The 72,089-nt window shown below is 48.2% G+C and overlaps 1 pseudogene; it reads right to left on the bottom strand.

Annotated features, from left to right (window-relative positions):
* Positions 1–28,878: 28,878 nt before the first annotated feature.
* Positions 28,879–48,677, bottom strand: LOC149341932 (uncharacterized; annotated as a pseudogene).
* Positions 48,678–72,089: the final 23,412 nt, after the last annotated feature.

Here is a 72,089-nt window from a genome sequence, read left to right on the forward strand (position 1 = left end):
CGCTGTGTATTTCTCCCGGGAGCGTTGAATTCAAACCGTGTAAGAGTTCGTGCCTGCAGAGCAAAACGCCACAAAGAAGAAACCCGCGCACGAACGAACCGCTCCGAAGATCTCCAAGTTTTCCCGGGCGAATTCAATGACGCGCGTAAGCCGCTCGCCGCACAATCCCGCGGCACACGCTTCGCTTTGAACGCTCCAAAACACAAACTACGCAGTAATCGTCGCCGACTCGCGTATAAGCTTCGCTCGCACCGACGACGGCTGACTATCTGCGATTGCTTTCGAAACCAGCGCGCTACACGTCTCGAAGCGGCTCCTCCGAGGGCCTCGCAGAGCAACAGCGAGAAGAAGACGCGCATTCCACAGAACGCGCGCAGTCCCTCGAGCCTCGGAAAGCGAAAAATGAGTTTTTCTTAGAGGGCGATGAATCCAGCTAGCAGCTCGGTTTTTCTCCGGGGGATAAGTAAATTATCTCCGCCTGGCAGCCGTTGAGCATATCCAGCAATTGGAGCGGGTAAAAAGGGAGAAACGCATTCGGACGAGCACCATTGACGATAGCGCGCTCTGTCGCACTGTACTCGTAATGAGCCCCATTATGCGCAGCGCGCTCGAATCGCTTCTCGCTGAAAACACGCTGATTGCGCAACGACGATCCTTTCGCGTCAAGAGGCGCCGTCGTTAAGTGTGTTTACATTTATCGCGCGTTCTTTTAATTCCTACCTTTTTCATTATTCCTCTGCGAGTTCTGACCTGGTGAAACTGAAAAAAAAACAAAAACAATGTGGTTTCTGATGCGATGTCTCGCGCCGTGAGAACGATTAGTGGCAGCCGCATGAGGAGACGATTATCGCGGCATGAACTTTGCTTATTGTAAGGTATGCGCTGCTTTCGCGTGCCCGCTAAGTCTGAAGAAAGGGACATGTTGCAGGGCGGCGATCGTGCGCAAGTATCTGAGTGGCTTTCAACTGGTACATTTTTCTTTTACAGTGCAAACTGTGCGACGTGCTTATGGGCAAGGGGCGAAAATTTTAGAAATTTTAGAGTACGTTGACATGAGCACACCAACAGCACTCTCAAATGCGACCTCTGCTGCTGTGACACCCTTTCACTTCGTGCACTCGCAGAATAACACCTGGCTTAATTCATGCAGGTGTATGCGACTTCAAACGACAGCCCGTGCTGTGCAGTGCCCGGCCGGTTTTGCACTGAAAAAAAAATAACCTTCGTTCGTCAATCGAGGCTCCTTTAGTGGCTCTCGGCGTGACGCATTCATACTTGGCTCGCAGGGCAAGGGAACGTGCTGTGCAAGCTGTGTGTTGCGCGTCATTCGACGCTGGCAGTTGCGGCGTGCTTGGAGGACAACAATGGCCGCCAGGAGGCAAGAATTGCTGAGCCCCTCTTCACCGCTGCTTCTAATCGCCGCTACAAGCCCGGACAAAAGCAAGCAAGCTCGTTAATCTTCCGTGAAAGGAGCGCGGCTTGGAAAACTTGCACCCTTCGGAAAGCTGACGTAGATTAATCCTTCGTTGAACACGCTTTGCTTTTTTCCTGTGTTTTGTATATGCGGCGTACATTCCCTGGGCCCAGCGCGGATGCCTTAACGCATGACCACCCACCCTCTCAGACGGTTTTGTCCGCCAACTACTGCTCACCTCGTGTTTCTGATCTTGAAGACGAAACCTAAGAGTAAGGAGCGCCCGCTTGGTTCCCTCTCTAGGCATTGAGACTATTCCGTGGCACGTTCTTTCTTAGCCGAGTATGTTCTATTGGCCTTTTTTCTTTCTTCACTTTGTGCCGCTCTGCGCCTTGCCCTAATCTGCGGGAGCCGTAATCCCTTCGCGGCCGCCGGTATCGTCGCCAGACACCTTGCTCCTTCAGTTCCGCGCCCCTTTGCACGATCTTTCCGGATCGCCGAGACGAAGCAGAAGAACGAAATGCCCCGCCTATGTCACCCCGTCGCATGTACGCTTTAATAATCTAGCTCGTCCTCGCCTAATTTTTCTCTCGTCTTCTTTTTCTTTTTGTAGAGGAGTACAGTTCTCCTCTAAGAAGAGGAAGGAAAGGAAATTACAAGGGAAAATTTACTCGAGGCATATTCTCTTTTTTCGCTCTTCAGAAATGATGTATGCCTGCTGGCGAATACCGCGTTCAGCTCTGCAGAGACACACTTAGGGTGCGCACTTGCTGTTTAAGCCCCTCTGCACCGAGAACGAGAAGTAACCCGCTGCTACTCGCATATTTATACTTTTCTTGCTCTCGTTTTCCGAGTTCTTTACTAGTGAGCGCATTTGCGAAGGCACTGACGAACAACTAGACTCCAACTTCTACAAATGTTCATAGAACGCCTGTGTGAGGACCGTGGAGTAAAAAATTCGCTGTGGCTTAGCTTGGTTTAGCCCGGTAATTGCGAAAGCAATATCCGTACCTACGCCATGGTTCAGCTGGTAGTGTAGCTGGTGGTGGTGCTTGTGGTTAGACTTGTGGTGATGCATCGGTTATACATTCCAATCCCATCCCATCCCATCCAATCCAATCCAATCCAATTTAATCTAATCTAATCCAATCCAGTCCAGTCCAATCCAATCCAGTCTAATCTAATCCAATCTAATGCAATCAAGGTCAAATGAAGGTCAATAGTGGTCACCGCTCCAATCCAGTCCACTCCAATCTAATCTAATCTAATCTAAAGTAATCTTATTTATTCCAATCCAGTCCAGTCCAATCCAGTCCAGTCCAATCCAATCTAATCTAATCTAATCCAATCCAATGCAATGCAATCAAGGTCAAATGAAGGTCAATGGTGGTCACCGCCGCGGCACGGCAAAGGCGTGAAAGTGGAAGTAGTATTGCTTTCGCAATAATAAACAATCGCTGACGAAAGGGCGCCCTTATAAGAAGCACAATGATAGAGCAATGCATGCATATATGTGGTTAATAGCGACTGAATGGAGTATCCTCTGCTAACCTCGTAACTTCAAAGCCATCGCGTTAAAAGCCCCGTCCTCCACAAAATCCGGCGTCGGCATTGTGAGCGAACACTCAACAGCGCGACTCTGGCAGGTGGTGCCCAGAGAAGCAACCTATAGGACGCAAGTGGGCCACCTAGGTCACGTGACCTTGCGGCGTTATCACAACCTGCCCACCGCATAGTGAGCAAACTGCCCGCTGTGGCAGGTGGCCGTTCAGTTAAGATTGGTAGCTCGAGAGGAGCAGCCTGGGTCCCACCGGCGGCAGCATCTGCCATCGCAGGACAGTGGTGCATTGCTTGACCGCTGCACCACTGCTCCAGTAGTGGCATATGAGGACTCCCAGGAACATGTGAATGTTAAGTCGAGAATGAACAATTACGCTTGTATCGGCATTAATCCAACACGCGATCGCGTCAAAGGCTGAGCTTAAATGTCTCCTCATTTTTTTTTCGTGCAATCAGGCGCATAGTGAGAAAGAAGTGTTGGGACAAAATGACGGCTGATTTGAGTACTTAGGTACCATGCGAATTAGGTGCGCTAGAGCTTCGGTTCCGGCTTCGCTTTTCACTTAAACTCCGGTGTTCGACATAATGGGTTAATATCCGCATATATGGGCGGAATGGGTCACCCTCGACTTTAAATTTACAGACCCCCGGGAGCCCTCATATCACTCCTGGGGCAGTGTTGCTTGGATTAAGCGATGCGCAACTACCCTGCGATGACAGGTGCTGCCACCGGTGGGGCTTGTGAGACCGAGGTTGCTCGCGAGCAGGTTGGTCGCGACCAATCATTAACTTACACCTGTCACGGTGGGCAATTAATTCCTCACAAGCCGGTGAGCAGGCATATACAGAATGTGCCACGTAACTTGAACCACGGCTTTAAAAAAAAGAAATATTGTTTTCTGTCGTGTGGCGCTCTTCAAAGTATTTTTTAAATTCCGCTTAACTTCTTGATTAGCTCAGTTTATTTATTCACACATTTTAATATTCATTCACTTCAGGGTCAAATGCGTTTCGTTAAGTTGTAGAGGGGGTTATGAAACGACACATCCAGTTTTTTGTATCGAAGTATCTTCTTCTTGGTCCTGGTTTCCAGCATTTAAAGAGAGCCAGCGAAATATAAAAAAAAAAAATCACGTTATTGCGCACTTGCGCTACCGTGTTGTCGCGCTGTCAAGGGCGCCCCAAGTGAACGATGGGCGCATGCTCACAACCTAGAAGTGAGCGGCCGAGTCCGCATAGTCTTGAAAGTGCGCCAGCACTTTCTTGCTGAACATGGAAAGCGAGCGCCGTGATCTAGGGTAAGTAGTAAGCAGGCGATCGACAACCAGTTCAGACGGCGCTTCTTTTGAGCCAAAACAAAACACGAAGGAAAAGCAGCCAAGTCGTGTATCTCAAGGTAGCCTCCGTTCCTTTATTTTTATCATTTTGCAGTCCGTCGAACTTTGGCGGCCGTTCACTGGGGCACGGTCAGCCGGCATGTTTCGTTCGTTCAAAATACGGTTGGGAGCGCTGGAATATGGTAGCGCATGAGCGCGGTCAAGTGGCTTTTTTCATATTTCGCTGGATTTCGTTAACTACCCAAAAAAAGGCCCGTAGGAGGTGCATTGCCAAAGAAAACTGCATCGGTTCTTTCTTAACCCCCTCTACAACTTAAGGAAACGCACGTTACCGTAAAGTGAATAACAGGAGATTTGCAAAATTAATCTACGATAATTAACTAATTAAGTGGAATTTAAAGAACACTCTGAGGAGCGCCACACGACGAGGAGCAATATGTGATTGGTTTCGCCCAGCTCCGGTGAGCCACATTTTATTGCGAAAGCAATACTACTTGCACTTTCACGCCTTTGCCGTGCCGCGGCGGTGACCACCATTGACCTTCATTTGACCTTGATTGCATTAGATTGGATTACATTGAATTGGACTGGATTAAATTAAATTAAATTAAACTAAATTACATCAGGTTAGATTAGATCACATTGGATTGGATTAGAGTGGAGTGGATTGCATTGGATTGGATTGGATTGATTTGACATTGGATTAGATTGGATTGGAGTGGATTGGATTGGATTATATAACCGATGCATCACCACAAGTCTAACCACAAGCACCACCACCAGCTACACTACCAGCTGAACCATGGCGTAGATACGGATGTTGCTTTCGCAATTACCAGTCTTAGCCAAGCTAAGCCGCAGCGAATTTTTTTAAATCCTTGGTTCATGTTACGGGAAACACCCCGTATCTATGCACACCTGGGCAGTTTGCGCACAACCCGGTGGGCAGGTGAGCAGCCTACCGCAGAGCAGGCTCGAGACAGACAAACAAGAAAACACACAATGGTCTCTGTGAGTGCTGGCACACTAAATCTTTACCACGAGCTTCACACGGCGCCACTGGGCAGCGGCGTCCTGAACTCACGCCAGCTGAAGCAGGATGAATTCATTCGAACGACAATCCGCTCACCACTTCTTTCACCTCCGCTGTTACGTCATGTTACGAGATGCGGAAGAGTTGCCATCAACCATATCTCGGCAAAATCACGACTGCTAACTCAGGCTTTGGTCAAACTACGGGCTGACTCATGCTCACACTCACAGAGGCCCGGGCTCACTCGAACTCATGAACCCAAACTAATTTAGGCTCACAACTCACTTGGGCTCACTCATGCTCACCAGTCATCTGGCTTCAACCACTAATAGCGACACATGTCTCACTCAGACCCACGACTCCTCTAGGCCCACTCAGTCATTTCAACTCACTACTAATTTGGACTCACTCATTTCGACTCACCACTCACCTGGACTCACTCACACATTTTGACTCACTCTCTGATTGCGTCTTACGACTTACCTGCGCTCACTCATTCGGGTTCACTCGCACATTTCAACTCAGGACTCAGCCAGTCTCACCTTGACTCAGCACTTCTCGATGCTCACACATCGGACGGCTGAATCTTTTCTACGCTCAACGGCTCAAGTTAGGCGCCTACTGTGTCAAAAACGTTGTTAAAAACACGGTGATGCGGTGAGCTCTTAACTGCAGCTAGCCTGTAGCCAGGTCTGGCTGAGAGGCCTGTAGCTGCCGCTCGCGGCACGTAAAGAGGCCGCTGCACGTCTTCGGCAACCAATTAAAAAGCAACAAAGGAAGAACTTGAACAGCCGCGACACAGCAAGCCGCAGCTAATATGCAAAGAGACCAAGAGCGGCGGCTCATCAACTTTCCTCGCCTTGCATTATTGTTCTAGAGTGCTGCAAAAACAAAGTTTACAAGCGAAAGCTTGTACCTACTCAAGTCCAGAGGCTCTTCGGCGCTCCGGGTCCTTCCTGGGGCCACGCCCGCAGAATCTGCAGGGGTTATGAAATCGGAAGCCTGGAGGAGGGTGAGGATTTACAAGGACTGGCTGGAGGCTGTCGTCTGTGAAGAGTCCGCGCTTTGTGCGTGGCCCTTTTTGCGCCTAGTGTTGTCGTCCCGGTCTTCTTCGCGCAGGTATAAAATGACTGAGCTCAAGAACCAACTAGTCCAACCTCACACCTTACTTCAGGCGGGATGCTGACATGAATGGAATCACCTCAACAGCTCTAAAACGACTCTTTTTTGCAGACGACGCCTCAGATTAGCCTGTTTTCAAACTAAATTATTACCTGTCATGCTTTAGTTAGATCTCTTCTCGAAAATGCTAACGTCGTTTGGTTTCCTTATGCTAATCAAGATATAACCAAATTTGAAGCAATTCAGAGAAAACCAGTTAGATTCATATTTAACGAATTCAAAGTAACAAACCCCCATCCAAAATAATGACAGCAGAAGGAATCAAGTCATTGCAGACTCGTGCTAAACTTGCGCGGCTTAAACTCATGCTTCAACTAATATATCGACATCTAAAACTGCACACTGCTAAATATGCTTCCCTTTCCGAAGAAAAATCAAAGCGTCATAAACATTGAGATGTCTTAAGTGAGCATCATTTTGATACTTACTGCTTGAAATACTCATTTTTCCCACTAGCAATTACACACTAGAACAGTCCATGGATTAATAATAGCTCCTCATTGACAAAATTTAGTATTGCTGTTGACACCATGTGGCGATGTTAACTACCGATTGCTTCTCTTGTGTCATTGTACCCATGCTTATGTTGTTGTTGTTTTTTTTCTCATGTTGAAACTTCTTATTTCATCTACGCAGTGTTACAAAATCAGCTACTATACTATGCCAATGCATTTGCATTGTACGTTCTGAATATTTCTTGTTTACTTGTTTGTATATTTGAAAAAGTAGCGTCATTTTCCATATTTTGCTACTCTTTGTAATACTGCCGACAGTAGCCTAATTCATGTACTATTTTATTATTTTCGTCATAGCTTTCGTGTATTTTCGTTGTACCATTTGTTTTTTTTCTTAACATGTTGAACTATTGAATGTTCTCATAAACAGTAGATCGCTTTCTTGATTACTTAACTATGTCCTCCTGCCACAATCCCAAAGGGGTTAGCAGTATTTCTAAGTAAATAAATAAATCAATAAATAAGTAAATAAATAAGAAGCTTACTCAGTAATACGAATGCGCAGCAAACTCGTGGTTATTAACGTTACAAACTCGTGCCCAATCGGCATCACGGTTTCACTTGAGATCGTGGGATTGTTCAACCTCACATCATGGGCTTGTTCGATTTGATAGGTCCGCAATCTACCGGACTGACCAGGAGAACTCAGATCATGATCTGAATGTGAGCCCAATCTCACCAACACTCAGATCGGGCTCTGAACGTGAGTCCTGGACTCACTCACGACACAGATTGCGATCTGAAATGAGCCTGTGTAGACTCATGAGTCAGTTCGCCGACATGCGCCATCAACGCACTCTTTTAAGCGACATGTTTTTAGAGGTCCCTCCACCTTGCGCGTAGAGGTAGTGCAAAGAAGCCAGACTTGCAAGGGCAGAAAAATTTCTTTTCTGTTTTGAGACCAGAGTTTGGTTTTAGCAGGTCATTCTGTCAAAGTAATAAAAAGTGCGCATGCGTTCAGGGAAGTAAGCTGCCGGGCTAGTTGGTAATGTATGTTGCGAAGAAGTCAGCGCAAAAAACGAGGACGGACAGAAGAGAGGACACATAAGCGTTCGAGAACGTCTTATGTGTCCTGTCTTTTGTCCTTTTTTTTTCACAACATGCACACGCGTTTATATTTTCAGCTCAGCAGTGATCACTCCAATCAGCCTCCTAGTTTGATGACAGTGGTAAAATGCGATGCTAAGATTTATGGAGCTGAAAGAATATTTTATCAAGAATTAAAATTTGAATCAACCTGACCACGCAAGATCTCAAGCGGACAGCTCTGTTTTAAGGCGGAGGCCTTTAATTCCTCATCATTGTAAGCAGGAGTTGTCGACAGAAGTGTCACGCTTTTCAATTGGTCGCAATGGTCGTGACGTCACATGCTCGAATTTCAAATGGGGCCAATTGTACTTTAGCTAGTAACCATGCAACCAATTAAAGGGATGGTATAGTGAACTTCAAGTAAATAAATAAAAAATTCAGGGGCCACTTTGGCTCTCTAAAGTGCTGCAAGGCGAAAGCGTTTGCTGGCTCACTGTGTGTGTGTGTTTTTTAATATTTATGTTTCATTTTATTATTTATTTTTGTTTGTCTTCTTTTTATTTTTATTTTATTTATGAAACTCATGCATTCACTAGATGCGCCATTATTCATGCTCAAACCCTGCGCCTTCGTGGCAAAATGGTCGCATCTCCATTTCAAATTCCACAGGCCCTGGTTCGATTCCCATCTTAGAGTTTTTAAGCCGAAAGCCTTTAATGCCTCATACTGTCGTGGCCAAGACGTGTTAGCAAATGGTCCGCGTTTCGGATGCATGCCTTATATGGGCATATGCCAATCAATAGCCAATCGATACTTAATGGGTTGCAATCGAAAGACATCAAAACATGATATAAAGGGATTTCATGATTATATTATAGTACTTGATGAATAAATGACTAATTGGTAATTAGTAGCAGTTAAGAAGCGGCATGTGGGACTGCACTGTGCTTGCACCTTAACGAACACTAATTAATCAGTGTACTAGTTAAGGTCACGTTAACTATCACTAACCATACATTAACTAGTATCACGATATGTGCAGGTCATGCTTAACTATCATTAACCATCATTAATACTTAGACTTTGCTAGACGTTCCATAGACATTGTGTCGAACATTCTGGAGAGTTCCATCACTTGACAGGTGAGTGACAGGACATTATGGATGGCACTAGAACAATAGTAAACACCAATTAGCCTAATTAACCTTTCTAGTCAGAGCACATAAATAAATAAAACCTAGTAGGAAATTCGTCGAGCTGGGTAATCGAACCAGGGTCTTCGGAGTGCGATACGAGCACACTAAACACTCCGCCATGCCAGCTCGATGGTTTGGAATCAACAAAGGCACGTCTAGCTAATACGGCGTCTTCGTTCACTGCCATCTTGCTCCCTTCCGTTACGGCGAGGTTCAGGTGTCCACCGAGGTATGCGTGACAGATACATTTCCTTTCCTCAAAAACAAATTTACCGTCGAGCAAGGGGTAGAGCCGAAGGGGTTATGGCGTTCTGTGGACTCCCTGGCAGCGTTGCAAGACGCTGTCGCGTTCCACTCTTAGAGGCGAAGTTTAACATCTTAACCACACATCAGTGACGCAAGCAGCAACACCGCGCTTAAGGCTTTCGCCTCACAGCACTTTAGGTCAGCAAAGTGTCCCCCTGAATTTTTCAAAACAAGCGATGAGAAATGCAAAGGGGAAAAGCAGCTGGTGAGGATCAGGCAACAGCAGGTCTGTTGAAGAACGGAGGGGAGATTGTGCTGGAAAAACTAGCCACCCCGTATACGCCATGCCTTGTGACCTCGAGCGTACCAGAAGCCTAGAAGTACGCTAACATCACCTTAATTCATAAGAAAGGAGACGCCAAGGACTTGAAATATTACAGACCGATCAGCTTGCTGTCCGTTGCCTACAAGGCATTTAATAAGGTAATTTATAATCGAATCGGAGCAACCTTCGACTTCTATCAACCATATGATCAAGCGAGCTTGGATATTACACAATAGATCGTATTCACACCATCAATCAGGTGACACAGAAATGCGCAGAATATAAACATCCCCAATATATGGCCTTCATCGATTATGATAAAGCATTTGACGCAGTGGAAACCTTAGCAGTCATGCAGGAATTGCGGAATCAAGGTGTAGAAGAGCCTTATGTGAAAATACTGGAAGATATCTGTAGCAACTGCACAGCTACCATAGTACTCCTTAAAGTCATCAATAAAATTCCAATAAGGAAGGGTGTCGGGCAGGAACACACGATCTCGCCAATGCTATTCACCGTCTGTTTACATGAGGTAGTCCGAGTTCGGGATAAGGGTCAATGGAGAATACCTAAGTAATCTGCGATTCGCTGATGACATCGCGTTGCTAAGTCACTCAGAATATGAGCTGCTGAACATGAGCAATGAGTTACACAGGCAGAGCAGTAGGGTTGGCCTTAAAATTAACACACAGCAGACCAAAGTAATGTTCAACTGTCTCACATGGGAACCACAGTTCACAACTGGTAGCGAGGTGCAAGAAGTTGTAAGGGAATACGTCTACTTAGAGCAGGTAGTGACCGCTGATCCGGATCACGAGAAGAATAAGGATAGGGTGGAGCGCATATGGCAGGTTCTCTCAGACCATGAATGGCAGCTTACCAATATCCCTCAAGATAAAAGTAAACAACACTTGTATTTTACCGGTACTCACTTATGGGGCACAAACATGGCGGCTAACGAAACAGGTTCAGCTTAAGTTAAGCACAGCGCGGCGAATTATGGAAAGAAAAATGATAGGTGTAATGTTAAGAGACCGGAAACTGGCGGAATGTGTGAGGAAACAAACGCAGGTCAATGACATCCTAGTCGAAATCGAAATAAAGAAATATGGGCCTTCGCCTGGTCCTTAGGGTAACGGAGAGGATTCCAAGAGAACACAACCGTGGTAGGGGTGGCAGAAAGTTAGGTGGGCGGATAAGATTAAGAAGTTTGCGAGGACACATGATGGGCGCAGCTGGCAAAGGACAGGGTTAATTTGAGAGACATGGGAGACGCCCTTGCCCTGCAGTGGGAGTAGTCAGGCTGATGATGATGATCACAGAACAAAGTGAAAAGAGAAAATTAATACAGCCCGCTTAGGTTGGTTTGTTTTCCCCTGTCAAGAACACTTATCGTTACATTTGCCTTCCTCAGGAATATTTAAGCGTTTAGCGAGACAGCGATGTGCGCAGAGGTATGAGCCTAGCGACTTTTGCCGTTTAAAGTTCAAGCAAAGAGTGGAAATCTTGTGAGTTGCTTTCAAACGCCTACCTCATTCGCTTTCCTTCAAAAATCTCCCAAAACTACACAACAAGAGTTATTCTAAGCACGCATGGGAATCGCTTCTAGCGATACGCTGTATACACAAGCTTCAATACGAAAATACCGACTGGTTTGCTGCCTAAGCGCTGTTAGCTTTCTGTCTTTTTTCTTCTTTCTTTCCTTTTTTTCTTCTTCCTTTTTTTTTTCTTCTTTTCTTTTCATATGTATTTCTTTCCTCCTTTCTTTTTTCTTGACTTCTATTATTGCTTCCTGGTTACTTTCTGTAATTCTTCCTTCTTCTCGAAGAAGAGTCTAAACTTCTGTTCAAATCATTCATTCCAGAACTGTATCCCCATCTCCTCGGCTAATTTACGCCATTATGAGTTGCGTACCGAAACACCTATATTGTTTAAATAACTGCTCCGAGCCCCTTGCAGCTAGTGCGACACTGTGCGAAGGGAGCTAGTGCGCGAGGGAGTGGACACCAGCAAAGCCTCAATGTATCCAGCAGTCGAGCCCCTACAGCGAGGGAACGAAGGTCGAAATAGGCAGGCAGGCATACGCAGGGACAAAGCGATGTCTGACGGCGGCCGAGGGTGCTGGCCACAGGGGTGGCAGCAAAATTCTTTATCGGCGCCCCACAGCCCCAACACCGCATCGGCAGACCGCAGGCCTCCCCGCGGAAACAGAGCGACAAGAACAAGGCGTGCGGGGTGGAAGAGAAAGAGGCGCGGTCTAAAAATGAGCCCAGTCGCGATAACACCGCTCCCCATCCCTTCCGTGCCAGCGTGACGCCGAGTGGGCGAGCAGGGACAGGCTGGGGGTCTCGGCCGGTTCGTCTAATCCCGGGTGGTGTGCTTTGAGCTAGCGGGACGGAGATTAGCAACGCACAAGGAAAAAGAACAGCCCCTTCATTAAGGGACGCTTCGGCTTGGTTTCCTATGTACAAGGCTGGAGATGAAACAGTGCAGTACTCTCCCACGTGCAAAGGGAGGGTACCGTGGAATTTCGTAATGTGTAAAGAAGTTTATGGTTGGGCACTATACAGGAATGTTTGCATTGAAAATGTTGTTTTAGGTGTTATACGATGCCAAAAAAAGAATAAACCCTCACGAAAAAACCGGCCATTGCGATGATTACCTACCGTCTCTATTTTTTTTTTCTTTGGTAGCAGCGTATCTTTGTGAAGCGCAGTGATCCAACGACGTCTGTCAAAGCCTAAAACCGAAATAAAAAGAAAGCAACAATTTCAACGCAGTGATTGTGGAGGCAAAGATTAGAAAGTGTTCTTAAATTAATCAGCTCTGCATTATTCCACAGCCTGCAAGCAGAGTGGAAGCTCTGTCCTTACACGGTATCAGCTTCCTGCTTGTACACCCAGCCAGACAGAAAATATACATGCCAAAATCGGAACGAATTTGCACCGATGCTCACGCTACATACGATAACAAGTGCAATGTAAACGAGCTACTGCTGACGAATTACGAAAATAAAATGGCGGAAAGTGGGCACACGCCGGGAATAATACATGTAAGCCATACAACACGTCCTGAACCTGGTACGCATATTCATTACATTCATTTAATACATTTATTTCCGACCAAAACACTGAAGCCAAAGGCTATGAATCAAAATTGGAAGGGACATATAAGCTCTTCCTTAAGCATATGCGATAGAGTAATTGGTTAAAGGGAAGCTGAAGAGATTTTCGAATTCATTAAGATGCTCACGTATGGATGTGGGAACCTTAAAAATCATGCGGGTGAAATTTTTTTGCAGATTAATCACTTAGGAGCGACGTAATCGCCGTTTAAAATTGCGCGGTAGCTCCGCCCCCCGCTGTCCGCCGAGCGCTGCTGATGACACTGACGATGCGAGCCGAAACCGGAAACCGTGGGGTGGTGACGTAAACCTTGGTGTTCCGTCGCCTCGCAGCCTCCGCGACCGTGCTTGTTTCTGCGTGCGTGTCATCGTAAGCTGCTTCGATCTGCCGTGTGTTTGTGTATTTATGCGTTTTTATGTTTGTGGTGACGTACAGAAACGTGTGCAGCATCGAGTGAAGCGGTGGACCATCATGCCGGCGTTCTGCGCAGCCTTCGGCTGCACTAACACCAGCGGCCGCGACGATGTGGTCTTTCATTATTTCGCGCAAAATAAGAAGCTTTCCGCGAGGTGGGTCGCTGCTGTGAAGCGAAGGGATTTCAAGCCGTCAAAGACTACAGTGCTATGCTCTGAACACTTTCGTGATGAAGACTATAACCAGAGCCTGTCGATAATGCGTTCATTGGGCCTGTCAACAAAGTCAGCTCGACTGAAACCCGGCGCAATACCGTCTGTCTTCGCGCACAGGAGCTCGTCACCGCCACCGAGGCCAGCTTTCGCGAAAAGGAGGAAGCTCAAGGTAAGAATTTGTGTATTAACTCTATGAGAATTTGACTGCGCGAACCGGTGTTGTGTGTAGTGTATGGCGCGTAATTTCGTGGATGCAAGACTTTCGGTAGTAGTGAGATGAACGGCGCTGGAATGAGAACGGCAGGACGGCAGCAAACTGCAGCTTACAAAATAAGTGCTTAGCTGTTATGCATCTGATATAAGTGCTTAGCTGTATGAGATGCATCATGCATCTCGTACAGCATTACTCATATCACAGCTCGGCCCTAAATTTTTTGGCAGAATAAAAATCTTAAACTGCTACTAATACTGCAAGAGGTGGAGCGACGCGAAGTGCGCCTCACAACCGGAGACTGCGCGCCGCGCGTGAGCAGAGAACTTCGTTCGGTAAGCGAGCACGTGAAAAGACGTTATATGCAGACTCTTTACTCAATTACATTGGAGCTCACATATTCTAGGATTCATGCGTAGCCCTCAGTGGCGAGAACATAGGGAGTAGTACGGGGCACATTTTTCTTCGTGCTCGGAGCGCCGAGAAAACGGTTTGCAGATGTTTCTGGTATACGGGCGCGCGGAGTTTCGTTTTCAGTTTGGTTTCGCCTGGGGCCTGGCTGATAGCCGCCTCCTCAGCGCGAAATGTGCGCAGTCATGGCGCTTGCAGTCTGGCCCCAAAGCGTCCACTTTTTTTTTTAGCGATCTACGTCGGACGCGGCCGCTAGCGCTGTGTTAGCGCTTGAAGTTGCCTGTCAGGGTGTAAGTTTTTAAAGAGATCTTTTTTGCTTGGCTATAGTATATATAGGAGGTGCTCCAAATCTGCAAATACAACATAATATGAAAATAAAAATTTAATTAAGATATGCAGTTTAGTGAGCTAATGGAAGCCTTCTGCCTATTACTGGTGTCTGCCTTATCCCCCAATATAGCCCCAGGGATAAAATTAATACAAAGTTAGTTACCCGTTTTCAAAAATAAATTTTGGACCTTCTAAATAAACACCTGGTATATAATAAATGATCTCACTTTTCTCGGAGCTCGCCAATCAACAAAATGGTTTATGAAATAAACCAGAAGATTTTACTCATACTGAAGCACACTTTTGTTCTGTTTGCAACAATAACATCATATGGCTTATGCCTTTCAGGTTCTTGACGAACTGCTGCAAGATCAAGACTGCACACCAGACGATAGTGCTAATCAAGAGTGCATGGAAAATGACATCACACCTGGAGGCTGCACACCAGACAGTCAAGAATGCACACCAAACAGCAATACAATCATGACTGTGCAACAAGTCGAATGCCACTGGCAGATGCTGCTGAGGACCCTGCATCGAACTTTTCTAAAAGTGATGACAAGGCTCACAAGTCTGTTGAAGTTCTAATGCAGCCAATACCAGTAAAGTGTTCTGCCAGGAATACATTTATAATAACACATGTAGTCGTAAAAAATTGCCGAGTGCAACATGGCTTCATACATTAATAATAATATTATATAATTATGCGCCATGTGTGCTACAGCCAGCCTTGCGATTCGGCCTGCTGGGTTGCAGCACGAGGCCATCGAGTTAGTGAAAAAAAATCACTTCTCGCTTGATCTGAGAACAGCGCGATAAAGGCGACCGCAAACGGATGGAGATATTCCTACAAGGGCTTGCAGTATGAAGCAACTCGCCTAAACAAGGATTTCAATTTACTGCCAGATCCCATCTTGGCACGCTGAACGGAGGGCGCACGTTTGTCACCTCGACGAGTTCTGCCGCAAAGCGCCGCGAACTTCTGTTTTACACGTGTGTTATGCACCGAGCCGGCACGCAGCGACCATGAAGCGATGCCAGCATAAAATTTGCGTCTAAAAAGAGCCTGATAACTTCTTGCGCATGTGAATGGCCTGTGTGGATTACAAGCAGATTTGCGGCAGCACCGACAAGCGGCAAGACAACAATGCCGACGGTCGCATCCGCTTACATTGCATTAGGAAAATTTCGTGGGGCTATACTACATTTGCTCGCTTCAAAATTAATTTATTGTATCACTGAATGAAGTTTGACTAGAAAAGTATGCTTACCAATGGACATTTCCAACACGTGGAGATGCTGACACTTCGCTTTCGTTCAAGCCAAAAGCACCGCTTGCGCCTGCATCGTTGCTTCCTTGGAGCGGTTTGCTCTTTGCGATTGGTTCGTACATGTAGGGGATGACGCCAAGATCCTCTTGGTAATCTTCGATGTGTTACATCGTGATATAAGCATCAAACCAACAGCCCGAACCACCGCGCGCCGCGCTTCATGTACTACATCGGCGGCGACCGAGCCGGGCTCTCCGAGCCAACGCCAGTGTTTACGTCACGAGGCGCTCAACCAATCACAGGCGGCAACGAGGCGCGCGAGCTGGCCCGAGGCTGCTGCTGCACTGTTCGCCAAAATAAAATAGGTTGCGCTTTCCTTTGCCTAATTTCGATGAGAAATTCGAATTCCGAGGGTGGAAAACTGTAAAGTGCATCTCTTCACTCAATTTTTTTGGGAAACCTTTCAGCATCCCTTTAAGTCCCATATATGCAGAAAGTTATTCCCCACTTTACATTCATAGATAGCTGGCAGTACCCATGCCCCTCCTGGCACAGTGGTGCAGCGGTTAAGCGATGCGTCACTGCCCTATGATGGCAGGTGCTCAAACCGATGGACCCTATGCGGCGCAGGTTGCTCTTCCCAAGCGACCGATCATTAATTTAACTGCTACCTGACACGGTGGGCAGTTTGCTCACTATCCGGTGGGCAGGTTGTGGTATGACGCCGCAAGGTCGCGTCACCTAGGTAGCCCATCTGCCTCGTAGGCTGCTCTCTGGGGACCACCTGCCAGAGCCATGCCCGTCATTTTCGCCCACAACGCCGACACCGGATTTTCTGGTGAACGAGCCCTTTATCGCTATGAGGTTAAAATAACGGAATGTGTTCGCTGTGTACAACAGAACTGGGACAGGGAAGCCCCTCAGGATTTCGCCGTGCGAAAAGATGAGCATTGACCTGTCGAAGATCAGCAAATAACAGAAAAAAACACTCGCTTTTAAGCTAAAGGAAACATACGCGTTAACAGTCAAATAAAAACTCCTACGCGATCCTTCGTGGATCGTCCGAATGCCTTAGCATTTTCTGTTGCTGCTGATTCTGTTTTAGTTCCACCTTAAAGGTGCACTGAAGAGGAATCTGAACTCGTCTTTTTGCCGCGGGAACTCAATCTGCACGTTCCGAGCATTCTTAGAAACTGCGATTTATTGCCCTGTGTGGCTGATTTTCCTAATTAAATCGAATTAACGTCCGGCTCCCGCCGTTTTTTTTAAATTCTCCCTCGTACGGTGGGCGGAGTCGACCAACGCGTGAAGTGCCTTTCAGCCAGTCCCGCGGCGGCTTGCCGCTCTGCCATCGGCGGAGTAATACGTAGTAATCCGTAGAAGCAAATAGTCCGCGCGTATTTTTATTTCTGCGGGCTTATTTCGCGGTTATATTATCTGCGAATGAAACTATTTATTCACGGAAACCCAAAAAACAAAATAAATCGAAAGCAAAGCCCCCACGGAGCTGGCTGCAAGGCATTCCACGCGTTGGTCGACTCCGCCCACCGTACGAGGGAGAATTCAAAAAAAAGGCGGGAGCCGGACGTTAATTCGATTTAATTAGAAAAATCAGCCACACAGGGCAATAAATCGAAGTTTCTAAGAATGCTCAGAACGTGTATATCGAGTTCCCGCGGCAAAAAGACCAGTTTAGATTCCTCTTCAGTGCACCTTTAAGGGTAGTGGGTTAATGTCCATGTATGCGAAATTGGTCATTCAATCCTTTCCATTCTCAGTTCGCTGGGAGTGGCGAAAACGGTGCAGCGGTTATTCGATGCGCCACTGCCCCGGTTGGTGGCTGCTTCATACACAGCCACCAGTGGGGCTTGTGAGACACACGTTGCTCTTCCCGAACAGCCTCTCTCGACCAAACATTAATTTAACTGCCATGGTGGGCGAGTTGTGATGACGTCACAAGTGTCGCACCACGTCATGCTTGAGAACGGTCGCCGTTTCCGCATGAACAGACCATTCTGATGCAAATGCATTCATAATTAAAGAAGCACCAGGCAAGGCAATTTAAGAGATAACTTCACACTAGATGCTCTCGTTCGGACACACCCAAGACGTGACAACTGCTGAAAAAGCTTCGGCGCCCTTTCATTTTCATGTCTTCTTGGCAGCACTGGAGAGCACGAAAACATTTGCGCCCCCTACCCCTTGTCTATTAGGAGGGGCACTGCTCAGTTGCACCCTCCTCCCCTCTTTCTGCTCACGCCTATGGTCGTGATGTCCGCATGTAACTTTGTCAAGGTTCAAGATTCAAGTCAAATGTACCTTGGGCGAGCTCATAAAATCTTCCTTCTTGATATAAAGCCTAGCTGCAGTGATGCAGTCGTTGTCGGCTGTCAATCTTTCCTCAGGATGTGGCCGACGTTGCCTTCGTCAATTCCAGGGCATGCATTATTGGTGGCACTAATTCCGCCCAATCGACTTCCGATGTACGAGTGGTTTCGACGTGTCGGCTACTTAGCTTTTACCAGGTAAATGGAACCGTTTTAGGACACACGCATTCTTACTTCAAGGAATTATCCACTGTAGAAGCACCAAAACTGTCACATGAAACATTTTTTTTTCTGCTCGAACTGCAAAGGGAAACGCCAGAAATCAGACGATATTGTGTTCCACAGTTTTCAGACGTCACCACTCGCCGGTAAAGTCTAGAATGGTGCCTATACTTGGAGATTGTTAATTGACCTAATACGGCAAGCCTGTTCGTGAAACAGCGAACATGGACCAAAAGCTAGCCACATGGGGAGAGCGCGGGGCACGGCACCATTCTCTGCCCATTCCCGTCTCCCGCGGTGCAACCCATTCTCAGAACTACGGCAGCGCCCACGCAACAACGATTCGGTGCGCCGCAGGAAGTGGGGGAGAGCATCTGGCAACTTTTAATCGACAACGCCTCCGCCCGCGCAGTGGAGCGTGATTGGCCGAGCCGTGCCCTCGGCGCCATTGGTCGCGGCGACGAGGGTCAGCTGACCCCGGGGACCTTTGGCCCCGGCGACTGGTCGGGTCACCGGCGCGCAGCGTCGTCAGGCGCCGGGTTCGAACCGCACGGCGCACGCGCGGGGCGGGGTCACGAAAGGTCTCGCTGCTTGCGCGCCGCGGCGCGTGTCTTCACCGCGCGCGCGCCTTTCTTCTCTCCCAGTTCCCCGTCTGTTATTTCTTCCTCTCCAGCGGCTCGCTGTTTCCCGAAATTTGCGATTCCTGCTAGGGAAACAGCGTCGCCTCGAGCTCCACCACACTGTTCCCCATCCCAACTTGCACGCTTCACTGGCGGACTTCCTCAGTGTAACGGTCGTGCTTAAGCCGGTTCATAGCAAACAGTAAAAGACGCATCGAATGAACGCCATTTCGTTAGCTCTTCGCCATGCGCTGGAGAATCCTCGGTAGTGGCGTGCTGTCATGCGGTGGAGAAGCTATGGTAGTTACAATATAACGTGAACACGCACTCGAGTAAAGGATACTGAGAGGTGCCGATGGTATGTGCTGAGTTCGCTACAGCTCGCAGTTGGGCCTGGGTGTTGTGCCGGACCCATGAGTCATTGCGCCCGCTCAGACGGCACGCAAGTCTCTCTAGTCATGTGAAGTTGCTTAAAAAGCAGGCCCGTGGCCACATCGGAATCACACGCACGCACGCACGCACGCACGCACGCACCCACACACGGAGCCGCCGCGATGGCTTGGTGTTTATGGTTCTCCGCTGCGCGTCCAAAAGACGCGGGTTTGATCCCTGACGCGGCGGTCGCATTTCGATGGAGGCAAAATGCTAGAGGCTCGGGTGTCGTGTGATGAGCGATGTGAGTGCACTTTAAAGAACCCTATGCGGTCGACATTTTCAGAGCCCTCCACTATACGGCGTCCCTGGCAGCTTGAGGGACACACAAACGAAACAAACACAACGACACACACCCAGACACACACGCACGTACGCACACACACACACACACACATGCACGCACACACGCGCACAGACACATACAAATGATTCTAAAACCGCACATTAGCGCGAACACAAGGCACGCAATGTAACACACATGTGAGTGTATCATTCGTTTGTTTAAATGAATTTCTTCAATGTGTTGATCGCGAATACGTTCTTCTCTATGCGGCCGTTAATGGTAGCTCTAAAAAAAATGCCTGACTGTGTCAGCTGTTTCAGTTTTTCGATAGATTGAGGCAAATAACATTTCTTGATTGTCATGAAGGAACCTTCGTGGTCGGAGAAGTAGATGGATATATGCTCTACTTGCTGCACGAATGCCTGGTTCTCAAAGACGAGGTCTGCGCAAGTACTATTTCGCGAGGTTGTCACGGCTGTCGGAGGCGTCACGAGCGAGAGGAAGGTAATGTTCTCCCGCATAAGTGGTAAGAAATTCCTGTTTGTCTTCATATGTATATTAAAGTCCCCATTCACCCTGCCACCCTGGCAGGTGGCAGTTAATGGTTGATCACGAGAGTTCGCTCGCCGTTATCAGCGCTAACGCATGCAGCCCATATCTCTCTTTCATTACCCCACGTTCCTATAAGCGCGATTCAGGCGTCCACTGACCCAGGGAGCCAGTTGTGCGCACTTCCTTTCCTTAAAATGATCGGAGTGTAAAACGTTGTCAACGCCGACGCCACTGAACACGATGAACGCCGACGGCCTATGAGTTCAGCGCTGCGTTTCTGGCACAACGTTGTCAATGCCTGCAGCCCACATTTCTCTCTCATCACCCCACGTACCTATAAGTGCGATACAGAAACACTTCCTTTCCTTAAATTATCGGAGCGTATAACGTTGTCAACGCCAACGCCAGTGAACAGAATGAACGCCGACGGCCTATGGCTTCAGCGCCGCGTTTCTGGCACAACCTTGTCAATGCCTGCAGCCCAAATCTCTCTCTCATAACCCCATGTACTACCTATAAGCGCGATTCAGGCGTCCACTGACCCAAGGAGCCAGTTATGCGCACTTCCTTGCCTTAAAATGACACAACTTTGTCAATGCCAACGCGTGCAGCGCACGTCTTCTCTGTCCTGCCATAGCAAAACACTTCGATCCGAACACAGATGCCCGCTGCCCGCACTGTGGAGAGATCTACGATATCTTTCACATGGTGTGGGCATGTACTCAGAATCCTCACCTCCCCCCCCCATCCGAGAGGCATGGGAGACTGCCCTCCTCAACTGCTCCGCACTGGAGTCTCAAAGGGCTCTAGTAAAGCGGGCGCGAGACGGGGCCTCGTCGTGCGGTGTCCCGGACTAAGGATACCGACCATGTAGCAGGGTTTTTTGACCCTCAAACTCTCTTTGCATATTAAAGTTTATCACCAACACCACCGCCATGATTGAGGTGTCCACTGTTCCAAGAGGGCAGTTATGCACCTTTCCTTTGCTTTCCAAGCTCCCGCTTCATTGGTCTCGCAGCATAAAGCGCGACTAAGGTGTCCACTGCTGGTGGTGGTGAAAAACTTTTTATTAGAAGGCCTAAAACAAAACAAAATTACGCAAACCAGAAACGGGCGCCAAAGAGCTGCATGCGCTCAAAAATTGGGGCTTTCTTGTAAAGAGATCGTAGCGGCTGCTAGCGAGAGCTGAAGTAAACGCATGGAACGTTTTGCTATTCTTCCAAGAAGAAGAGGAGGGGGGAGACGACCAACCCACATCGGCGACATCACTCATCAGACCTGTGTTATTAACTCTTCGGTGTCAAAATTTTCCCTCCTTGTTAAAGATTGTTAAAACGATCAGCGCATCTAGGTAGCTGAGCACCTGGCGGCGTGGCCATCAACAAGCCGAGTTTTTAAGGAGCCACAAACACCGTGCCGAACTCACTTGGTAGCCTCGAACAACTCCTGAACGCCGTTCTGCTCTCTGCTGCAGGTTAGAGTCCTGTGTGCACTTTTCCATTTGCCATAGCCATGTCGTCACTGCTACCAAGTTTAACCTGTGCGTTTAATTATTTTTTTTTTGTGCAGTGTTACCTCTATGGGTAAGAGCTGGGCCAAATTTTATAGAGGAGATAGAAGCAGAGTTCCTGATGCTGAAAAACGAGCTCCGCCAAGAATTGAAGTTATCATGTGAGGCATCCGAACGAGACCTTCGAACTGAACGGCGCTAGGTGCGTAATGAACAGAGAAGCTTAGCCTAAAGCATGTAATTCGCGGATTCCACAATGGAAGAACTAAAAAATGAGTTACATGCTCAAGTTCCAAAAAACACAGCCCTGCGAAATGAAAATCAAGTACTTCGGGCAAAGTGCGGTCATACTGAGAGTAAAACAGATGAATACGAGAAGAGAACTGTGAGCAGCTCTTCGGCCTCGCCATGGATAGTCCATCACCTCTGGTGGTGCGATGGAACTGCCGAGGCTTTGCTAATAAGTCGTCTGAAGTGAACATCCGCCTGCGCGACGGCAAACTCAAGGCCTGGGCCTTTCCTTCTTAAAGAGAACAATTCCCTTCCTCGACTCTCTGGTTTCTACGCGTACCATTCTCCTCCCCGCCGCCGCGCTAGCTCAGTGGTTATGACGCTCGGCTGCTGTCTCGAAAGACGCGGGTTCGATCCCAGCCGCGGCGGTCGAATTTTCATGGAAGTAAAATTCTAGAGGCCAGTGTACTGTGCGATGTCAGTGCACGTTAAAGAGCCCCAGGTGGTCGAAATTTCTGGAGACCTTCACTACGGCGTCCCTCATAGCCTGAGTTGCTTTGGGACGTTAAACACCAATAAACAAAACCAAACCAAACCTTCTCCTTCCATCCCTGGTCGCCGCTGCTTTGCTTCCTTCCTCCATCCTGGTAAATCTGCAATTTTTGTTCATCGTTCTGTTCCCCATACACCGATCGATTTTTCACGGTAGTGCAACACTCGCCCAGAGGTCGTTGACCTTGTAAAATCTGTGCATACACCACTGATGCTTGTATCTTTCTATGGCCGTCCGGGAACAGCATCTCCCAGCCTATAGGCTGGGTTCTTTTCCTCCGAAATAACTACTCGGGCACCCATATTTTAGCTGGCGGAGACATCAACGGCGCTCACACTTCGTGAGGCTACCCTTTGGATTCCTCATGGGGTGTTCACAATCATGGCGCCTTTCTAGATCATCCATTTCAACTACTAAATCAACCACAAACTTGAACACGCCCACGGGGTGGTCCATATTCGCCTGATTTGTCTTGGTGGTTAGGCCCCGGCAATCCTCGTTGGACGGTTGAACTAGTACTTGAGGCAGTGATCACAGCCCTATTTCAATCTCCATCACACCTTCGCGTCTCCGGAAAATACGCCGCAGCGTGCGCTTTACATCATGGGATTCCTTACGCGCAGATAATCGGTTGTTTACATTGAACTCTACTCTTCTGTCTACACTCTCAGCTGTTTTGTCTACTCACACATTCTCCACTGCTGTAAATGAGAATTATCTGAAACCGGACATGCACCTTCTTAATCTCTCGGCTCTTCGTCGCCGGGAGGATCATTACGCTTCTCGCAGTTCCGATGACCCTTCAGCTCTTCCAGCTCTTCATCGGGCTACTCAGTAGTACGTGCGCGGGGCTACTCAAAGCGACTTAGCAGACAACGCTGGGCTGCATGGTGTGCCCGCCTCTCCTCTACACAGGGTAATAGACATCTCTGGCGGGTATTTCACGCCATGGAACGCACTTCTCAAGCAGCTGATTATACCGAATGCACTCGCTCGGCTCTGAATTGTGGATGAAGCTTCATTTGCACAACAGGCAGCCCGTCAGTTTTTCCCGCATCCTGACTGCGTTCCTACTCCTTCTCCCATGTTATCAATTTCTGAGCCCCCTGATGAGGTTACTACAGATTTTGCCATAGGCAGAATGGATGTACGTAATTTTAAATGGTGTCTCTAGGGTCCTGCCGGAGTTACGGACCCAGTAATACTGATGATAGTACGCTGGAGTCGCACTGTCCGGAAGCATACTGCCAATAAAGTCACGGAGCCCAAGCGGATTGCGTCCGTCGCCACTCGCACTCCGGCGTTTGCCCTGGTCAGTTCAGAGCTTCTTCCTTCTACCGAAACGCACTGCATGGGCGTCAACAAATATCCGATGAAAAGACTCGCCTAATTGCCCACGTGTATAATAGCGCCTCAGAAATGTCGATGTACGCCACAGGCGACAAGTTTGACGTGGCAGAGTCGTCGGTGTGTGCTTGCGTGGCACGGTTCATGTACTTCTTGCACGCATGCAGCGGTGATGTTATATGCTGGCCCAGCAGTGCAGAGATGAGTCATATCAAGGCAGGTTTCCTCGCCAAGAGTGGAGGCAAAGGCCATCGGCTGCATCGATGGTTCGCACATCCAGACCCTGACCAAGCGAATCGACACAGTCATATTTCAATCGCAAAAAGTGGCCATCTAACGTTTTGCAAGGGTTCTGCATGATAGGAATAGGTTTTTGAATTGTTTCCTCCGGTTCCCGAGATCTTTCCTCGATGCCCGCTTTTTGAGGGAGAGCCCTTTCTTCGCACGTCCCTTGCAGCTTTTAATTGCGGTGAAAACTACATTCTGCTAACACACTGATGCCTTGGCTGATGACCTCATTCAGGGACAATGAAGCCTCATTTCCATCTTAGAAAAAGCAATTTAACAAGCGACACAGCCTGCCAACTGAAAACACCTTCAGGATGCTTGAACAGAGTTTCAGGAGGTTGTACCTTGTGGATGCCAAAATAGTTGTGCAGCCCTGCTATATAGCCATGGCAGCATGCGTGCTCCACAACCTCTGCAACACAATGAGGGGGACTTCTTGCAGTACCTGACGTCTTTGCCACGAGGGGAACACGTGAGTAAGAATGACACTGAAGAGGATTTTCAGTCTCGAGAGTTCATTGCAAAGGAGCAGTGCTAGGAACATGTCGCATCTCTATGAATGCCAAGACAGTGTACAAAAGTGTTTTGTAAAATGAATTTCCTCTTATATGAGCAACCTTTCCATTATGAAATAAATTGAGCACAAACTGGTAGCGCAAGACTACTTTATTCTCCTTGTGGGGACCCTTGCTCCTTTGCGGTGAAGTCTAGCAGGCAGTCAAATCTCCCCATGCTGTTTGCGTGCCCTCTTTTCTTAGTTACTTTTTCATTGTGTTGCTCAGCTCTTGCTTCGGCTTGTTCGCTTTCGCCTACAGCAGTTTTACATTCGTCAGTGGAATCATTTGCCAGCCGTTGTTACTTCTATCTCATCAAATGAATCCTTTTATTCCGCTTTGAACAATGTCACGTCATTTCATAGCTAGATGGTGCATCGTTATCTGCGCGCTGCTGCCTCGTTTCCTGCATTTCACTGTGTATACCAATGTCTTCCCGTCAATGCGCAGTATACCTGCGTGAAATACACAGTTCGAAGTTTTTTTTTTTTTTTGCATATGCATGTCTACTGCGTTGGTGCTTTGTCCTAAAATACACGTTTATTGGGTGAACAGCACAGTTGACGTTCTTGTACCCCAAATTCTGTACATAGATGTGCATTGCGTCAAAGTTGTTATGAATGATTGGGCTGCTTTTTATCTCTTTTTTTTTATTTACCAAAAGATAAATAAATAAATACACTGCCTCCTACAGGGAAGTAAGCTCCATTATAAAACCATTATAAAAAGAGGATTAAGCTGTGGCATACTGTGGCATTTCCTTTTAGAAGCCGGGCTATCCTCAACTATTGCGAGCATTCTGTCGTTGACTGGCACACGCAGAATCTCGTTGGATGCTTCTGTAGTGTTCGTCCTGTTGAAATTATACATGCAGCTGCCACACCATTTTGAAGGTTTCAAAAAACTGTCTTTCATTAACACTGAGCATCCGCCAAAGAGAATTCCACATTCAGGAGCCTTTCTAGGCTCCAAGAGAAGTTGCGGATTAATGCCGCGCTGCCTTTCAAGTATCTCCGCTAGCTCTCTGTTTCATGCAATAATGATCGACACCGCTGAAGACCACAACAAATATGCAAACGCACTCTTCATATTCACACGCGGTGGTGGCGACCAGACGAACTGTTGTCCTTTTTGTCCTTGTACACCCGATCAAGTGACTTCCCTATCAAAAAATCTAGTATGATTTCATATGTGTCTCGTATGAATTCATATGTGTTACATACGAGCCACATCTGCCCCTAATGTGTCTCTTATGAGATGATACAGGCAGCGTACGAGGTCACATGTGTCACAAATGTGTCTTATATGAAGTCAATCGACAGCATATGAGTATATGTGTCAACATATGTGCCTCGTAAGAACGTATATGCATGAGTGAGCGTATATATATGTATATATGTATGAACGTAAATCGTATGAGTATGAGCGATGAATCAAACGGACAGCTCCGTTTTGTACGGCCTCGTTATCCTTGCAATGGGTTCCAAATGACGGATGCGCACTCAAGTTTCAAGCGGATTAATGATTTGTCAGCAAGTAACTTTACATCTTGATGGGCGTGGTGAAGGTGACGTAAGCCTAGTTTTTTATAAGCAGATGAGATTAAATTTGTCGCATGCTCGCGCCATGACAGATCACTGCTGATAGTGATGCATATAGCTGTGTATATGATGGAACAAGCTGGACAGGAAGATCAAAAATTGTATGGTTGCGACGGCGATGAAAAGACATGAGCTTGCATTCAGTGGGTTTAAGGGTCACCAACCAAAGATTACACCACGCATGAATGCGGTTGAGGTTCTCCTGAAAGAATTCTTGATCGTTTATATAAGTAACTGTGGTTTAAATAAAGCAATCGTCGGCGAATAGACGCACTCGACATGATAGCCTTTGTGATAATTCATTAAAATAAATTAGGAATATGAGGGAGCCAAGGACAGTTTCTTTTCGGCACGCCTGATTTGACTGCTATACGATTAGAGGAGCAGTTATTAACGATAACGGACTCTGAGCGATGTGTGAGGAATTCGTTTATCCATGAAATAATGTCTGCGTGCAAGTTAAGTCGGAAAAGCATTAAAAGTAGAGGAACTTTATCGAATGTTTTGGCGAAGTTTAAGGTGATGGCATCAGTTTGTATGCTAGCATCGCTATTACGGAGAAGATCATGAAGTAATATAGCAAGCTGCGTCTCGCATGAATGACCCTTTCGAAATCCATGTTCGGATGGAGAGAAAAAAATAATGGAATCAAGATTCTGCATGACTTGAGAGTATATTACATGTTCCATGAGTTTACAAGAGATGCTAGTTAGCAAAAAAATTGGGCGGTAGTTACAGGGTGAACCCTTGGTACCTGATTTGAAGGCAGCAACGACGTTCCGCTCCTTCCAGTCATCCGGGATGATACCTCTTACAAGTGACTGAGAAAACAAGCATAGAAATTTAGAAGATATGTCTTTGGGGTTCCTAAGAAATTTTGAAGTAATTTCGTTGGTTGCAGCAGATGAAGAATTTTTAATTTATCAATTATGAACGAAATGCCGTTTGGAAGAAAAATGGTGGTTGGCTTCGCCAGCTCGGTAGCAGAAGGTAGTAAGGGCAATGGTTAGATTCAATCGTGAAAACAGATGAAAATGCTGCGTTGAACAAAAAGGCACACTCCGCATCACTGACAACGTCGCCGTTGCAGCTAGTAAGGGGGAAATCGCGTGATTGTTGCTTGTTTACCGGTTTCCCGAAATTTCCTTGGATTATTGTTTATCATTTTCGGCAGGTCATTATGAAGAAAGGTACGTTTGGCGCTTTTGGTCGCTGACAAATATTCAATATCAGTCGCGTAATATTCTTCCATTGCTGCGGCGCTCGGCCTAAGCTTCGCTGTACGGCAGAGCCGTTGCTTTTTATTTTTCAGTCTGTTGAGTGCTTTGTTAAACTAAGGGTTTTGGTTATCAGCTTTGATAATGCCCGTGTGGATATATTTGTTGGTTAGGTAATTAGTTTTATTCTTAACAATACTAATTTTCGTGACCATGTTTTGGTGAAAGCTTGCTCTAAATCAGAAAAAAAGGTGATTAATACGTTATTTATTCCTGCGTAGTCAGCTTTATCGTAAAGCATTAATGCTTTTTTTTTTAGCTACTCTCCTTCTATCCGGGGTAATATTAAACGTGGCGTGAATTACTTTATGATCACTGATTTCTCTCAGATAAGTACTAGAAGTTAGTCTCAGGGTTACTAGATAAAATCTGACCTAGGATGTTTTCTGATGTCCCAGTGACGCGTGTTGGCTGAGTTACTAATTGTGAAAGATTAAAATTAAGACATACGTCGACAAATCCACGGGGCTCTTGAGCTATGGCAGTGTGAGCTTGGCGATGCCAGTTAATAGAGGGATAGTTCAAGTCACCAAAAAGCATAACCCTTGCGCAGGCATACCTTGCTGTGAGTTGCAACAGAACGCTGTTAAGCTTACAAGGAAAGTCGGGGCTATTATGTGGTGGTCGGTAGCAGGCGCCAATTAGCGTTGTTACCGGTGCATTGTGGCATATTAGCCATAAAATTTTGAGGTCAGACGTGAAGTTCACAAGAATGAATGGTAGTTCTCGATTAATGGCAGTTAGGACGCTTCCTCCTCGAGAACCGTCACGGTCTGTGCGAAAAAGGCGAGAGTTCGCCAAGTCTTGTAAAAATTCAGAATCGCCGACATTAGTGTTTAGCCATGTCTTGGTTAGGACAATGTTGCTGTCCGATGACGAAACGAGGTTAGACACAAGCTGCCGTTGTGGAATGAAGCAGCGTATATTTGCAAAGAATACCGAAAGACCAAGGTTAGTCCGCGTGCTGGTGTTGGGGTGCGAAATTGAACGATGGGAGTGTGAATACTGTCTACGAAGAGATGCCTGATATGCGATTTCATTTGATGTTGGGCGATTTCCTTAACACACTGTGACGTCTCGTCAAAGAAATACCGTTTGGAACCGATGTCTAGCGTCTTATAGTGGAGGGTAAGTTTTGCACTCTTTTATTTTCCGAACGCAACCAAGTGCTTGCCAATTTGTTTTGATTAGTATAGCTCGAGTATGCAGTGCAAGTGAAGCACAACTTTACTGCCCATCCGGTGCTGCTTTGCAGGCTTATCCATCAGGCGGTCGAATCTCGCCATGCGGTCATCACGGCCCTTGCTTGCTCCCGTTCTTCACTTGCTTGGCTTTCGTTTCCGCCATTCCTTGCAGTGTCTCCATGATTGGAGGGAGCTGCTTCCTTTTCTGGTGGCTGCGCAGGAGGCGCTTCTGTTATGCTTGTCCTGTTGAAAGTAATTATGCACGTGTCACGTTATTTCCACGGTTTTGCACACATCACGTGAGTTCACTTACTCGGAACTTCCGCTGGCGACGATTGCCATCCCAGGCTCCATGAACAGCCTCGGACTGACGCTGTGTTCTTTTTCCAAGATATCAGCCAGCTCTCTGTGTGACGCGCAAATGGTCAAAACAACTCACCAGTTGAAGAAATAATCAAAACTTGCGCCTCGTGCGCGCAGCTGACACGTTGAAGACCGGAGGGATTATTGTCCTTCTTCCATTTCTTGTAAGCCCGGCCGAATGATTTCCACTTGTTTTCAACCCGAGTGGCCGTCATTTTACACAGGAACTCTTCATTCATGAGCTCCGCTATCTTCTTCCACAGCTGCTTCCTTGTAGGATGACTGCTGTGGAAGCCGCGGTTGAGTGTCTCGAAAACATGCCTTCTAGTAGCGATGTTACTGCAGCAGTCCAAGAGGCTGTTTCAAATGAGAGCGTTGCGCTCGCGTCCAGACTGGACGAGCTGGAGGACCAGTCAAGACGCGACAACTTAATATTCTATGGCATCTCTGACAATTCGTCAGAAACGTGGGCACAATCGGAAGCCCAGATCCAACACTTTCTTTCGAAGTGTCTCAATCTGAATTCCTCGGAAGTCGCGATTCACAGGGCTCATAGGTTAGGCAGCTTTGGAAATGGCAAAACATGACCTGTTATTGCTAAGTTTGCGTCCTATAAAACTCGAGAATATATACTTTCACAAAAATCAAAGTTTAAAGAAGAAGGCGTTTCTATCGGCGAAGATTTTTGTAAAGCAACCCGTAAATCGCGGAAAGCCCTTAGTGATTTCGGCAAGGCTAGCGGCCAATTCTATTCTTTACGCCACAACAAATTGATCATAGGTAAAAAATGCTACGATTATTGTGCAGCTACTGACGAAGTATGCGAAATCGGACCAGCCAGGAGTGCAATTACCCCAAAAAGAGACATCACACCACCAGGTTCACCCACCGCACATTCAAGCTCAGCATAGCTATCTCATGATCGAACGCAAACAGACTACATATCGCTTCTTTTCACTAATGTCCGAAGTGTCATCAACAAACGTACATCACTATCGTCACATATCGATGCATGCTCGGCTGATATTGTTGTGCTCACCGAAACTTGGCTCTCAGCAAAAATAAAGAATAGCGAAATACTAGACTGCGAAAAAACATACAAGTTTTACAGATACGACCGCGATTTCCGAACAGGCGGAGGTGTACTGATTGCCGTGAGCTCTGCTATAAATTCCTTTGCTATCTCTATCGATTCACCACTAGAAATCGTTTGCATCCATGTTAGCTTTCCAACGGGTGACCTTATCTTTTGCGCTTGTTATAGATCCCCATCCTCACCTACTACTTTTTGCGCCGACCTTCATGATGCCCTGAATAAATTAATTGTTCGACACCCGAAATCACACTTATTCCTACTGGGTGATTTTAACTTCCCAAACATAGTGTGGCGAAACCATCCTCCCATCCTCCGAGTGCACTAATTTTTTAGACACCTGCGCCGATTTTAATCTAACCCAGCTAATTAACAAACCCACACGTACCACCAGCACATCGTCTAATATTTTAGACCTCTGTTTTACTACTGCTCCAGATTTGGTCTCTCCGCCAACGTACCTAGAAGGACTGAGTGACCACTCACTGCTTCACTTCACAATTAAGAAGAATGTTCGTCCTAAGAAAATAGTTAAGACCATATGTGATTACAATGCCGCCGATACCACGTCCATCACAGCTGAACTAGAATCATTCATTGCCGACTACACTGAGAACTTTTCCGAACTTACTATTGAAGAAAACTGGTCCTTGTACAAAAATAAACTGATAGAATTAATAGATAGATACGTACCTAAAATTAGGATTGTCTCAAATACTACCTCTCCATGGTTTACCAAAACCCTACGCCGCTTATGCAACAAAAAGAAGCGTATTTTTCGTCGCGCTAAAGCATCTAACCTTCCTGAACGCTGGGCAGCATATCATCGCATTCATGCTGAATATTTAATGGCTGTTAAAGATGCTAAACAGAACTTTTTTGACAACACCCTCCCATCACTTCTGCAATCTAATCCGCGTAAATTCTGGAATATTGTTGGGGGCAAAGAAGATAAGGTAATTCAACTAACCCGTTCTGACAATATTTCCATTCCTCCGAACCAGTGTTGTTCCGTTTTAAATGATGTGTTTGCTTCCGTTTTCCAGAAAAGTGCTAATATTTTACCGCCTGTAACTACTTTCTCTTATTTGCCAATGGACCCTATCAGTATTGACTGGGTCGGTGTGCAAAAGTTGGTTGAAAACTTGAAAATGTCTTCTTCGCCCGGTGACGATGCAATCAGCTCTAAAATGCTGAAACTCTCTGAACCCTACTCTTCTATTATGCTTTCAATGCTTTTTTCCCAGTCACTCTGTTCCTCAGTACTTCCAGGCGATTGGAGGGTTGGCAAGGTTGTTCCAGTACCAAAATCAGGTAACACTCATTCTCCCGATAACTATCGTCCTATATCACTCACAAGTATACCATGTAAAATTTTGGACCATATCATATACTCTCATCTGATTGATTTCCTTGAGTCTAATTCCTTCTTTTCAGCAGAACAACACGGTTTCAGGAAGACATTTTCATGTGAAACACAGCTTGTATGTTTTACTAATGACCTTTTTGCTTACACTGACTTGAACATTGATGTAGACTGTGTGTTTTTGGACTTCGCGAAAGCTTTTGATACTGTTTCCCACGATCTCCTAATTCTTAAGCTTAGCATGCTTAACATTGACCCTAACGTACTGAACTAGATTAAAAGCTTCTTATCGAATCGAACTCAATATGTCTCTGCTAACGGCTGTTCCTCCTCTCACACCTCTGTGACATCCGGTGTACCACAAGGGTCGGTACTGGGACCTCTTCTCTTCCTAATTTACATTAACGATATTCCTGAATGCATTTCTCATTCTTCTATCAGGCTTTTCGCAGACGACTGCGTCATCTATCACAAAATATCTAACCAAACTGATTCTATTTATTTTCAGGATGATCTCACAAGCGTATCTAACTGGTGTGATAAGTGGTGCATGCAACTAAACGTTAATAAATATAAAACGATGCATGTGTCACGTCGCACTAACATCACTGATAACAAGCGTACTTATGTTCTTCACGACATTCCACTTGAATCAGTTAACTCCTACAAATACCTAGGTGTTCATATCTCATGTAACTTATCATGGCATAGACACGTCGAACACGTCGCAAATAACGCCAACAGGACTCTTGGATACTTGCGCCGAAATTTCTCTACCGCGCCTCTGCCGATAAAACTAACTCTTTATAAAACATTAGTACGACCAAAGTTAGAATATGCATCTGCAGTTTGAAATCCTAATATAATCACACTGATAAACACACTAGAATCCATTCAAAATCGTGCAGCACGTTTCATCTTAACTAACTATTCCCGTTACGCCAGCATTACTTCTATGAAAAACACACTTGCCTTACCAGACCTTTCTTCGCGCCGGAAGTGTTTTCGACTATGTCTTTTCCACAGACTGTATCACCATAACCCCCTGTTAAAAGATCATCTTTTTTTGAGCCCTTCATACATTTCATCCCGTTCTGATCATATATTTAAAGTCGGTGTTCCATTTTCGAGAACCAAATTGTGTCATGATTCTTTTATTCCTAAAACCAGCGTTGACTGGAACGACCTTCCTCCCTCCATCGCTGCCATTACCGATGTTGAGAACTTCAAGAAAACTGTGTTTTCTGCCATCATATAACTTGTTTTGTATAACTATGCACTGTATTTTTTTTTTGTTGTACCACTCCTTTCTGTAATGCCTTCGGGCCCTGAAAGTATGTGAAATAAATAAATAAATAAATAAATAAATAAACACAAAAGTACAAAGTATGGTTAAGAGCAAAACACGACGCTACTTGATGTGAATCAACTTCGCAGTGGCACTTGACTGTTTCCTTCAATACCCTCATAGTAGTAGATGTGTGCAGCCTTCAGGTATTCTGTTATCAGAATATCCCCCTATTGGCAGCCACACATTTGCAGCGCTGTCTGCGAAAAGAAAACTGAAACGTTGAGCTGCAAAACACTGCGAGCTATTCTAAAAATCGTTGCATTAACATTGTTGGTACTACTACAAAACGAGCAAAAATGCCCTGTGCTACTGTACGCATAATTCTTGCTCATATTGCCGGTGTTCGGAAACAGTAACACGCCATTATGGCATGCTGCAGATCATTTTGGACATAAGGATAACATACCCAAGTGCCCTGGTTTTTCTCACCAAGTCCTTCATCTCTGTGTATGTGGATATAAAAAAACTTGGTTTCCCTGGCGCTCCAAACCTGTGCCCCGTCTTCATCCGAAACGGTTGCCACCGGAAGGAACGCCGCGTCGCTCACATCGTCGTCGTCACTGGCGGGAGCCGGCGTCGGCGGTTGTGTCGGAGGTAGAAAAAATTCGCTGTGGCTTAGCTTGGTAATATCCGTACCTACGCCATGGTACAGCTGGTAGTGTAGCTGGTGGTGGTGCTTGTGGTTAGACTTGTGGTGATGCATCGGTTATACAATCCAATCCCATCCCATCCAATCCAATCCAATCCGTTCCATTCCATTCCAGTCCAATCCAATCCAATACACTCCTATCCAATCAAATCCAATCCAATGCAATCGAATCCAATCCAATGTAATCTACTCTAATCTAATCTAATGTAATCCAATCAAATCCAATCCAGTCCAGTCCAGCCTAATCCAGTCCAATCCAATCTAATGTAATCCAATGTAATCCAATCTAATCCAACTAATGCAATCAATGTCAAATGAAGGTCAGTGGTGGTCACCGCCGCGGCACGATGGTGGTCACCCTGGAAAGTGCAAGTAGTATTGCTTTCGCAATAAAAGTCTCATCTTCTGCCGCGAGCCGCACTGTCAAACGCTACTCGTCTAAGGCAGATACCAATATTCTGAATGTCTACACATCATGCCATGATGTCATAAAGAGAACTGGGACCTAAACCGATGAAACCAGGCCGTGTTCGTCGATCGTGGTCCCCCACTACAAGCGGCCACAAGTGGAAACAAAACCCCTCCCGACCAGTAACCACGCGTCTATCGAAAGCATGCAACGTCGCTTACGTGACGCCTCACAAATGCATCCGTTCGCGTCCTTCCCAAATGAATGGCCGGGGTTCTGAAGGGTTTTTCTCCTGGCTCCATTGACAATGTACGCAGCGTCGTCTGCTCTTCATGCGCTGGGTGCGACGAACGCCCTTTCCTGCACCTTCTCTTGAGGAAGTGCACGTCGGCCAAGCACTCGTGCAGACACCAGGCTTGGCAGAACAAGGGAAGAAGTGCAGGGGGCGCCGGAAAAGCGAGGACGGAGGTGCTGCACCCCTTGAACAGCCGAGTCGAGGAGGCCTCGAGACGCAAGGACCGGCTTTCGCTCTCCGCATGCGCATTTCGACGCCCCAAACTTCTTGGGAGACCCCAAGTCTTGGGGCCCCCTATTCTAAAGCTGCATATTAAGCATGCCCGTGGCAGCCGTGCGACTGGGACGTTCTGCTGTTAAGCACAAGGTTGTGGGTTGATCCTGGATGCAGCGATCGCACTTCCGTGATGGTGTGCCCAGATTCTGCAGCCTCGACTACAGCGCTCGTTGTTCTCCTGACTGTGAGATTTCGGCCCATAAAAGCCCAGGCGATCGAAATTCACCCGAAGCCCTTCTCCTGCGTGTACTTCTCGCTCACAAGGACCTAGCAATAATGATTACTTTGCTAGTGCCTGCAACAAAAAGAAATAAAAAAAGAAGGCGTCATAATTTTATTTTTTATACTGACTGCATCAACTATACGACAATGTGACTACTGCAGATGCCGAATTGCTTGCGGCGAGATGTCATATAGTTTCTTGCAGAAATTAAAATAAATTTAGTTGAAGCGCACCATAGAAGACGATGGGGTCAAATCATGCGCAAAATTTGCGTTTCTACTGCCTTAATTTTAGCTTAAGGGTATAACTTAGGTCTCGTAGACGTTCCCGCATGTCTTTTTTTGTGTGATTTCCTTAACCTAGCGGTACTCCACCAAGCAAACGCATGGGTCTATTTATTCCTCCTCTCGCCTTGCACGGACTCCTAAAAAGGAAAGAGAAAACAAAAATAGACTCATAGACACATAATCTGACTCATCGAACCCCCGTGGCCGCTCCGTCGGCAAGTCGTTTGCTTTCCAATGTTACGGAACAATATCGATTGTACAATTGAGCCCTTTGGACGTGAGAAGCCCGTGAATGTCATTCGGTGCACATGGTATCGTACCTAATTTCTGACAGCGGTATACCTGTATAGAGAGTTAATGAGCTCAGCTCAGCGTTTTGGTCGTAGTTCTCATCAAAACTGAGTAGCACTAAGGGAACGAACGACAAAAGAAATGTAATAAAACCGCAACGAAACGAACGCCTTCCGCACTCTCTACATACTAATAAACGGTGTCTCCTGCGCCTTCAGCGCAACCCTCGTCCTGCTCCACGGGGACAGTTGCGGAGCTACGTGCACATTCCACTCCTCTATCGGCGACGAGCTCAATATCACCGCCGCGTAACGCGCGCTGTGAATCGGCTGGGGAAGCGGAAGAAAGACGGGGATGGAAGCCAGCTGACGCCTCTCTCAGCCCCCGAGTCAGTCCGTGCTGGCCTGAGAGATAGCGGCTTGAGTACAAAGAAGAGGGAAAAAGTAGAACCGGGGGGCCATTAGGAAAAGAAGGAAAAAGTGGGGAGGGCGCGGGGCCAAGCACGCGAGCGGACAGCGCGAATTCCGCTTGACCGAGTCGCACAACAATGCGGCAACTCCGGAGGGGTCCGCGGAGGCCACAATGCGGCGGCGGCGACTCGCGTTTCCCAGAGAAAAACAACTGCCACAGAGAGAACGCGCACAGGAACGAAAACGCGTACGACGAAAATGCGCCCGGAATACGACCGAAAGAAAGAAGAAAGGAAAGAACAGGTGGCGAATGCTGCGGTGGTGTAAGAAGGAAGGCGGGGGTGGCTGTGGTTAGATAGCTCCAGAGCAGCACGCTGGAAGAAGGCGGCAACCCCGCAATTTCGCCGGGTGCCCGCCAGAGGCCGCCGATGTCGCCGAGAGGGCGGCAGAAGCTTATTCTGCCACCGTAGCTGCTGCTGCTCCTGATAGAATTGGCGGCGACCATGATTCGATTTCGCGCGGGGACACCGCGGCCCCGATCGACCAGCGGTCGCCAGATAGGCACCACGAGGGCGAGAAAGAATCGAGTCCGACGCGGGACCCTTCGCGAGATGCCAGAGGAAGGCTCGAAAGAGAAAAAAATAAATAAATAAATGGAGGTGGAGAGCATAACGAAACGGCCAGCAAGCCACCCAAGTGAGAGATAAAAGAAACGGACGAGAGGGGGCGCCAGCGGTCGCCGCAGAGAAGGGGCTGACACGGGAGCGCGTGTATTCGATTGTGACCGACCAAGTTCTGGGGGGGGCGGGGAGGTGGGGGGGGGGGGGGGGGGGGGGCAAAAGAATTGCAGCACAGTGGCACTCGCTCTCTTGCGATGCTTCTTTGTGCGAGCCCTCACGTACACAGGCGTTGCTGAACCTCGGACTCGACTCCGTAGCCGACCCCAGCGCGTGCCCGCTTTGACTTCGATCCTTTCACTTGTTTCCATCTTTCCACTCTGCGTCTGTACTCACCTTTTCTCTGTTACGTTCTTATCTTTCGGATTCCCTCAGCCAGTTGTTTCATTGTGGTGTGTGATTGAGTTACGCCTCATTCTATTTGCGCCCCTTTGCGTTTTCTGCGTGAACCTTTCCCTCTGCCATCGAGGCGTGCTTTGTGTTGTAGCCCCGAAATCCTTTCCGGGTCTTGGTGATTGAATCGCCGTAAATAAAAACAGCGGTTCTTTATCACGTTCTGCCAGCACACGTGACGGGTTCGCACGCAATGCATTTTGTCTTCTCTTTTTCAATCAAACTTCCCCTTTCAATCGCATGTGGAGTTAGCCACTGCGCTTTAGTTTGTTCCTTGGGATGGAAGTAGCTCAAAATCGCACAAATTCTAGCACTGACTTTTTTTGCGGCTTGTTTATACTTCACGTTTGATTTTCTTGATTAGCAACTGCGCCTCTCATAGGTGACCACTACCCCGCATATTATTTGGTACAACGTATTTCGTGCGCATGCCGCCGCGCTGGTACTGTCATTTTTGTTCTCTTGCCGTTACTATGGGGCACTTAGTTATCGGCAGACGTGAAGCGGACAAACTCTGATGAAACATGTTGCAAACCTTCTAGTTTCGATCATTTGTTGCCCTTGATATGCGCACTTAAAAATCAAAATGCTGCTGCTGTTAATTAATGTCAAGCTTTACCAGCCTTGCCAGCCTGTATGCCGTCAAATGGCGCCTAATAAAACTATAATCATCACCATCATTATTAGCCATGTTACGTCAACTGCAAAACGAGTACAGTGCTTGCAACAGGCGGTGCTAGTTTTCCAGATAAATTGCTCGGCCTTCTTCCATTGCCTGTCCTCCAGTTAGCTCTCAGCGGCGCCAGCCATGGTTATCGTGTCGCAGACGGTATCTTATGTCCCTTCCAGACCCGCAGCTACCTCCGGCTACGCTTCCTTTCGCTTGGAATCTACTCTGTTAGCCTAGCACAACAGGTCGTCGACTCTGAATTCCATATCCTGTTCAAGCCCATTTCTTCATGGCAATTTTCGCAAGGAGATCCGTAACTCGAGCTTGTTCGTAAGAATTCACTCTCCTCGCTGTCTCTGTCTCGACGTCACTCCGATGTCGTCTCTCTATCCATAGCCCGCCACGCTGTCCTCAGCCTTTTTCCAAGTCCTTTCATTGGCCCCAAGTGATGGCCCAGTATAGGCGAGCACTGGCAGGATACGACTGTTACACTGTTTTCCGTTGAGGCACAACGGTAAGCTGCAGATCGTAAGTCAAGATATCCAGGCAAGTAAATTCCAGTCATTGTTATTCTCCTGATATTTCTCCTCCATAACCAAAAAATAAACATATAAGTTTTCAAGCCTATATAGTAGTGTTTGTTTTTTTGTTTTTTTTCAGGTCCTCGATTATGTACGACGATTCCATTCCCGGGGTACAGAGGAGGGCAACGTCATCCTCATATCAGAGTCCGCGTTTAACATGGAGGTGAAAGCCATCCAATCACTTCCAAAATTGTGAGTTTGGTTTCCTAAGTACAACGAAAAAATAAACGAGACTATAATATTGAAACCCAGCAGACGTGGGCGGTTCGTGAACAGGATATAGCACAAACCGTAGAGGACAGACGCCAACGCAAGCCATGCGTTCGTACTGTTCCGGGTTATTGTTCCGTACAATTAAGCGTGTCTGTTCGAAAAGTGTGAAAGTGTAGGAACTATCGAGATTTTTTTTTTTTTTTCATTTACCTGCAACCTGAAACCGCAGTTACAATCGTTTTTCACAGGTTCGCTTCTTGCTGTGCGGGGACACTCTTCATTCGAGCGGTCATAGACAGACACGTAGATAATCTTCCTTCGTTCACTTCCTGCGGTCGTTAAATCAATGACTTCTTAACACAACGTTCCTCATAATTTCCTGGATTTATCCTGAAGCAAGCTCTTCGATCTCCTCTCGCGTGTAAAGCTAAATAACAAGTAGTCATTGTGGTCTGCGAAAATGACGGAAAGACTAAACCAAGGAGCAGAAAAGAAGTCACGCTCAGTACTTGCATTTTAACCTTCATTTAGCAGGGGAAAAAAATGATCGTGCACGACACAGGATGGACCCTGAACGCCTGAGAATCAGTGAAAGGAAAAGACTTGTTACGAACAAGTGAGCAGAAGAGCAAACGAATGGAAAAGAGAAGCAAGACGGGCAGGGAGAAGAATAAATGGCGCGCATATTTATCATTTTGCAATTACGAGATGGTAGCGACATCTTCCACTTAGGAAGATGAAGCCGTGCACGTGTAAAAGCGCATGCACCGGGCATAGGTCCGCAAAGGCAAGCAGCAGTCAGCGACGCTAACATAAAAAAAACACGCGCAGTTAGCTCCGGAAGAGTGCGCCTTTATGTCCTGCGGCTTATTTTTTCCTTCGCGGACGCTGGGTACGAACTCTAGAACAGCTCCCTTTATGCTCTGCCATTTCACCTGCTTTTTCTGCCTGCATTCTTAAAATCGCTGAGCCTGTGTACGCGTTCTTTCTTCTTCGTACCTGTTCTTTTTTTTCTCTCTCTCTCCTTTGCTGCAATTTCCTTATATACATCCAGTGTTAACCTATGAACCCTCTTGGGTGCGCTCCTCTGAGTACTTGAATTTAACTTTCTCCTATTTTTTACACACCAGAAACAAACTCCTGTGCGTTTTTTAGAGCCACCTAACGACTTTTTGATTTTTTATCTAGGCGGAAACGTATTTTTTGTTCACTTACCTTAACACTGGCCTTAGGAACGGAACACATAAAAAATGATAATTGCCTTCGTCGTTACGACATGTTGGCGTACGCTAGAGCGTCTGAAAGCGGTTTCCTCGCTATTGCACGTCGGCGATGCATTCTTGCGTCCAGGTTTCCTCGAGGTGCTTGTTTTGTTTTTGTTTCCTTCCATACTTGACGAATACAGGCGCGTTGAAAAGGAAATCACAAATGAGGAGAACGGAAGTGTAGACGCAAACATGCGACAGATAATCTTTTTTTCGCCGCCCGGGCTTAGTGAACACGGTGTTGATAAGGACACCGATGGGCCAGATAGCAATAAAGGAAACAGTGCAAAATGGCTGGTTGCACATAACGAGCAAGAATAATCAATTGACTTTCTTATCGATGACGAAAGAATTCTGACTCTGTATTTGAGTTTTCGGTTTCTAACTTTTTTTTCTCCCTACTTACTTCTTAGCATAAAGACCGATTTTCATCAAAATCCGTCGTATATACAGATGAGGCATTTTGTCGATAATCAAAGAAGGCTGAAAACAATTGTCCCTTCCGCCTCGGGAAAAAGTGGTGGCATGTTTTGTCGTACCTTTGTCTCTTCCAGTGAAACTTGGTGCTGGGCACATAGAAAATGACGCCAGGGAGTGAATCAGCGAACCCTCAGTCGGCATAAGCTCGAATTCTTAGAAATGTTTTTATAACAAACTGATTAAATCCCAGCGTGCCGTGAGAGCGGTAAGAGAACCCAAATGAGAAAAAGCTGTGACGTCGTCAAGAGTTCTTACGTATGTGTGTGGGCTCTTTCAGCGAGCAATAATACCATATCACACTAGCGTTGCTGTGTCGCGTCATTTTTCTATTGCTGTAGTTGTCTTTGCGCTCTTTTACGTCCAACGTGTACCTTGACTGCATGCCAAGAGTACCGAAGAAGCCGCAATTATGGCGAGAAAGATAGAAAAAATATGTCACGATGAGTTGGAAGGACCCGGTTGTAGGCCAGCTGGTAGGACATCGTGAGGGACGGGACAGAGGCAGGCGGCAGCACAGGGCGACAGACACGCGGACGGTGGTGAATTCGGGGCCGCTCTCCGCCAGGGTGGTCAGCAAGCGCTGCTGTCGCGCCACCGTGTCTTGAGATTGTGCTCGCTACATTTTATGCTGGACGAACAGGCAAGCAGCCACACTGGTGCATTCTCATTGGTATAGCTGTCGTGAAAAAAATGTGAGTCCTGAAGAGAAGATAGCTCCTTGCAAAAAGCAAAAAAAAAAAGGCCGTAATAGCAACGAACTGCGTCATCGATAGGGTCATTTTTCTCCTTCTTCATTTGAGACATAACACAAATTGGCCGCCGCGGTGGCTCAGTGGCTATGGTGCTCGGCTGCTGACCCAAAAGACGCGGGTTCGATCCCGGCCGCGGCGGCTAGAATTTCTTTGGAGAAGAAATTCTTGAGGCCCGTGTACTGTGCGATGTCAGTGCACGTTAAAGAACCCCAGGTGGTCGAAATTTCCGGAGCCCTTCACTACGGCGTCTCTCATAGCCTTAGTCGCTTTGGGACGTTAAACCCCATAAACCAAACCAAACATAACACAAATTCGTCGTGATTAGGCGCGAAGGTTTCCGATTTCCACAATCATTGTGTTTACAGGAGTGCGGATACGAAGCCAACTGCATTATTTTTTGCTGATAACAAACATGACGCTACTTGCCGCGGTGGCTCAGTTGTTAGGGTACTGGGCTGCTGACACGAAAAACGCGGGTTCGATCTCGGCCGCGCCTGTCGCTTTGAGACGTGAAGCACCCATAAAAAAAGAAAAAGAAACATGGCGCATTGACTGGGCGCAGTCACTAAGCCCCAGCATCCACCCATGCTTCGCAGTCTTGAGGCTATAGTAAAAAAAAAAAAAAAAGTTGCATTATTTAGCGGCCTCTTTAATGACTAAGGATCAGCCCGCTGGTCTGTGGATCTTACCGATGCACAATTCATTAACATCTTAAATACGGGATCTCCGTATATCTGCTCTTCTTAGACCTCCATAGTTGCTTCAAGTACCTGCAGTCAGCTTTTGTTGGCGTCTGTGACGGATTTTATTTCACAAAAAACACTTACACAAGACAAAGGCACCTTGACTAACGTAACATTCTAAAGCCTGACGCTGGTGACTTTTACGATTCGTTAAGATTGCGCAAGCGCTGCACTGCCTGGAAAAAAAGAAAAACATTGCGTCTGTTTACCTTGTCTTCCAGCGTAGGTGTGACAATTCTCCAAGGTGGCAGACAAGGGGTCAGTTTCGTTAATATGCACCTACATAGAATACTCCAACAACTCCCGAATTATTCTCTCTCTGTGAGTAGTTTTTTTTTCTTTTTTATACAGTCCAGCCAAAGAAACAGGGCACTTCATTTTCACAACAAGTTGTTCACAAATACAGCTCCTCAAACGGACCGGGAGTGAGCTCCTCGTCGAACGCACCGCTCTTTATGCCTTTATTCGCGCAGCGGCCGGGCCACGCTGCCGGTTCATCGGCGATTTCTTTCCGACGTGGGCAGCCATTAGCTGACCGCTCTATGCTTCAGCTGCATATACATCACCCCCGACGGCGGTAGCAGCGCGGGGTTGACTCAGCGCGGCTTGCCGCCGTAATCACTCTCGATCGCGGGGGAGGTCTCCCACGCTTGGCCTGACGCTTTGAATCTGCTCCAGTTTTCTTCCCTGCCCCCGTGCGTGTGTTAGCTTGTGTGTACTTCTTCCCTGGGAGTGCGCGCTACGTTCTTCGTCTCTTTTTTCCGTTAGGGTTAGCGGCGCCCTTTCTCCCTCCCATATTCAGTTCGCGGTTTCGTTTTTACCTTTCTTTTCCTTCTTACTCCCTTGGATGCCGAGCATCCGTCCGATGTGCGGTGCTGCGTCCCAAAGAAGATGGATGTCGCTGTGACGTTGGCTGACCCTCGCCGCATCGCTTGTCCATAGCTCACGAGCTACAGCCGTGGCTCGGCAGAAGAGGACGAGGAGGAAAGGAGACGTCCACCATCTTCCCGCGAGAAAAAAAAAAAGGAGACGAGAGCTGGAAACTATGCGAAAGAGCGTCAGCGCTGCCCTGTCTTGACCTTTCGTGGAATCGATATACACTGCTTGCGGTCGGCATGTGTTCAGGAGACCTGGTTCCGAGCGTCAGTCGACCGCTTTTAGCTAAGCGGAAAACCATGCAGTCATGGCACTTCGCATTTACGTTTAGTGGTAGTTTAGTCGTAAGTAATTTCAAAGTGAGAAAGGGCATTCAAAAGCTGTCCGAAACTGGCATATGCGTGCTGATTGCACGGTGCTCCGGTTTAGAATTGTGCCCAACGGCAGTGAAGTGTGTTACACATTCGTGTAACACACTGGAAGCTCTGACTTGCTGGTCGGGTGCACAGGTCGCACACCTTGATTACTGCCAAACACTCAACACTCATGTCAGACATGTTGCTTATTCCCATATTATTATTTTATCTTATTTTCTCCACTTCACAACCAGTCGCAACCGCGGCTGCAAGATTAAGCAGTTACCATGTGACTGGACTCGGCTAAGAACGTTTGCTGGCATGGAATGAAGAAGCTCGTAATGCATCTGTTCTGAGGGGGCACGCGAAAAATTACTTTGCTTTGAAAGCTGCAATTTTCCCAAAGTAAACCACCTTGCGGTCTCCGTCACGATGCCTGCGCAGCAAGTCTGTAGTTTTCATATCTCTGTCCGCGTTTGTCGCGGAGGTTGCATACCGCTTATAGGCTCCCTCCAGCGAGAGAAATGAATGCACGAGAGTGAGCCCCTCCACGGCGCCAAAAAAAAATGAAAGGCCACCCACACGACCACATGCCCGCTGGGAGGCAGGGGAGGAACCGGCTCATCATTCTCCTCCGCTCCCAATGCATAATAAAGAACGCCCGCCCGAGCTTTGCCAGAGGAGCGGACCCCAACTATTAAAACTATTACGCTTCAAGCGCCGAGCGCCGGCCGAAACGGAGACCGATGGGTGGTCGGGGGTCGGCGGCGTGCTCCCAGCTGATAAGAGCATCAACCGCTTGCTCTTCGCGCCTCTGGTTTCGGCTTTTTCTTTTTCGCCACTGGACGCCACATTAAGCTCAGCGGAGAGATTGCGGGGACCACCGCGGAGTGGCGGATTCTAGAGGGCGCTATAGTAGCGATGACTGCGCCGCCTTTCAGCGGATTCTGCCCGTATACTCTGTGCATGTGCACGCTCCATGAGCGCGTCGTTGGGAGTGTCTCTGCTATTGTCATTACGCAGCGCTATCGGCTATGCCTCACACGTTTGACCGGTGTGTCCTGGCAGCGAATTAGAATACTCGCGGACGCCTTCCGCACGTGTATAGCCTGCCTTTAGGTAATGATACATTCCAGCGGAGCTGCTGCAGTCCTCGACCGGTTCTGACGGTGAGGCGCGTGCTTGGAGGTTTCCTTCGATTCAGGTGCCGTGTTTGCTTGTCTATTGGTCGATATGTCGTGCAGGTCTCACAACTTATATTTGGGAAACGGAAAAGAGAAAAAAAGTTGGAATGTCCTGTCCATCAATAAGTACAAGCTGCGAGCTAACAACGTCCAATTACTGAGTCGACCGAAGTAAGCGCATTACATACTGGAGGTGCGGTGGCGCTAAGGAAACTCATCACAGCAGAGGTGCTCCCGCTTTTTTCCCCAGTATCTGACAGACTTTGCGATGACGTTGAAATCTCTTTTGGTGACTAAGTTGATTAAGCTCACTGGTCACTGACCAAGAACAAAAACAATGACGTTTCAGGAGGCTACCTTGTTCACAATGAGGCAACCGGCTGGAAGTCCTCGGCTTCTGTACCACTTAGTACTCTTTTCAGTGATTTGGCACAGATACGATGTTGGGTGCCAACGCTCTTGTTTAGTGTGTTAGCTAGCTGTCTGGATGGCATGCGACTCGAGGTTTCGACGGGCTGATGCATTCTTTTCCGTTGCCACTGTATACATCTTTGGTTCGTCCCAGTTATTACAACGGAAGTGAAAACGAAAAATAGTGATGACGGAAAAGAATGTGTCGCCCCGGCTAAACTTCGTGACACTTATCATCCAGAAACGCCAACACACTAAACAAGAACGATCGCTCCCTGCATCGTATCCATGCCAAATCAATGAAAACAGTACTAAGTGTCACCGAAACCCGGGGACGTCAAGCCGGTTGCCCCACTGTGAACAAGGGAGCTGCAGGGCTCATTTGTTTTTGACATCGAGAGGTCATTTGGTTTTGACCATGGTCAGTGACCAGTGAACTTCATCAGCCATGATTCCTGGCCAGACGGTATGCCGTCAAACCATCTACTACTCAATGCACGCCATCAATATGAACAACCGGCCGTCACCGGAATACGTCATTTTTTTAAGCCCCTCAGCAAGACTCGCTGCCTACCGCACGCACCGGTGTTTCAACCTCGATGGCAAGCCCATTCAAGTGTTTCCGATATCGTTGCATCGGAAGAAACCGGCAGAAACACGATTTGGTCTCTAGGTAGTTGCCGAGGCTGAACGTCATCTCCTTCACGCACGCATTGAAGAATGCAAGCTAAAAAGAAGCGGCAAAAAATCGACCTGGTTTCCACAAAACGACAATTGGAATTCATCTCTCCGGACATTTTGGCCAGTGTTCAGCTGGTTGCGAACCAAGAAATGCTCAGAACAGAGGAGGGGCACTTGAAATCTTAGGATCAAAAGCTCGAAGCATTACTCGCTGCAAAGGAAACCGCCATCGTTTCCACGCCAATCTTCGAGACATGGAATTTGTCGTCTTGCAAGGTGAAGCCCCCTGAAGCCAAGGTACTGAGCCGAGGCTTCAGTGTCAACCAAGGGCAGTCTCTGGACCTGCGAAAGGTTGCATGCGCCGTAGAAAGGGCAGTACGACTTGTGGAACGAGATGTTCAGGACCAAGTTCTAAAGAAGGTGATAGGTGTGTTGTCCCGCATGAAGAAGACGTCATCAAGTTAGTCCTTTGATCAAGATGAACGCTCGGCAATCCGGAGCCTGCAGGCTAACATAGATATAGCCATCCTACTGGCAGATAAGAGTAGTGGCACAGTTATCCTTGACCGCTCTTTATACGGAGAAAAAATGGGGGCCATGCTCCAAGATTAGACCACTTACTGCCGGCTCCCGAAAGACCGTACGCCTAAAGGTGGATTCACACGACGGACCGCTTCACGGACCAATCGGTCACGTGATGTCTGACGCGCGGTCCCCCCGTCCGCGGCGAGCATTCACACGACGGGAGGAAGCAGCAGACGACAGCGCGGACGAGCCAGTCGGATTGTCGCATTGTCGGCGTAATCGTCTCTGTGCGTATCCCACAGAGCGGGAAAACTTTCCACAAGGGCAAGAAAAAAAAAAGGTTGCGTCATCTGTAAACCTAGAACCGTACGAACAAGACGCGCTTTGGCTGTTAGAAAGTTCGCCAAGTGGTTCCATCTTCGCAGCTGTCAACAGGACTATGCAGTTTTTCGCGCTCTCATGTACTTTGGTTCGACCAGAGGCTTGTATTGGATTTTGTAAGCTTGCTCGTTGCCAGACTAAACAGTTTAACCGCTACTGCTTTGAGAGTCACGGCCAAGGATCTCAAGCGATCCGAAGTGTGAAAAGGTCTCTCGGCCATATCACGAATCGCTGCTCGCGAGTGAAGCGGAGCAGCAGGAATCAGTGACGTAGGGTCACGTGATGCCCATCCGCGAGGGCACTTCGCGATTTGGTCCGTCGTGTGAATCCAGCTTAAGGTGCAGAAACCTCTTCAAAAGATGTTCGCAGAACTCTTCAACGGCCTCCCCCTGTCCATGAAACGGTTTTATTGTCAGCTGCTGTGTACGAGCGGCCTGCCATATACCGTGACGTCACCACTTGATGACGTCACACACAATGAAGTACTGATTACTAAGTAATGGCTAATTACTGGCTAATGACTTAATACTAATCAACTGCTGATTAGTGACGCTTCGCCTTTAGGAGTGGAACGCGACAGCGTGTTGTAGCGCTGCCAGGAAGTCCACGGAATGCCACCACCCGTTCGGCGCGCCGCCTTGCCGTTGGAAACAGCTTTGAACGCAACGCATTTTTGAGGGGAGAAAATGGCTCAGATCTCGGTGTAGATCTTGCGAGTATGTTTTTGCAGGCTGGTTGGTGCCTAAGCATTCTGGGTTTTTTGCGCAAAAGACACGACACAAAAGAAACGAGGTAGACAGGACGTGTTAGATCTTGCCCCTAGCAAAAATAGTGCGCGGTTTCACTTCACCCATTAGCAATTCGTATATAGTGGATAGAATCGCCATGCGTGAAAGCTCGCGGGACTCAGCCAATGTACAAAATGACGCAAATGAGAGTCAAACTATGTCGCCTCTGTGCCGCCCGTGTTACCGCGTCTACTGCTGTGAAGCAAGCCATAATATACACTGCAGCAAAAAAAAAAAAAAGAAATGCGTATCAGCGGCGTACATACGTCACAGCGCGGATGCCTTGAATCGCAGCCGTTGGTGGCCAGCGACGATGAAACAGTGTAGGCCTTGACGGCGAAGGCATGCGTTTTGTCTGCTTCCGCATCAACGCCATTAGACCGTTTTAGCTGTGCGTCCGCAAAAGCTGTGCACCTTACGCGCACTGTTTTAGTTGGGAGGGGCTAGCGTAGCGCCCTGGAAGCCTAACACACTGTGGCGCCATCTAGCGACAGCAAGTCAAAGCTCCTGAACAGTGTGCTGAAGAATTTTTTTCTTAATTTATTAATGGTAGTAATGGTTGCATTCGAAGGCTTTGTTTTTTGTTTTTCATGTAAATCAATTCAATGAAATGAAAACAAATTCTAGTGCAATGTTGGAGAAGTACTTTAGCGGGGGTCGTTGCTATGACGACAGTGTACGCCGTATATAGTTAGGCTTAACATGAAGAAATTCTTGAATTTATGTAAAGAACGATGACTATTTCTCGCTTATATCATTACGGAGGGGTGATAATGCGCAAAATAAAAGTGAATACAACCGTTTAGAGCGAGCTATCGCGTCTAAAAATGCAGCGGTGATGCAGTATTTGGTCCGAAGCAGGTATGCAGGGCTCCGCCATGTTGCCAACGTTAACGACGCAAGCCAAGCAAGCAACGTAACGGTAACGCAAAGTCCGCTCGCTTGCGTACGTACGCAAGACGCAGGGCTCGCGCTTGCGTTCTGCCCTTGCGGACGCACAGCTAAAACGGTCTATTGCCGACGCGTGGAAGGTATCGTCAGTGACGTGGGGCAATTCCTCTAAATTATTTCGCCCCATCTCGTGACCGCTTGTCGGGAAACGTTGCCCTTGTGTCATAGGGCAGCTCCGCCATAGCGGACTTGGTGCGCTGAATTCAGTTAATTAACGCCTGACGATACACAGCCGGGCATGGGCTAAGCGGAGCCGCCTCAAAGCACTTGCTCAACACAAGATGGCTGCGTGTACAATGTTGCCAGATGATTTTGCACATGCCCTATTTTTTCTATCAAGAGCATCTTGTACTGTCATTTGAAGCCATGCCTAATTACAAGCTCTGTATACTGGAAACTATTCTTATTTACTAATACTGCTCTACCACTCAGTCTTTTCCTATTACCAGACCGTAACACACGACGTGCATTAAATGGAAATTTCTGCTTACCTGCATGTCGCAATGCATACGGGACGCTTAGCTAGATATTCCGGCGCAAAAGTTTGGAACACTGTTCCTATTGTTGCGGAGCTTACAAATAACTGTGCAAGATTTTCATTATTAGCAGTTAGGAATCCTCCCCCCTCCTTTTTTTTACAGGCTACGATACAGGATAAGAATAAATTTACTGGATTCCATCTCTGCTGCAGCGGACGAAGGCGGGAGTACCCTGCGCCTTGTTGTGTGCTCGTGGGCCCCGTGATATCTCGAGCAGGAATCAGAAATCTCGGCACGTCGGGTGCTCCATCTGGGAGCGAAAAAGCTCGGAGGCTGCGCCTTCCAGCTCAAAGCGTGGCAGCTGCTCCTCGCTGTCAAGAGGATTCGTCCTGTCGCCAAACACATATTCGCGTTGCTCGGCGAGCATCTCGAGGCGGACCAAGCGCAGGGCAGCCATGCTGGACAAGATTTCGATAAGCATGCTCGCAGCAGCATTGGTTCCAGTCTATTGGAATCTAAATTTTCTGTCCTGTTCCATCCTAATTTCTTCCATGCAAACGACTCAGCGCTAGAGAAGATTAAAACACCGATGAGCTTCGATTGAACTTGATGATTGGAATAAGTTATCCCCGTCTCTTTCATTTCGACAGTGGGTCGTTTGGTTCCAGCTATAAGTGAGCGGGTGTCCCTCCTGGATAAATTGTGCGCTGTTTTTGTATGTTAAGCGAGCATTTTTTTAAGGAGTGACAACTAAACAGTGTTTCCCCACCGATACATGGGACAGAGCTTGCTTGACAACAGCGGCACCAAGAGCAACAGCTTTCCAGCTGCTGGGTTTAGTGCACAGTAGCTTAGAAGTATCCGTGACCGTGGCAGAAGAGTGAGTCAAAAGGCAGCAAGAGCCAGAAGAGGCGCTCTGTACAAGCGCGGTGTCAGTTAGCGGGCTTCCTTCTCGTGGTGCTCCCTATTGACATGCCAGCAGAAACGGGTCGCCTTGTGTTTTGAGCATGAATTAAGTACGGCTGTGTGCAAAGCGGTGCGCGCAGATACAACGGGGGTTCCAAGCAAGAGAAGCCACCTTGCCTTTCGAACAGCCCTTTGTCACCAGACAAGAAAAGACGCCCCGCCTCCATTCAAGAAGCAAAGTGTCCCGTCGGCGGACGCTTGAGCGCCGCACGTGGTGACCGAGAATTGCCATTGTTGCGAAAGCGATGCAGAACAGGCAGGCTGAATGCAACAAACAGCTCCCGCCACTGGCAACACGAGCGTTCAAGCCACAGAGGGGGCACAACTCCGCCCGGACAACAACAACAGCCGCCTCGCACGCGCAACGGAGAAAGAGCGGCGGTACAGCTGCGCAAAGCACAAGAAGAAGCAGCAGCTCAGACCGCACTTGAACCGCTTCCCCTCCCCGGTGGCTGTTGACGTCCAGGGCTCAACCCCCCGCAGTTCCGAAGAACGAACTCCTTTTGTTTCAAAGCGAAGACTAGCGACCGTTTTTGTTCTTGGGCTCTGACGGTGTTGATGTTGTTTCGAACGCGCGCATGGGGCGTTCGGTCGCGTGTCGGAGAGCCGCCAGACCGCGGCGCGTGGCTGGTGACGCCGCTCTTGTTCGGATGCCACGAGAGGCGCTTCGCGACGCCAAAGCGGCAGCTGGCGGTGACTGGACGTATTAATCTCTGAAGTGCGCGCAGCGGCTTTTGTGAGTGCGGTGTGCGCGTGCGAGCGCCTCCTACGTGCATTGGACTCGTTGGCAAACAACTTTGCTGCCTTTTGAGGCGCACGCATGTCGTCATCACCGTCGCAGGGTGTTTGAGGATTAGTTTATCGACGCCATTGTTCATCGGTTCCGACATCGAGTTAGGGGCGGCAGCGTGACGATGATGGCCTCCGTGCCGCGTTCTACGGCGGGCTGCGTTTAACAAGGCTCGAGAGGTCTTCGCTCTCTACAGAAAATCGCCCTGTGGCAACTTGCAGCTCTTTTTGCTTCGCAGGCACCCAAGCCGCAGTTCGGCGTTCACGAGCGAGTGGCTGTCTAGAAGCTCAGTTCACCTTGTTTCGTCCTGTGCGTTCGTCCCTTTTCCATGTTTTTATAGCGCTCACCAATTCCTTCAAGTATGTATTTCCAACTAGCCCCAGTAGTAGCTCTTTTCACCTTGCAGAACACGGGTAGAAATGCACACTAGGAAGCCCGGCCATGAAGATTCGGCGAATGCGAGAGTTTTCATGTAGACATGGCTGCGATTTGTTTTTAACTGACACATACTGCAGCCATAAAGGCCAAGCAGAAGGAAGGGGGAGGGGGTCAGCAACATTGGAAAAGAAGAAGAGAGCGACAAGCAACTGCAAATTCCCCGCCCCATGGTAACAAGCAAAATGAAACAGCAATATAACTATGCCTGCAACGTTATCTTGACACGTAAGTTAGAATTCCTTTTGAAAGCGTTGCCACATCGTTAGTAAGAAGCACATCGGCCGAATTTCGATGCAGGCGAAATTCTAGAGGCCCTTGTACTGTGCGCTGTCAATGCACGTTAAAGAACCCCAGGTGGTCGAAATATCCGGAGACCTCCACTACGGCATCCCTGATAGCCTGAGTCGCTTTGGAACGTTAAACCCAAATAAACCATAAACATGTGCCGACAGCGTATTCCACGCCATGATATTTTTTTTAGGAGAAAGGATTTCGCAAATACACATTTCAATCCATATTGAGGGTCATATTAAGATCTTACTATGGCATGTATGCCAGATTAGTACGTAACGTGCTACAACTAACAGATTACTTTTAATAATTACATTTTCTTTTCATTTTGTGATTGTTCGACTACTTTTTCAAACAGTAACTTTCCGGGTACTTCAGTTACTTTTTGCTATAATCGATTACTAGTAATCAATTACTTTTTTCCATAAACCGGTAGTCAAAGATACTGCTTGAGAGCCCCAAGTCGAATGCAAACAGTGGATCGAGGTTCCCTTTGTGACAGAGAGATAATGGATCAGTTGCGGCCATCGTATTCACTTCTTAATCTCATCCGCTCACCTGACTTTCTGCCGGCCCCTGTTACGCTTGCCTTCTCTTGGAATCCACTCCGTTCCCCTTAAGGACCAGCGGTCATCTTGCCTTCGCATTAGATACCCTGCCCAAGCCCATTTATTCCTCTTGATTTCGACTAGAATGTCATTAACCTGCCTTTGTTCCCTCATCCACTGCGCCGCCTCTCTTAACGTTACACCTATCATTTTTCTTTCCATAGCTCGTTGCGTTGTCCTTAACTTAAGCTGAACCCTTTTCGTTAGCCTCCACGTTTCTGCCTCATAGGTGAGTACTGGTGATATACAGCTGTTGTAGACTTTTAGCTTGAGGAATATTGGTTGGTTTTCGCTTGAGGATTTACTTAGCGCGTTGTTATAGCATAACCTAGGCACGCTGCGTTTAACTAGCTTTGAATGCGACGGAGCAGACGGAATCAATGGCTTATCGCTTCCGTTTAAAATATCAGGGACTGGAATTAGAACCCACGGCGGCGCGAACAGATGCGCTTCGCTGGTCAATGCGCTAGAACACTAGGCTATCGCCGGAACCGAACACGGTTCATTTTAAACTGCAGCACACTGTCCACTGCGCATCGTCTTCATCAGATAGTACGACTATCAAACTAATATTCGCCCTCTGACCTATGTTGCGGTGGTGGTGGTGAAAAACTTTAATCAAAGAGAGCTTGAGGGTAAAAAAAAAAAAAACCCTGCTGCATGGTCGGTATCCTTAGTCCGGGACACCGCATGACGAGGCCCCGTCTCGCGCCCGCTTGACCAGAGCCCTTTGGGACTCCAGTGTGGAGCAGTTGAGGAGGGCAGTCTCCCATGCCCCTCGGGTGGGGGTGGGGGAGGGGGGAAGGTGAGGATTCTGAGTACATGCCCACACCATGTGAAAGATATCGCAGATCTCTCCACAGTGCGGGCAGCGCCCATCTGTGTTCGGATCGAAGTGTTTTGCTACTGCAGGACAGAGAAGGGTTCCTGTCTGCAGGCGCCGCAGAGTTCGCTCCTCCGCCTTACTCAGCCCCTTGGCAGGTGCCTGGTAGAGACGGTGGCTGTCGCAATAATAAATTAGGATTTCGCGGAACCGCAGAAGCGGTTTATGAGCTTCTGAGCCATGAGAGCTAGGATGAGGAGCCCGGTGTGTGAGCGCTCGGGCGGCCGCATCAGCGGCCTCATTGCCTCGTAGACCCTGGTGGCCAGGAGCCCAGATCACTTTTGTGCGAGTTGGATCAGCGAGAGCGCGTCTTAGAATTTGCGAGGCAAGAGGTGATATTTCGCCTGCAAGATAATGTTCACAGGCCCGGCGAGAGTCTGTGATAACCGTTTTCGATTTTGGACAGGCGGCAGCGAGAGCTATTGCGACTTCCTCCGCTCGTGTTGAATTTGGGGCCCGAAATGATAGCCCATCGACATTCATTCCCCGGTGGACTACGGCAGCCGTGAAGAATCCCGCGGGCGACGGCCCTGTGATGTCCACGTAATAGACGCCCTCTTTATAGACATATTGCCTCTCAAGCGTGCGAACCCGCGCTTGTCGTCTGCCTTCATGTGAAGCCATGTCCATGTTACGCGGGAGCGGAGCGACCAAGAGCATGTGGCGCCACAGCACCGGGATGTTCTCCGTCCCCTCTGGTATGCATGTGTGTTGGATGTGTAAGCGGTTTAGCAAGCGGCGCCCAGGCACCGTCTGCGATAGCCGCGTATATTGGTTCACGAGGTGGGCCTCCCGCAACTCCTGATAGGAGTTTACCACTCCCAACGCCTTCAGTTCGGCGTTGGAGGTAGCCACCGGGAGGTCCAGTGCTCGCTTTGTTGCCTTCCTGATGATGGCGTCAATGCGCTCGTCTTGTTGTTTGGTGGTGCGTAGGTACGGCACGGCGTAGAGGATCCGGCTGGTCACGAAGGCATAGGCGAGCCGTAGCGCATCCCTGCCCCGCAGACCACCCCGCTTGCTGGAAACACGGCGGATCATGCGCCCTACCTGTTCACCTATGCTCTTGTTGCGGTAGTGACAAAGAGATGTGCGCTGCAAGCATTGGTGTGGTCAACGCTGTGGCATAAACACGGCACTGCAGTAGAGCAAAACGTGTTGCCGTTGACAACATTGCTGCACAAATGCGGCACTGGAACACAGGTCACAGGAGTACATTGGCATTGACGATGAAAAAGTTGAAGACGAGCATAACTGGCTCCCCGGTTCAGTGGACAGCTCAATTGAGCTTTCAGGTACGGGGCGGTGGTGTCCGCCAGCAAAAAGATGTACTGTCGCAAAATATTTGCTGCTTAGCAATGCAAGTCCACCAGCCATTTCTTTAACAAAAGGAAGAAAAAAAATGGCTGGCAGTTTACCGCTGCTAAGCACGAAATTTGTGCGAAAGCACAGTTTTTTGCAGGTGGACACCATCGTAACGTACCTGAAAGCGCGATTGAGCTTTCCACTGAACCAAGGAGCCAGTTGTTCTACTTTTTCATCGTCAATGCCAATCTACTCAATGTACGCAGGTGGCCTATGATCAGTGCCGCGTTTCTGCAACAATGTTGTGAACGTCAACGCGTATTGCTCTAGTGCCGTGTTTCTGGCAAAACGTTATCCACACCAAAGCATGCAGTGCACATCTTTCTGTCACTACCGCCACACACCTCAAAGCGCGAATATTGGTTTGAGAGCAGTATTAGTGGATGAAGAAGAACATGTGCAATGCACAGCGAGAGAGTGTGTTGCAATTTAGCACGAGGCGTGATCGGCTATGGCGATAGCCTACTGCTGTCGTGCAGTGGCCTGCGAAGCTGATCTGTTGGCGCCGCCGCGGATTGGAATCAAGTCTGGGCAATATCTATTCATTTATTTATAGTTTTCCCAAGGCCACCCTCAAGGCCAAGCATCGCACAAGCCGGTTTAACCTCGTGAAGCAATGCTTTCTCACTAAAACGTCCAAGGACCTGAATAATCAACAGCTGTCCTGTAGTCTTGTGTACAGGGCAATTTATGTCACTAATTTGCAAAGCAAAACTTACGTATTATTTCGTTTTAAATGTGACTTCAAATGTTTACGAGTCCAAACTCGGACCAGTGAAACAGCAGGACGGAGACGTCCGTAGCGTAATGAAATAATTTCAGCCAAAGCAAAAGCTATTCGTGAGAAATTCTGACCTCAGGGCACTGACGAAGTCCGGCGAGCAAGTAAAACGACGATGCATTACACAGGCAAGGTGCTCCAGGCCCCGCGGGGGAGGCTTGTGAGACCCTGCGCTCCGACGACCCGGCCAAGCAAGCCATCGCCGTAGGCCGGGCTGCCAGCATCATGAGCCTCCGGGACATGAACGTTTGAGGCGGGGGCCCAAGGACCGACGTGCACAAAACTCCCTTGTTCCAAATAAAGTTTTCATCATCATCATTACACAGGCAAGACAAATAGCACGAAGGAAAAATTTGGCAACTAACCGCTCCGGCATTTTTCCATTCACTGCTGCATGCATAATCAACCCTCCAGTGACAAGCCACACGCTTCCATGGGCTCAGTTATTACTCCGAAAGATGTTAACACCCATTCATTGACGGGTGTCTTTGCTGCAAAAGTGCATTTTCCAATAAACGGCGCCGGTAGAGGAATCAAGTACGGCATAGTTTCTTGAAAAGAATATGAACTTTATATCAAAACTTGTCTACAAGCGGTGTGCGTAGTGGAAGGGACTCTCTATCCAGATGGAAATTTTTACTTGTTAAGTGAGCTTCAGGCATTACATGCGGTGTCGATGAGTAGAGTACGGAGGTATTAATGCGAACTGGCTGCTAACACCACCGCCCCCGGAGCATAGATGTCAGCATATATCGCCTCGGTGAGGATCTAGCGGAGAGGGAGGAAAAAGAAAATAGTAAGAAATTCGCGTGACAGCCCGCAAAGAGGAGAGTGCAGGAGGAGACATGTAATCAGGCATGTTGTGCGTGCAGAGGCGCCCTCTTCTGTCGCATCGGATCCCCGCGGCCGCACGCCGCGTTCTTTGGTTTGATTGACGTTCCCGTAATAACAGCCTCATTTCGGATTTATGGAAGTCCCGAGCTCTCTGTGACGTCACGAGCCCGGGCGCGCCGCGGCAGCTGTCAACATCTCCAGCCGCAGAAACACAATCAGGCAGGTCTGGGCGACTCCGCGGCGCGTTTCTATTGTTTTGAGAAAAGCACGGGGAAAGAGGGTTCAGATCGCCTCGACACCGGTTAAAAGAACGCCACGTATTGCAAGAACAAGTTTCTTGTAAAGAGACCTAACTCTTTTTCGTGGCCTGCACTAGTGGGGGCACACGAGCTCACTTTGAAAACAATAGCTTTGCCAGAATTATAGAGTTGGGCGGCCAATGTTTCGTTCCTCCTTACTACACTGAGTCATGTGCGTCCCATAGGTACGGTAAATGCTTTAAAGAAGCGGTTGAATATGGGAGAACAGCTGCGTCTACATACTCCGCGTACGAAGCTATTGGGGTGGGGGGGTATCCATGCTTACAATTACGCATAGCCGTCGCAGCGGTCACAAGCAGTAAAGCACCCGTTAAAATGGCGACAAATGTCCCCCCGTTCACCGGTTCGTCTCTCGTGACTGTCTATTATAAACGTTACGAGACGCAGAAAACCGCATCACCGGGTCATTCATGCATAACATGAGGGAGAAACACTGGCCACAGGCCAGAGGGGTTTTTTTTGTTTGTTTGTTTCTTTTTTTGTCGTCTTCTTGCAGCACACCTGCATGGTTCACTACCCAGGGTGTAGGCAGAATAAAAATGAAAATTTCATGCGATCGATCGAAGCAAAATGCGAAGCGACGCCAGCAGTACATTATACGGGGGGATAACAGCGACGCAAGACATAGCTCATGAGCGAACATTCTTGGAGCGCTCGCAGGTTGAGTACGATGCAACACGATGTCATACAGCGCTGTGGCACAGAGCGTGCCAACGCTGGTTGATTTTATTCTCCAGAACGGCGTCCTTCTGCTGCCGTGCACAGTAAAAGGCAGGCATGGGCCTCTGGGGAATTGTGACACCGTGTCCCGAATCTCGGTGGCCCGGCAGGCAAGGAAGGAGTCGTCGTAGCAGCAACGCTGGCCAAGTCGCTCGCAAGGCAACGGTGCGTATTGTCTCCACGCATGCATGGTACTCTGTACGTAGGCGCCGCGGTCACCCGCACCTTCTGTTCCGCCCCGTCCGCGCACCTCTCCCGACTGTAATCCTTGTTCTTCTTTCTATTCATTGCTTCGCGCAGCCTGTCAGGAAGCAGGAGGGAACGAACCGAGAAACGGAGCCTCTCCGGTGTCCGCTCCCGTTAGCGTTGTCAAACCAGCGTGACGGCTAATCGAAATTACTCTACCTTGAAACCCCGTCAGGGGCTGTGGCTTGTAGGCAAGGAACAAAGCAGCAGCCCTCTTGAACATGCGTCAAATTTCTCTGCTGGTGCAAACGCTGCAGTGGTGGGAGCGGAAATGTTTCTGCGCAGCTTTAGAGAAAGGCTGGCGGACGCTGCTGTCCGTCCTGGAATACTGGGCGCAAATGGGAGTCTGAGGGGAAGAAGTTACAAGCACGAACGTTAGTCAAGTCAAAAGCGTTCGAGGCTGCGTGTAAGACCCATCTGTTGCGCGGTATACCTCAACCTAGTCTCTGTCCAACGCTGTTACTGTAAACGCTATGCTCGCTATTACAAACAGCCACGGAGCTGTCGTCTCGTTGTTGAGTGAACAACGCCCCTGTAGCAGCTTCACTTGTAGGCTTTCCTTTCTTAATCAACTGCAATGACAAAGTTTATCCCACATGTGTCAGCGCCAGTTTTCACGAACGCTGGCTACTCTGCCACCGAGGAACGTCGAGCTTCAAGAGCTCCCCTACTGAAAGCTCGCATAACAGCTTAGTTGAACCTCGTGCTCCTATGCCATTGGGGTCAGCTGTAAGAGTCGGATGCAACTCATGAACGAAGCGGCAGATGCCCTCACCACCGATTTTTATGGCATGGTGATTCAGATCTAGTGTTCACGGCTGGCACTTGTTCGGATAGCGATATTGCGTTAAGGGCCATACATGCGGAATTCGTCTTTCTCTCCATTCATAGACCACTGGAAGTTTCCCCGGCACTCCTGGTGCAGTGGTGAAGCGGTCAAGTCATGCGCCACTGCCCTGCCATGGCAGGTGCTGCCATCGGTGGGGCTGGGGTTGAGTTGTGACCCGTGTCGCTCTTCCTGAGCTGCCTCTTATGATTAAATGAGCTGCCGCCTGACACGGTGGCAGGTAGTTATATATATATGAGAGAATCCAACAGCCACAGACACTAAGGCACACAGGGGATTTTTAATTAATTTATTTATTTTGTGCTGTTGTTCAATTTAGAATATTACTGAATATGTTATCGCTTAAACCTAATTGATTAGAAAAGCAGAAGAAAAAACAACCACATGCCGCCGGTGGGATCCGAACCCACGACCTCCGAATTACGCGTCCGGTGCTCTACCGCTGAGCTACGGCGACGGCTGTCAAATCTTCTGCTTTGGGGGGTATTTATGTTCACAAATAACCTAACCTTGAGAGTGTTCATCAGCGCCACCCACGTTCTTAAGCGGCGGACGTATAGCACGTCCTGAGTTACCGCTGATGTGACGTAGAACGTCATCGAACGGCGAGGGTGGAAGCTGTGTGAGAACCCTCTTATGTTTCCTATGGTGTCAAGGCTGCCAGAACCGAGGCCCTTTCTAAGCAATTAAGCAAACACGGGAAGGGGAATGAGGGGCTCGTTATAGATATGAGAGAAGCCAACAGCCACAGAAACCAAGGGGCACAGGGGATTTTTAATTTATTTATTTATTTTGTGCTGTTGTTCGATTTAGAATATTACTGAATATGTTATCGCTTAAAGCTAATTGATTAGCTTTAAGCAATAACATATTCAGTAATATTCTAAATCGAACAGCAGCACAAAATAAATAAATTAATTAAAAATCCCCTGTGCCCCTTCCCTTGTTTGCTTATATATATATATATATATATATATATATATATATATATATATATATATATATATATATATATATATATATATACACACACACACGAAGGCCCGTCCCCAACCGAAACGTCAAGAAAAGTAGTGTTTCTCATTTCTCACCACGTCTTTTTTCTTCAAGTGTATTGCGAAACTAGCCCTAAGAACTTTTTCTGCCCTATATATATATATATATATATATATATATATATATATATATATATATATATATATATATATATATATATATATATATATGGGGCAGGTTTCCCAGCATCCGGTGACCAGCCTGCCGCAAAGCCGGCTTCAGAAAAACAAGCAAACACACATGCGGCTCAATGCGGGGAATGGCACTATAAGTGCTAGCGCTCAAGAACAAAGGTAATAAATGGCTACCCACAAAGTTTGGCGCAGCGGAAACCGAGCAACAGCATATCATTTATTATTTATTTCTCTATAAGCCAATTCTAACCACAATGCACCAGATGCGAGGCTGGAAGAGCCGCACAAGTTTGTAGCCTATGTCGTTCTAATGTTATATAGGAAACAGCCTCACCAGGATGCAGATTTTCGTGTTTTCTCTTCTGTTCGGCAGCCTCTTTGAAAAAACACCAGTGGCAGTTTAATACAGCGCCGAGCCTAATTGCATGCTCTTGTAGAGTGCGCCAGCTGTGCCACGAATAAGCGGGAAATAAGCAAAACACCGACCATTTCTAATAAGCCGCGTGTGCAAGTTCTTCTGTGTACGCAAAGAACGCGTTTTGCGGTGTTAATCTGGAGCCATGAAAGCGTGACAAGGCGGGGACAAGGAAGGCGGGAATTTACTGCATTCTCCCACTTTTTCCGCCGAAAAAAAAAAAAACAAGGAGCTCGACTCTGTGTTGCCGTACACTTCATCGATCGGCCATATCAAAAGCGGGCTTTGTCGAGGTAGAAATATGCCCTCACAGAAATCCAAAGTAAACAGATGCAGCGACAGACTCTGAGGAGCTGCGTGTCCGCTCAACACCCCTTTGCTTTCAAAAGAAGAAACCCGAGTGAGCAGGAAAAGAAAGGGAAGAAAACTAAGGAAAAAAGAGTGAATAGGCGAAAATGAAACAGGACGAAATGAGAGTAAATTTGAGGAAATACATCAGAGGAGGAACATACTACGTAGGCAACCGTAGATGAGGATTTTTTTTTTTTCCTTTACCCCTTCTTTGTTGTCGCGGCTTCTGCAAGTTTTGGTGCGCATATTTCTCTCGGAGATTCTTATTGCGTTTATTTTCAGGTTGTGCTCGAGCAGAAAGGGTAAAGACTGAGCGAGTGACGCGAGGAGTGTGTCGAATGCTCGGTGTGTGCGGCCTGCAGCCGCAGTTAGAATGACACTAGCAGCACATTCCACCCTCCCCCCTTAACTTTCCCCTCCCTTTGGCCCTTTCTTTTCCATCAGGCCGTAGCCCGAGGGCCCGTTCGGTTCGAACTCAATCATTCTCCTCCCTGGGCAGGGAGAGAGGGGAAAACCCGTTGGCGCCGCCGGGCGTCCGTGCTCGTCCTTCTTCTCCTCTTGGCATATCGTTAATACGTTGACAGTCGGCTCCTCAACAGCCGAGCCGGAATCCATCCCGCGCCATTCGTCTCAATCGGCCGGAACCCGTTGAGATTCCATCTCCCCCCTGAAGCAACGCGCTCGGTCCTGTCGCCTACTGCCCTTATTTTATCTACCCGCTCTGCACCTGTTTTTGCTTTGCCTCTTTCACGCTCTCCTACCCTGCTTTTCCTGCATTTTCTTTGGGCGGCGCACCCCTATCCCGCCGGTTTTCCCGCGGCACTTAGGGGCTGCGTTCTGCATTGCGCGCGATTCCTCTATCCCGTTCAATGTGGCCAGATCGACGTTGCCGAGGCCGCTGTATTTAGCTCGCGCACCGCATTCCCATCTTCGACCGTGCCACGAGGCGGTCCCTTTTTTACTGTCTTTCTCCCTTCTTTTATCCCTTCTCGCCCAAGATGGGTCCATTAACGTGCTCCGTATGGACTGCGTTCACGATGGGCGAGATTTTTTTGTGGAATATGCCATATTTTGTTTTTTTTTTCTTTCTGAATTTTTTTTTCCTTCTTTAGAGATTTCTCTTCCGAGCTGCTATACAGGGGGGGGGGGGGGGGGGGGGGGGGGGCTTTGTTCTTTTTTCCTCGCCGACGGCGTCATACGTCGCGTCACCGCAAGCGTGTTCGTCTTTTCTCTTAGCGATTAATACGAACACCGTTTCCAGGGTAGGCTCTGGCGCAGTGCTTCTGCTTGGCGACGTGTGCGAGCATTGGGCTTCGTGCAAGGTTGCGCCGCAGCGTGTAAAGCGTGCATGATATAATTTATAGTAAAAATGTTCTTCTGACTGTGCACTTCAGTCGTGATCAGTCGTGGCGTTTGGATAATTATGTAAAGATTAAATAAGTTTAGCGCATTCTTTATACAGTTTCTCGGATATTACGAAGCACTGCAGAAGCGTTTTAGTGCAAAAGCACTCATACGCTCACCGACCAAGAATCTTGTCACTATGCGTACGTGAGTACTACCTTGTACCGCTGCCTAACAGCCCGAGTTATTACCCGGGCTTACTCGGGGAAGCCCGGGTAAGTTCGGACGAGCGTCGCGCCGTCTGCGCGAGAGGTTGCTCGGGAAGAGCAACATGGGTCGAACAATCATCGCCGGTGGCTGTGGTAGGAACAGACACCTTCCAGAGCAGCGGCGCATCGCTTAACCGCTGCTCCACTGCGCTGGTAGTGGTATGAGGACTCCGCCATCTATGAACTTGAAGTAGAGAATGACCAATATATGGGCATTAATCGACTAAAGTTATCACCTGCTACCCTTAAGGCACACCTTAAATGCACCCTCCAATTGAAGAATGAACACCTGCTTTCGCACGTCTCCTCAGTTTAACTGCGTCAAAACCCCTACCGATTTTTATAAGCACGGCAAACACAAGAAATGGCTCGTGGCTGCTCGCTTATGCACACCGGATGCTTCAGTGAACACTGTCCAAAAATTCTTAAAAATAGACTTTTCCAGAAAAAATAAAACCTCTGCAGGAGGAAGCTCTCAGCTACGGCGGGCGCCAGTAATTATAAAAATTGTGGTAACGAGCGGTCTGCAGAGATTTAATTCAAGATCTTTGGCGGCTATTCCAATGACGAGTTTCTAGCCACGTAGATGATGATGCCGCATCAGTTTTTTAAAGTGAAGCAAAAGTAATTTTCGAAAGCCCTGCAGCGCGAGAAAACCTCATGTGTTTCTTTTTCTTTTTTTTTTCTGCGCTAAACCGAAACTTAGTGCATGAGGAACTCCGGAAGCCTAGTGCAAGCGAAACGTTTACTCGTGACGTGTCGCAGTCACTGTGGCGGCCGATCGGAAATTTATGTGCTGTTTTCCCTGGCTAGCAACCTTCGACACTGAGCTTGGACCGCGTTATCTATTGCTCCTTCGCTCGGCGCAACAAAAAAGCCGGCCATCGTCAACTACGCGGCCCTCGATTCTGAGAACCCTGACGATAGGCACTGCCCATGCGCTCTGCCTCCCGAAAACAGGCTTTTTTTTACAGAAGCCACGCTTCTGTAACAGCGTGCAGATTGGTTGAGCTGTGCTGGTTTTCTGAAGTCAGGTTGAGGTTTACGTTGGTTGAACGCCCCAAAGCTACTCAGGCTATGAGGGACGCTGTAGGGATCCGGAAATTTCAACCACCTGGGGAGCTTTAACATGCCTTGACATCGCACGGGATACGGGCCTTTAGAATTTCGCCTCCATCGAAATTCGGCCGCCGCGGCCGGGATCGAACCCGCGTCTTTCGGGTCTGCAGCTGAGCGCCGTAACCACTGAGCCACCTTGGCGGGCAGTTTTCTAACATGAATTGTGCAACTTATAGTAAGCGTTTATTTCTTTTACATTGTATCGGCTTGACAACTAAAAAAAATTTGGTTTGGTTTATGGGGTTTAACGTCCCAAAGCGACTCAAGCTATGAGAGACGCCGTAGTGGAGGGCTCCGGAAATTTCGACCACCTGGGGTTCTTTAACGTGCACTGAGATCGCACAGTACACTGGCCTCTAGAACTTCTTCTTCAAAGAATTTCGACCGCCACGGCCGGGATCGAGCCCGCGTCTTTCGGGTCTGCAGCTGAGCGCCGTAAACACTGAGCCACCTTGGCGGGCAGATTTCTAACATGAATTGTGCAACTTATAGTAAGCGTTTATTTCTTTTACATTGTATCGGCATGACAACTAAAAAAAAATTATCACTGCGGTAACTCGCATTGGAGTAATGCGAAAGCAATGACGCCTCCTCATTTAAAGTTGCTTTTTTTAATTGTTTCCTTAATTACCCACTTCATTCAAAATTAATTTATTTTAATTCACATTCACAATTTATTCGTAATTAATTCATGGCTAATTCACTTTAATTCAACCTTAATTCTCCTTAATGTATCATTAATTCACATTTAAATCCCACTAATTCACCTTAATTCATAACTAAATCACCTTTAATCACAATTAATGTGCCTTAAATAACGTGTGTCCCTTGATTTCTGTGGCTGTTGGCTTCTCTCATATTTATAACGAGCCCCTCAATCCCCTTCTCTTGTTTGCTTAATTGCTTAGCGAGGGCCTCGGTTCTGGCAGCCTTGACGCCATAGGAAGCGTAAGAGGGTTTTCACGCAGCTTCCACCCTCTCCGTTCGATGGCGTTCTACGTCACACCTGCGGTAACTCAGGACGTTCTATGTCCGCCGCTTATGAACGTGGGTGGCGCTGATGAACACTCTCAATGTTAGGTTACTTGTAAACATAAAATACCCCCGAAAGCAGAAGGCTTGACAGCCGTCGCCGTAGCTCAGAGGTAGAGCACCGGACGCGTAATTCGGAAGTCATGGGTTCGGATCCCACCGGCGGCATGTGGTTGTTTTTTCTTCTGCTTTTCTTATCAATTAGCTTTAAGCGATAACATATTCAGTAATATTCTGAATTGAACAACAGCACAAAATAAAAAAAAAATAAAAATCCCCTTTGTCCCTTGGTTTCTGTGGCTGTTGGCTTCTCTCATATTTATAACGATCCCCTCAATCCCCTTCTCTTGTTTGCTTAATTGCTTAGCGAGGGCCTCGGTTCTGGCAGCCTTGACGCCATAGGAAGCGTAAGAGGGTTCTCACGCAGCTTCCACCCTCTCCGTTCGATGGCGTTCTACGTCACACCTGCGGTAACTCAGGACGTTCTACGTCCGCCGCTCATGAACGTGGGTGGCGCTGATGAACACTCTCAATGTTAGGTTACTTGTAAACATAAAATACCCCCGAAAGCAGAAGGTTTGACAGCCGTCGCCGTAGCTCAGAGGTAGAGCACCGGACGCGTAATTCGGAGGTCGTGGGTTCGGATCCCACCGGCGGCATGTGGTTGTTTTTTCTTCTGCTTTTCTTATCAATTAGCTTTAAGCATATTCAGTAATATTTTAAATTGAACAACAGCACAAAATAAAAAAAATTAAAAATCCCCTGTGTCCCTTGGTTTCTGTGGCTGTTGGCTTCTCTCATATTTATAACGAGCCCCTCAATCCCCTTCTCTTGTTTGCTTAATTCACTCTTGACACACACGGCCCGCCGCGGTGGCTCAGTGGTTATGGTGCTCGGCTGCTGACCCGAAAGACGCGGATGCGATGCCGGCCACGGTGGCTGAATTTCAATGGAGGAGAAATTCTAGAGGCCCGTGTATTGTACGATGTCAGTGCACGTTAAAGAACCCCAGGTGGTCGAAATTTCCGGAGCCCTTCACTACTGCGGCCCTCATAGCCTGAGTCGCTCTGGGACGTTAAACCCCAATAAACCAATAGACCAACCCTTGACACTTCCTATAATCATGAATTATTGATTGGATTTAGATTAACTGCGCATTTTTCCTCGTTTCATCTCAGTATTCATTCCGGACTTCCAAATTTGGCGCCAGGCATTGGCACCGCTCACACTTCCGGTACGTGACCCCACACTTCCGTAGTTTTTAAATCTGGCGCCACTTTTGCTCTGGCCCCGCCCCCTTTTTTAACATTTTTGGCTCTAATTAATTATTGATCCGATTTCGAACTTTTTTTTCGCGCAGCATCCTCACATCATCCTCTTTGGATTGCAACCACTCGTTTGACGCTACCTGTGCTGAGTTGCCCACAACTGCTGCCGACACATTTTGCAGACACGACCCCGCCGACCCAGCCTAGTAATGTTTTCGCATTAATAAATGAGACCGACTCCGTGGCTGAAAACTTTTTGGGATTGTAGCGCGACGTTGCCTCAATTGTGTTGCCGCGTGCGGAAGCAGACGCCTCTCATATGCTGGATGAGGTGGTAGCCCACGATTAGGAACTTTTCACCACACGTGTGTACAAACTCGAAGCCAGACAATAAACATGGATGAACTAAGTTTATATATTGCAATGTTTCTGTTGGTTTCAGCCCTATTCGAGCATTGCCCCCTGAAAGGATTATCATTTGGGACAACTCAATTTTCACATGATGCCTAAAATTTCTATCCCTCCATCGCGATGCACAAATGAAGACGGTCTTTCATGGTGTTCGCATCAGATAAAAGCATCTTCCTCGGAGTGTTTTCAAGCGGTATTCCTAGACGTTGCTTCGGATCTTCGAGGTTGGCATGTTCCGTCTTGAAAACCTCTTACCCCCAGAGGAAGAATTCCAAGGATGATAAATCGGGAGATTTAGGAGGCCAGGTGGCGGTTCCACCACGCCCAGTCCATTGGTTGGAGATGAACTCGTCCACAAATTGCCGAGCAGATGAATAAAAATGCGGCACGGGTTCCGTCATGCCGGAACCCCGCGTTCTTCAAAACAACTAGTGGCAACTCGGAGGCAAATTCAGACTCAACGCCCTTTACAACGCAGTCTGAGCATCTCTTTCCACTGAGCCTTTTGTCAGTGAAGTAGCGAACAACAATGCGGCCCTTATAAATGCCACACCAAAACGTTTGCTGAACATCTTACATGCTGCTTATGATCAGGCACCCAATGTGGGTTCTGGTCGCACAACTAGTGTGTCTTGTTCAAACTTACACTCGAATATACCTGCTGCAGAGTCGTGCCTCGTCAGTCCAAAGCACTCTGGAGAGAAATTCCGCGGTCTTCGTCGCATCGAATTATGCACCAGTTGCAAAAATCGAGCCATTTCCGAAAGTCATTTGATATCAGCTCCGGATGAAGGCATACATGATATGCTTCAAAGCTGCGTTTTGAAAGTGGCCTCAAAACTGAAACCGAGCTCGCTGCATATGCTTCGACAATTTCCCTGACGCTTGCTTCCGACCTGACGGAGACGTACGCCATGGCATCAATGTCAAAATTATGGGTAGCACTTACTGATCACTTTCTTTTCTGAACAAGACCACTCCTGTAATACTAAATCGATTAAATATCGATATAGATGTGGGACGAGTCTGGATGCCAGCTCCATTCGCACGCTCACATCAGCGATCCCAATGTCCACCTTCTCGGCAACAGAATAGTGGGGTTACGCTGGCGCGGCCATTCTCACTTTCCGACTTAGAAGTTTTGGTCTTTACATGGACGAGGTGACACTTCATATTTATGTAATTTTAGACCCTGACACTGCAATGGCCGTGTCGAACACACACCATTAAAACCAGTACCTCAACGACCAACGTCAACGTTTTTCGTGAAACTGGCGCTACAAACCACAAGAACAACTGCCGAATAGCCTACAGCCACTGCCACGCAAGCTCTCCTCGCTTCGCGGACGAAATTTTCCTTTGATGCACTTCCTAACACGCAGCAATTATGCACGGGCGACTGAACGAGCGGATGATGACGCCTCGCGTCTAGCCCCTCTGACAGTCCCGTCAGCAGTGGCGGAGACAAAGAAAGAGAAAGAAAACTGCAGGTTGCGCTTGTCGGGGCTCTCAGAAGCGGCGGGCGCACCGTTGACAACGACTGGTCTTTTTCTCGCGCCGAGCGACGAAGTCTGAGCTCAGCACCGATTTTCCTTAGTTTGGAAAATTACCACAGACGTTTAGAATTGGGCACCGCAGTCTTTGCACTAGATTTCCTAGTTCCTCGTGCGATAAGTTTCAGTTTGGTGCGGAAAAAAAAAAAAAAAGAGTGGTGGTTAAGCGTTGCTAAGCTGAAAATATTGGGCGAAAGCGGCGTACTACATTGTAACTAACGCAAGGAGCCAATTATGCGCGTTTCCTTTCCTTTCATGACGTTTGCGCGCAAACGGAACTTCATGAAGACGACGACGCGCAGTTCACAGAGCGAGTGTGCGCCAGTTTAGCACCAACCGAGTGAACGCTTCGAACGAAATAATTTTCTATGAGTCGGACACCTACGCAAGTTCCGTCATGTTTTTGAAGTGCCTGGGCTGATCCAGCTGTGTTGTGGGAATTGTTTTCCTCAAAGGCTGAAACAAATACCAAAATAACACTTCAGCAGGTTTCATCTGTCAAGGTAAGCCGAACACAAGACCTTGCTCAAGTCTAAATGAGTAAAGGTGATGAGACTAATCAAAAGAACACCTGCTTTCCGTTATGACACTCTCGAATCTACACTCCACGTGTGTTATCATTGTTGTGGCTACCATTCACTGCCACTGCCAACAAGTGGACGCCCGTAGGGCCCTTCAGTAGACCTATAGTACGACAGTGGCGCTATGATCATCACCGTCGTGCCCGTATTGACCGCTAGGCAACGACGCTGACGGGCGGAACCGCGACCACGCGCCGAGCTCGTGTATCGAGCGAGCTTGACTACTGCCTCCCCCCGCAGGGAGGAAATGCAGAGAGAGAGGAGGAGGCGACGGCACTTATCGCTCGCTGCCATCTCCCTGCAAACAGAGGACGAGAGAAAGAGTGTGGCAGAGCAGCGCTAGGCGCAAACGCCATGGCAAAGTTCACCGCTGCCCGTATCACGCCGAGTCGAAAAGTCACGACACAGCGCGAGCTTGCGCTGTCGTCGTGTCGTCGTGTCGGTGGCGACCGAAGAAAGGAAGACCGCCGCATTACGCCCACATGGTCGAAAACGTACAGCAACAAGAGGAAAAAACCTTCCAGCGGAAGAGTGGCGGAGGCGCCACAGCGTCCTCTTTCGTTCCCCTCTGTCGATCGGCCGTAGACGAGCACTTCGGTGCCAAACAAAGAGAGATCGATGCGTGACCGGTGCCAGCGCCGCGGTCGAGATGGGGCCACGTAATCGAGCGCTTCTCCCACCGCCGCGACCAGGCACCCCAGCGGGCGAGTGTCGTGTTCACAGAGCAGTGCCCTGTTATGCGAGCTCGTGCTCTTTCTGCATTTCCGGCGACCAACGATGCCGCGTTGCTAGACCTTTCTTATCTTATTTACGTTGTTTGATGGTTTTTGCTATATTTCTCTGCTTCACTTGCTACTTGAGCAGTGGGTTCCGCTACGGAAGTACATATTCCATTCACGTTACATGCTTACAATCAGAGCAACACGGAAATACTTGAAACTCTTTTTTTCTCCTTCTCCGTTGCTTAAACCTCCAAGGATACTGTGCGCCTTGTACAGATATATGCTCAGCTACTTGATAAAATACTTAGCTTTCTTGGCCTAAACATGCACCTTTCTTGTGAGAGCGGTGCTACAGTCAATGAATTTCTTCAAAGCACACTGAAGCTTCCGTGCCCCGCCGTTTCTTCACGTATGCGTGCATTGAAATGCCTTGGTTTGGGTTCTTTCACGTGCACTGACATTGCACAGTACACGGGCCTTCTGCATTTCGCCTCCATCGAAATGCGACCGCCGCGAGCAATACCGAACCCGTGACTTTCGAGGCAGCAAAGCCACCGCGGCGGCCGAAATGCCATCGTACGGCCGTATATCGAATTGGTGAATAATCGCTCATAATAGCTATCCAATAAAATCGTTATTTTAATCGAGAATTATTTTCGGACTTTAAAGTGCCGTTATAACAGTCTTGCGCGCAGCTCGCAGCATTGTTAAGGCATTTTAGAGCTAAAAATCAGGGGGGGGGGGGGGGGGGGGGGGCATTTTGTTGACCTAAAGTGCGGTGAGGCGGAAGCTGCTGCCTGTGTCACTGATGTGTGGTTATGATGTAAGCTTCGCCTCTAAGAGTGGAACGCTGCCAGGGAGTCCACAGAACGCCCTCGCCCGTTCGGTTCTACGCCTTGCTCGTCGGTAAATTGGTTTTTTGAGGAAAGGAAGTGCATCTGTTTCTAATATCTCGGTGGACACCTAAACCTCGCCGTAACGGGAAGGGAGGAAGATGGTAGTGAGCGAAGAGACCGTATTCACTAGACGCGCCTTTGTTCATTCCTAACCATCGAGCTGGCATGGTGGAGTCAATAAAGAAAAAAAAAGCTGGCATGGTGGAGTGGTTAGCATGCTCGTGTCGCACTCCGGAGACCGTTGTTCGATTCCCGAGCTCGACCGATTTCCTATTCGGTTTTATTTATTTATCTGACCTGACTAGAAAGGTTAATTAGGCTAATTGGATAATTGAGGAATGAACTAAACTCAGGCCCACTTACTTGTAGCATCACTATACTATCAATTTAATTGATTGCATGGTTACTAGCCAAAGTACAATTGGCCCCCTTTTTGATATTAGCGCACTGTGACGTCACGACCGTTTCGACCCATTGAAAAGCGTGACATTTCTGTCGACAACTCCTGCTTACAACGATGAGGCATTAAAAGCCTTAAAAGTTCATGTGAGCCTGAAGGTCATCTGGCTCTTGCATCTGGCCGCATATGCAAAATCGCGCGTGGCAGGTGCCTCGGTGTTGCTATTCTTCTTCATCGCCGCCATAGCTGCGCTCTTGGCAGCCACGTCCGCTGCTGCGCTGGCTGCTTGCTCGGCCGCTCCTCCTCGCCAGCTGTAGCATGCGATGTGTCACGATATTCGCTCCTGCGCTCGGCAGTCACGTCCGCCGCTCTGGGCGCTCTCGCTTGCACTTGTGGCACGTGCTTCACACGTGATTTGCTCACGCTGAAATAATTCACTCTCACTGAAGTCTTGAAACAATATACTTGAAGAAAAGCTAAACCGTGTCTAACCATGCTTAACAAGGCTCTCGCTCTGTGTATCCTGGCTCAGGTACGTGAGTTGAGCCACAGCCACTTTTTTCTTAGCACGAACCGAACCGTACAATGTATCTTTGACTTGGAAAGATCATGTTGGAAAGACGAAGGCTAATCCTCGTTGAGTTCTTGCCTACTTGCGCACATTGAATGGCAGTCAGCATCGCGAGAAGCTAAAAAGGCTTGACTTGGTCACCCGGTATGGTGTATTGCTTTTGCTGAGCGCTCGGTCGAACATTTCCTTTACACTACCGACAAGCATTTTAACCATCCCCACTAACTCAACTCTGTCAGTGATCGAGCCAAACTCTACGCACTGAATGCAATCCCCGTAATGAAAAGGCTGCTTCTCCGTCCCCAGTACGAAAGACGTTCAAAGATAGCAGCATGCATTTAGACGGTTACTTTACATGCATGTCTTGCAAATGAATTCATCCTTAATGTTCGTTACATGCAGCTTTACATATGGCTTCCCCGAGCTGCGGGGATGTTCCTTTTGCAGTAGAGTACGACATGCATTGTGTACTGAGGTCGATGTGGTCGAAGAAAAAGATCGCCAAAAAATCGTATCTGCTTGCAAACTCGTAGGGATAGGTCTTCTCTGTTTTTCTCTTTCGTATTTGCCTCACCTTCACTGAAGAACTCTCTCATACTGTCGCGAATGAGCATTTGCCGTTGTGAATACACAGATTTATCATACCGGGGACGTACTAGCGGATACGTATGCCGGCTTTACGTACGGGAGCTGCGCATGCGCAGTGGCAAGCGCGCAGCCAGTTAGGGCCACTGCGCGTGCGCAACAGGCGCACGTAAAGCCGGCATGCGTCTCCGCTTGTACCTGCTAATGCTTTAAGTTGGGCTACTTGGTAGTCGGTATCACACATATTGACTAGCGAAATTCACACACAGAGGACAAGAGAAGGCGACAGAACACACGCTAGACTTGAAACTGCAAGTCTAGCGTGTGTTCTGTCGCCTCTTCTTGACCTTGTGGGTTTCTGAGTGGACACAGGCCACCAACCACCGCTGGTTCGAGCTTCGCGCGAGCCAAGGGCCCCGATCAGCCGTCACCACACACACACTGGGACACCGATGCGGCGCACTCAACCTCCGCTGGGAGGAGAGCGATTCGCCGCAAAGAAATAGGCCTCCAAGTTCACAAAGGGGACGTATATTCACGTCGTCCTTCAGCAGATACACAAATACTCAATAGTCACCCCGTCCCGGGGGCGCGCGAGGAGCAAGGCTCCGCTGCGCGCACGAAGCGACTAGAGTAATGCGCGCCGCTAGCCCGCCGCTGCAGGAGAATGTCCCCGCGGCAGCGCTGTGATCTCTCTCGTGTCGACCGTTGGGCCGGTTGCGAGAGAGAGTGGGCAATCAACGCAAGGTACGCCTGTCTAAGGTCGCTGGACCCCGCTGGACAGGCTCGAGCCGCTGCAGGTCAGAGGACACGTGCGGGCGAGCTCGAGTATGCACCGGTCTGAACGGCAAAGGCCGGCTCGGACAAACAGTAGCGTACGCACCTTACGCCGTCTCGGAGGGATCCCTCTCTCTCTGGGCCCCGCTCGGACGGTCGCGCGGCGCGCGGCCGCCCAAACGGGTCCCGAATTCCCGCCAAAAGGCGCCAATGGCAAAGGCCGTTGGGGAGCCGGGGCGGAGCTGTGGTTTCGCTTTAACGTACTGCATATCTTGTTTATGTGAGGGCAGGTGAAGACAACAGCTAGAGAGCCGTTGTTCTAACCCAAATAATTATTAACGGGTTTGAGCATACACTGCTGCGTACGAGATGGCAGTTGGTCTCCCTTCTTTGCTCCTTAACCGTGACCTTGAAGTTGCTGGGGAAGAGCAGCCTGCTTCGCGTAAGCCCCACCGGTGGCAGCTCCTGCCATCGCAGCGCAGGGGCGCATCGCTTGACCGTTGCGTCACTGCGCCAGGAGTGGTATCAGGACTCCCATCTGTGAATGCAAAGCAGAAAATAACCAATTCCGCATACATGTGCATTAACCCATTAACTATATGCCGTCATACCCTTAAGGCGGAGCCAATTCCGCCGTTATTTGTCTGAAGCCTGCTCGAGCTTGAATGATAAAGAGAATCAGGGCGAATAGACAAGGACGAACAAGACAACAGGACTGGCGCTGAGCACAATGACTGGACTGGCGCTACAGGACTGGCGCGCTTGAAAACCGAGCCTCGAACCTAAACGCAAATGAAAACCTTAATGCTAGTGCACCTAATTTGGATTTGGCCTAACCATGCAAAATCCGCCATTTTTTGTACCCATCCGTCTTTGCGATGGAAACATTGGTGCTGGCTTCTCTGCCTTCGCAAAAAGCTCGAAAAACCGTTACCGTTCGCCGCTATCAGTCTGCTCGGAGGATGATGTGGTGCAGAGTGAGGGACTCCCGACTAAACGAGCGAGTTGATTAATTTGTAAGCAACTGCCGAAGGAAGGCGAAAATAATATTTCAACAGGGGAGGAACTTAAGCACAGCAGAAAAAAAAGGGGAGGAGGGGAAATAAAAAACGCTCCCCCTACGAAACGCGATTCGCTTTACCGCCCGACACCCGAGCTTCGTCATCTCACCAGGCGCCGTAGTTGGTTAACAAAGGTTTCTGCGAGACCATTTGTTTCCAACACCCCCCCACCTCAATCGGATTTCTGTCAGCTCCGGTACCGCTCCACAACCTCACCTAACGCTTGCTCCCAGGCTTC

The sequence above is a fragment of the Amblyomma mixtum genome, chromosome 5 (genome assembly GCF_055824585.1).
Source record: "Amblyomma mixtum isolate Tamu chromosome 5, ASM5582458v1, whole genome shotgun sequence".
NCBI classification, from domain to species: domain Eukaryota; kingdom Metazoa; phylum Arthropoda; class Arachnida; order Ixodida; family Ixodidae; genus Amblyomma; species Amblyomma mixtum.